The 72,089-nt window shown below is 35.6% G+C and overlaps 2 protein-coding genes, 1 non-coding gene and 2 pseudogenes across 10 annotated transcripts in view; all 5 read left to right on the top strand.

Annotated features, from left to right (window-relative positions):
• Positions 1–3,398, top strand: part of LOC148950360 (uncharacterized) — a 369,985-nt gene extending 366,587 nt beyond the window's left edge. For all 8 annotated transcript variants that reach the window (XM_089092346.1, XM_089092345.1, XM_089092344.1 and 5 more), the window contains 2 exons: positions 1–21; positions 3,262–3,398. The exon at positions 1–21 is cut by the window's left edge and continues 777 nt beyond it. In XM_089092346.1, the coding sequence (XP_088948472.1) occupies positions 1–21; positions 3,262–3,290 (50 nt within the window). In that variant the 3' untranslated portion in view covers positions 3,291–3,398. The remainder of the gene's footprint in view (positions 22–3,261) is intronic.
• Positions 3,399–11,493: 8,095 nt separating this feature from the next.
• LOC148950359 (U5 spliceosomal RNA) lies at positions 11,494–11,600 on the top strand. The gene has a single exon (XR_016142063.1). It is a non-coding gene; the product is annotated as a U5 spliceosomal RNA (small nuclear RNA).
• Positions 11,601–25,383: 13,783 nt separating this feature from the next.
• LOC148950358 (uncharacterized) lies at positions 25,384–26,223 on the top strand. Its single transcript, XM_089091846.1, has one exon. The coding sequence runs from the start codon at positions 25,384–25,386 to the stop codon at positions 26,221–26,223; it is 840 nt and encodes a 279-aa protein (XP_088947972.1).
• Positions 26,224–32,093: 5,870 nt separating this feature from the next.
• LOC148950357 (U2 spliceosomal RNA) lies at positions 32,094–32,193 on the top strand (annotated as a pseudogene).
• Positions 32,194–32,470: 277 nt separating this feature from the next.
• Positions 32,471–32,678, top strand: LOC148950356 (U2 spliceosomal RNA; annotated as a pseudogene).
• Positions 32,679–72,089: the final 39,411 nt, after the last annotated feature.

Raw genomic sequence — 72,089 nt, 5'->3', positions numbered from 1 at the left:
AACTACATATTTCTAAGCATGGTAGTAAATTATTTTCTTGAATCCATTTATTATAATCTTCTTTAATACAGGGTAGTCTCAGTCAAAATCACCTAGTTTCGACTATTTTTATGCTATTGCTTTTAATGTTTTTTCAACCTTATCGCTACGTACCACAAGACTCTAGTTTTCTCTTAATGCTTTCAACAAGAACTGTAAAAAGAAAACGCAGCAGAATAGAAAATACTTAAACCAATATTTTATTTTTATTTATTAGCCTTAAAACTCAACGCGTGATGTGAAATGTATTTCGTAGTTAGATGCCAGCGTCATCTAACTAAATTGCCTATTTTGCAATGGATGCACAAACTTTTTTGGCATAGCGTATAATTGGCTTTTAGACTAATTAAGAAGCAGTAAAATATAACGAAATAGTTTTAATTCACCCAACGCTGGACAACTTAATCGTGTAGAGCAATGGTTTCCGTTTTCAATTCTCGAAATTGGGGAATACGTTTTCAGAAATAGAGAAATTTCGGGAAGACTGTTGTAGCACAACGAAATTAAGGTAACACGACAAGTAATAGCTTATTAGAAAAAATTCCCGTATATTCAAGTACAGGGGTGTTTCTCCTTCATGTACTGGATATTTTCTGTTAGTTTTAAATTTTAATTTCTCTCTTTAGTTTCATGTGGGAAAAACTTCTGTTTGTTATATGCTTGTTTTTTTGTTTTTTTTTCGTACCGTTTTAATATCATGTACAGTTATTCTGAATATGAAGGGAGGTGCTCTTATGTGTAAGGTTTGTTTTCTATTCAAAACAATTTCCTAAATAAGAGGGAATCAACCCCTCCCCCCTCTTTACGCCGATACTCAGCTTTTTGTCGCATTACGTCGACATTTTAAAACTAATGTTCCCCGTTCAAAACTTTCATTTCAAGGAAAGGGAGGAGCTACAGCCCTATAAACACCAAAATTGAACGCTTAATCTGAACGTATTTCAACAATTAGGTAAGATAAATCATAAATCTAAGGGAGGTAAGATAAATCTACCTTCATATTCATCTAAAGCATCTTTTCAGGGGAACCTGGAAAATTCGGGCCTAAATAGGAAATGTGTTAGGGCATGGGAAATAGAACGAAGCACCTTATATTACAGATTGACTGCACATATATTCAGGAAAAATTTCCGCAGTGTGTGTCAATATGGCCTCTGATGCTGGGAGGCTGGGACGAAATGGCAGAAATTGGCACATTGCTGGGGTGTAATCACCTTTTTTTTTTATAAAAAAAATGGGGATTTTGAATGTAGAAATGCGGATGTAGAATTTTAAATTTCAGTTTTAACGAGGGCTCTCACGAAAATTGTGGAAGAAGGGTGGGGGGATAATCGAACCCCTAAATTAAAAAAAAACATTTTGATGAAGAATACACGTTTTGGGATCTTAGTTGAAAAAAATCAATAAAACAAAACAAGACGCCCCTCCTCTGGATTTTGAAAAGAATTATCCCCCCCCCGCATTTTCATGAGTTGATTTGCCTGTATGAATGAGCATCCTATCCATCCAATAGGATAATTCTCGGAGGGGGTGAGTCTAAAATACCAAACCAAATTTTAGGGTCGTCGTTTTGACGGTTTCGAGTTAGGTTTCTCAGAAAAGTCTTGTTTCTAGAAATCCCCCCCCCCCTTAATCCTAGAAAGATCTACTGATCCTCTTTTCTAATAATTTGTGTGCAGCTATACATCACTGTACATAGATTAATGAAGTCTCAAATAAACCTTAAAAACAATCCTCTATTAATGACAGCTTATTTTGTTTTGACTGCATACACCGTTAGGGATGGGGATACCACATTGTGGCAGTATAACATCTGTAGGCTGGCTTTTCGATAATTCTAAATCAAATGGCTAAACTAAATCATTCGATAGTTATTTACAGTATAATCGTTTCTTTTTGCTTTTTCCTAACGCACAGTAAAAATTTATCCTTATCAGTGATTCAGGTTTCTTTAAAATTTTCTTTTTTACATTTATTAATCATTTTAATCATTTACTGGTGACAAATCTCAATCACAGCAGTTTTTTTTCTTTATTTTTTAAAGAGAAGATTTGACTAATCTGAATTGATGACAGCGGTAATGTTGGCAGTGTATCAATCTCAAACAGTTATTATTATTGTTATTGGGGTTTGACTCACCAGGCTGATTCGAGGCTCAGGTCGCAAAGGACCATTGCTTTCACACCCAAAAACAATAGTATCCGGGCTATTGGCACCCCTTGGACGGGGCTTTTTTAGATAGGGCTTGCCAATTTCTTTTTTTCCCTTTTACGAAAGAACATTCCTTGGTAATGTCAAGATGTCCACAATTGTTATCCCCAGCCCAATAACCACAACCTCCCGCTTCAGATGGATTGGGCAGACAACACTGGTCATTCAAAAGAGAAGGAAGAGTCAACCCCCCTTTGTCAGATATCAGCGGCAAGCTGCACTTAATCCTCCGAACCAGAACTAGTAAGAAAACTGCTTTTCACGCCTCGGATTGTTCCATATGGCATTTTGTCTTGCTTTATGGTCGGTGCTTCATACAGCCGAGAGGATTAATGCTTCCCGCCATGATTTTGCAATTACTGGCTTTAGTCCAAAGTCCGAGAGGATTTGGAACAAAATCCTCGTTTTTTCACCCTTTTTGATTTTATTTTTCATTTTGTTACTTTCTCTCCTCTCTGAGTTTCGTTAGTCCATCTGATCCCACTAACATATTCCACAAAATACCTTGCCACAGAGCCGACACTGGGCATGACCCAATTTGCTGATTGATGACTGAAATTAGCAGTATTGTGTCCCTATTTGTGACTACCATTATCAGGGCCCACACAAAAAGGTGGTTACCGCTACCACCAAACAGCTATAAGATTCTCGCAAATAATTTAGCAAAAAATATCCGAAAAGCAAAAAATAATGAAATAATGTAAAGAGCTAATCGGGAAAACCCTCTTGTCGTGGGCGAACAAGTGCTTTTGGTCCGTAACATATCTAAGCAATGTGTTATTTTTTAGGGTTTGAGGTGGCAGTAGTTGAAGTCAACATTTTTCATAAGCTCTGAATAAATTTTCCCTGACAGCTTAATAATTAAATTAATCCTATGTCCGAAAGGACATTGTTGAAGTTAGGCTACTAGAAGCAGTATAAATCATATGCTCTTAAAATAAGTTTTAATGACATCAAATCTATTTTTGATTCACAAATGTACTTCAAATTAATTTTTTTTATTCTTTTTAGGTCCATCTCACAGTTGTACCATCCTGTAGAAGAGTTGAACATTTGATTGAATATGTTATGCATGCGTTTATTCGGAACTATATATATAAGTTTTACAGAGTTGTTGTTTGTTTCGATTACAAGTCATTCTGCAATAATTTTATATTTTTTGCACTTTTACAAGTTTTCAAGTAAAATTTTTGGGGCACTATCAGCCGCACGCGTACTTCTACCAAAATGGTGTTTAATAAGCATGTGTTTTGGTTTCAAAATAACGCGTCTAATAACAAATGCGTATAAAACTAGGAATTATTCGTGCGAAGCATAACATAAGTTAGCAGTCAATCCTGTGATGGAGCTAAAAAGGGGTTCAGGAGTTCAAAACGTTAATATATATAGAAAGTGTCAATACAGAGACACCTCTTTTGAAATTGGCCAAATATATAGGTCCGCTCTAAGTAGCATTATTAATATAGGAAGGCGGATGGAGTAAAGAGGGGAAAACCAGAATAGCTACGGTGAAGTTGTTTTTCCGTATTAAAAAAAAAAAATTGAAGCATGTGACGATAGTTTTAATGCTAGGGTAAGTATACCGAAGTTAAGGGTACTATGGTTGATAGTTATTTTAGGCATTTGGAAAAGCCAAGGAAGGCATGCTAGGTTCTGTTTTTGGCTGTCTTGATAGGGGGGATTGAATATTTGTAATCCCAGAATGTTGAAAATCTGAGAAGCACTGTACATTTTTATTTGTAGATATTTAATGAAGTGGAAAGTTTTTGTCCAAATTTCCATTAAAAGGTCTGAAACTTTTTTTTTCCTAAATTAAGATGTTTATATACTTCCAGGAATTTAAAGCAATGATACTAAAATCTGAGCTATGACTTTCTTAAAGCTAAAATTGAAACTCAAATTGGCCACAGGACAATTTTGTAACGTTTACATACCTTCTTGTACCCAAGCCTATTTAGTTTAAAGTAGATGTAATTTCATAAAAAAAGCAAAAAAAACAAAACTGGAACCTCTGTTTCAAGATACAAGGCTGTAAATAAAGCCCTTTAATTTTATGAATGAATACTGATGAAATCAATCATACTTATGTAAATGAGACACAGATGTAGATAGTGAGAAAAGGGAAAAGGGTTTAGAGACAGAGATTAGAGAGAGATATTCTAAGGAGAAAAAAGAAATTAACAAGCTTTACAACATCCTCGCTAGAGAAATGAGCACACTCCGAACAAAGTTGGCTTTTGCCTGACATGAAAAAGATGTAATACCTGATGGGAGGGGAGGAAGATAAGTCAGGTAAAGCTTAATCAGTGAGTTTAATTCACTAGCATCGTTTTTAAGAGAGCGTATTACCTCTTTGGAGTTATTTCCCTTTTTGCAGAATATTCAAATCTTACATAAATTGTTGTTTGTAAAAAAATTCTTTTTTGTAAAAACATTATATAAAAAAGGCATAATAGTCTTAAAAAAATTCAGTTATGTTTTTAGTGATGCATTTGTTGTATCTTTTCTGAATTATCTTGATAGTTAAATGATCGTGAAAACACATTGTAAGGGAAGGGGGTCATGTTTCTCCATTTCCAATAGTCAGCACTAATGAAGAAGTAAACTGTTTGTTTTGTTTATTCTTCAGCTTTTCATTGACTCGTAATGCTATCTACTCCTTACGAAAAAAACAATTCTACCTGCATTAAATTCTGCATTAAAACTCTAAGTAAAAAGAATTACAAATTGTTCCGAAGATAAAAATTACTTTTATTAATCAAAACCAAAATTAATTTTTACAAAAAAAAACTCAAATGGTATTTTCAGGCACAGAAATAAAGAGGGAAGGACCTTAAACTCACTCCCCACCATTTGAGATAACGTACTGATGGGAGAGGATTTCGCTTTTTTTCGGCAATCATTAATAAAAAAGTAAACTATTCGCTCCACACAAGGTACAAGAAGTGTGCGTGTAACTGAACCCTTATCTAACTGTCCCCATTTACTGAACCTCGTGTTCAGTTAAACGAGACTTCAGTTGCCTGGGAAACAATACAAGGGACTAGATTTTTTTCTACTTGTCTGCCCTATTTGTAGAACCATACAATCTTTTCAAATTTCAAAACAAACCATAGCGTCGACTGAAATGTCTGAAATTCAAAAGAAATTATATGCAGATATAAACGAGTTCAGAGACGACATTGTTATGATCTGTGATGCTAATCTTGACAGAAAGGAAGAGACGCTTTCACTTACGCAACTTGCACAGTTTGTACGAAATTACAGTGGCCTTGCAAACTGTTAAGATTGGGCAAAAGATTTATTGGATATTAAGATTATTTCTATGTATCCAAGAAAGATGATCTCTTAACCTTTATTTTAAAATTCCATTATATCTTGCTTGTTTGCTTATTACACTCCTTTAGCTTATTACACAACGGTAAATAATCACTTTCTGGACAAACTTATTTTGATCAAACAGTTCGTGGTAACGAACTGTAAGTAAGGAGCGACCCGGCTCAATAGTAACCGAAACTCTAAAAAACGGAAATTTTGATACCAATAGATACATCAAAAGAATCACATTTTAATGCTGATTTCAAATATATAATTTTCATCAAGTTTAATCTTACCCATCAAAAATTATGAGCCTGAGAAAATTTGGCTGATTTTCAAAAAAAGGGGGAAAGACCCCTAAAAGTTATAGAACCTTAATGAAAATCACACCATCATATTCAGCGTATCAGAGAACCCTACTGTAGAGGTTTCAAGCTCCTATCTTAGTTATTTGGGAGAATCTTTCCGTGGAGGATGTTTCTTTGGGGTAAGGAGCATTTCTATGAAGGGGGCACCGGATTTCCAAGCATTATTTAAAAAACGATCAAAAATTAAATTAAAAAAAACAAGTTTTTTTCAACTGAAAGTAAGAAGCAACATTAAAACTTAAAACTAACAGAAATTATGACGTATATGAGGGGGTTCTCCCCCAAGTCAATACCTCCCTCTTTACGCTACAGTTTTTTTTAGTGCTTTCAAAAGAGCTATCTATTCTAATTAAACGGCCTTTGTGATTCAGGGGTTTGTGAATTAAAATTGTTTATTAATAACGTAAAGAGCGTGGTATTGACTAAGCGGAGAACCCCCTCATATACGTAATAACATATACGTAATAAACAAAACAATAAAAAAAGGGCGATACAGCTCAATAGTAATCGAAACTTTTAAAAACGGAATTTTGATGTCAATAAATGTATCAAAAGAATGGGCTTATAATGCTGATTCTAAATATATAAATTTTATTGAGTTTAGTATTACTCATCAAAGGCTACGAACCTGAGAAAATTTACCTGATTTTTTAAAGAGGGGGAAACATCCTCTACAAGTGAAAGAATTTGAATGAAAATCACACCCTCAGATTCAGCGTATCAGAAAACCCTATTACATAGGTTTCAAGCTCATATCTGCAAAAATCTGCAACTTCGTAATTTTTGCCAGAAGAAAAATATACGAATATAGAAGTTCGTTACGTAAGTTAATTTGTAAATTACGTCAGAACCAAATTTAGAGACAGCCATTTAGCAAAAGAAGAGTAAAATTTTTATACAAATTTTGTTTACTTATTCAATGATGGTGAGCCAAAATAAAAGCTGCATTAACTAAAAAACGATCAGAAATTAAATAAAAAAAACAAGTTTTCCAAACTGAAAGTAAGGAGCGACATTAAAACTTAAAACGAACAGAAATTATTCCGTATATGAAAGGGGCTGTCCCCTCCTCAACGCCTCGCACTTTACGCTAAAGTTTGACTCTGTCTCACAACTTTATTTTTTAAAACAACAAAAAGGTTGAGCGTAAAGAGCGAGGCGTTGAGGAGGGGACAGCCCCTTTCATATACGGAATAATTTCTGTTCGTTTTAAGTTTTAATGTCGCTCCTTACTTTCGGTTTAAAAAACTTGTTTTTTTTTTATTTAATATTTTAAAGAAATTGGTAGATCCAGGTGAAAGGAAGTCTCAGGAATCAGCTCAAACATCCATTCATGAAAACATATTGGCTTTATTCACCAACCAAAAAGCCACTGTTTATCCTAGTCCAATGTGCCAAGAACAAACATTGCAATGTTCGTATCAAGTTAAGCCTGTATTTTTGGGATAAAATATCAACAATTGTTTTATTCAACATGACTAAATTGTAATAGCCTACAAACATTTATTCGGTTAGATTTAACAGAAACAAGAAAAGTAAATCGATGAAAGTTTCTGGATGAAAAAATAATTTTTTTTGCATCTGATCAGTTGTGAAATTTGTCGAGGTGAAAAGTCAAAAAAAGAAAAAACCAAGAATTTCAAAAATATAATAAAGAGCATGAAAATTAATTTCAAGGCTTTCAAGGCATAGAAAGGGAAGATTATAATTCTAGGCTGCAGCATTAAGCTGCTTTAGTAAAGTTTCAATGCTTGAGGTTAACACAGCTGTGCATGCTCCTCTTCCATCCCATTCTATTCAAGACCTCCTTCTTTACAGCTTCCCAAGAAGTTTCCACTTTCCTTAAATCTTTCCTTCCAACAACCTTCCCTCCCGTTCCAGGATAACCTGCTTTTCGTTTGATCCTATATGGTTGGCTGACTGGGACAATCCTTCATCCAGTGACAGTGGAAACATGTCATCCTCCATCCGAAGAACGTGTCTTAGCCATCTCAACCTTTCTCTCATTACAGCCCTAGAGAATGGGATTGAACCAATTTTTTCTTAATGTTTAATAATTGGGATATGATCAGTCAGTCGGGTACCCAAAACAATCCGTGGGCTATTGTTCTGGAAAACGTCTAACAAATCTTCCTCCGTCTTTAGCAGTGCCCATTCATCGGAACTATGCTTAAACACCTGTCATTCCTGTAGCTTCCAATATTCTAATCCCAGTTTGCAGACTTATCTTCCTGCTCTTCGAAACTTTTTTCAGCTGTGAAAAACACCCTGGGCCTTGGCTATTCTACTTTTAACATCTTCACTGCATCCACTGTCTTTACTAATAATCTTGCCTAGGTAAGTGAAGCTGTCTACTTGATCGATCTTCTTTCTACCCAATATAACCTCTTCACCTTCACTTATTCCCAGTCTTAGTGATATAGTCTTCTTTACACTAATTTTCAAACCCATTCTTGCACCCTGAACCCAGGGCTTCCACTATCCCGGAATTTTCGGGGATTTCCCAGAAAATCTATGAGTCTCCCCGAAAAAAAATTTGGTTCCCCGAATCCCCGAAATTTCCCCGAGAATCACTCAACTACGGTTTGAACTGCAGTTTTGGGATCTTCTTACGGTCTTGCAAACCTGTTAGTTAAGCAAAGGAAATTTTACGGGAAATATATTCTGCTCAAATTGGAAAAGACAAGTAAATCTGTTTAAATATCTAATGCCTACCTTTACAACTTCTAATGCTTTAATAATGAATAACCCTGTATGAAGGCTAATTATGAGATAGAAACAAAAAAAAAAATAAAGAAAATGTGGTATAATTTATTTCTTCCTGAGAGCTATCCTTAAATACAATCTTATTACCATAAACAAATGCACCACTCCCTCCCCCTCCTAATGAGGCAAAATTTAGCTATAGACTATGTAAAAGGTCGGGGAATAGAGGATTCAAACAGAAGTAACCCCAAAAATATTATCCATAAGAAAATTTACAATACAGCTTAAAGTAAAAATTTGGTTATTAGGCTCATATTGTTTTCTTGGCAAGTTTAATATATTTTCGAACTTATTTAAAACGAACAGTTGGTTAATAATGCCAAATAATGTTAGTGCGAAGTAAAAGAATAAGTAAATTTTATATGATTTGTAGCCTACAGCTATCATGTCCAGGTATTAGATGGGCTGATATAAAAATGAGACTGCATTCAGTATTATATTTGGAAGATGGATGGTCACAGGGTTGGCGGAAGGGCTGTTGGTTAATCGGTGACTATATAGTAATTATAAGGTAACCATTAGAAAGGAAAACTTAGTAGAAACAAACAATGAAAAAAATATATGTTCTGAGGGGGTATTTTCCGCACGGGGAGGGGGTATTTCTGAGGGTATTTTTCGCGGGAGATATTTTCCTCGGGGGTATTTTCCGTGGGCAGTATTTTCAGTAGAGAAGCATTTTCTGCGGAGGATATTTTTGTGAGGAGGGGGGGGCATTTTCTTTTTTTTTCGGGGGAGGTTTTTTTTTGGGGGGGGGGGGTAAACACCTAAGACCTTAGAAGCAGCATGAAAAACCGATAATTTGTCAATTGTCGTCAAAATCCCCTTTTTAATTTAAGTTTAAATTTACTTGTTTAGTTTAGTTCTCGTTTGTTTTAAGTTTTAATAATACCCCGTACTTATAGGTTGAATTTTTCTATTTAATTTACTTATCTAGAAACCCCAAACAATATTTGTTTTTGTTTTCAAATATTATTAATGAATTACTGAGATTAATGACTTAATAAAAAATTGCTACTGATATTTACAGTTCACATGTGTTCACTATTTTTCCTTTTTTTTTGAAAACAATTTTGAAGTTTTTGCCGCAATATCAGCAATAAGCGTTTTCAGCTATGGGTTCCAATCCCGGGCTCTGGCTCTAAAACCTATTTTGTAAAAGGCTTGATTTACTACGCAGATCCAAGCCCTACTTGAGCCTGAAAGCGAAGCTAAAACAATTTTGGCTTCCAAATTTTTGCAACGAAATTCCATTTTGTTTTTTTCCCCGAAAAATCCCCGAATCTCGAAGACTTGTCCCCTAAAACTCCCCGAATTTTTAATACTTGTCCCCGAATTTAAATTTTGGAGAGTGGAAATCTTGCTTTGGATTGGCTGACTCCTGTGATTACCCCAAATGGAAGTAACTCAACAGCGTAATTTTTGGTAGTGGGGGACTACATTCGCGCGGACCCCTGTCCACACTCTGTAAAGTTTTGTCCTTTGGGATTCTTTTTTATGTGATTAATCTATCAGTTGTAAGGTAAAGTACAAAATTCGATGTTATTAAGAAAATAATGGGGAAAGTAGAATTGATCATTGGACCCATTTGAAAAAAATGAATTCCTTGATAAACTTACATGTTTGAAATATTACGGAAGAATTGTGCCCAGGCATATGAGAGAGTTGGGCGTATACTCTATAGATTCCTATTGCATTTTGTTTTCGAAAATACTCTTTAATTATTAAATACTGATTTTTAAAGTTAAATAGTGATCTAACAAAACCCATTATATTCATATTAATTCACAAAGTCTATTATTGGAAAATAGAACTACCCTTGTTCCCCCCCACATGCCAAATATGACCGTGCGGGTGCACACTCAAGCTTAAAAAATTCATACCCTACTGCCCAACTTGAGTGACTCTTTAAATAGGGGGGGACTTTGACGATAGTCCTTGCTCAATCACTCAGTTACATTAGAACTATTTTTGAGCCTGATTACTGAATATTTATTTTATTTTCTGCGGATGTAGTTTTTGTACCATGTCATTAAAGTTGCCCATGAATTCCTGCTCATTGAATATGTTTTCTCATCATGTAATTTTTTGCCCATATTTACTGGATTGAACATTGAATTCCTAATTGCTTTCGAACCTTGTTAAAAAAAAAACAGATAAGGATTTACTAGGATTTATTTTTATATACTCAAGTCATCTCTAGCTATTTTCATAGCTCTGGGATACATTGTATGTGTTTATACTTTGATTCCAGTGTAAGCAAATCATTGAAACAGAAAGGTCGCGTGAGAGGAAAGAAAGAAAATGAAGCGACGCCAGCCCAGCATTAAGCATTTCTTAAAGCTTGCAAAAAACAGCAATGACGGTAAGGAGTTTACTACTATTCTGACAATAGTTTATATTTAGTGGGTTTTGAAGCACGCATGTGTCACTTGTAATTAAAATGCAATTCCCAGTTTAGATTGAAGACAACCAAAGCTAAAACTAAATTTGGAAATCTTCTCGTAAGAATTTTTCTTAGCTATGATCAATTAAAGGAAACAGTAAAAATGATCATTAATTGGGGGGGATCAAACTTTTTTGAAAATTAATCTTTTTCTAGAGCCCAAAATGGGATTATTAATAGTTCATTATATTTTATATTCTATTTCTTGTGTAACTATACAAAATACAAAAAACTGAAAATTCTACCAAATCCTGAGATCCATCTCCCGATTTTCTCCCGAATCCTGAGAGCCATCTCCCGAAAATTGTCAAAATTCTACAGACTGTTTGAAAAGATAAGTGGAAACACTGGCTCTGGCCTCTCCTCATATCGAGTTAATCTTTCGCCTTTTACTAAAGATTACCGTGGGGAGGTGCACTTGATGAGTCTTAACAAATTTTGAATGCCGCAAGGCAGACTAGCCTATAGTCTTGCTGCATATTCTAATGTTCAAAGATCACTGATCTGACAAGCCGGATAACTGGGCAATTGACGAAACGTAAATGACATGAGCAGTCAATGGGACTACTATTTGAGCAAACGTTATAAATTATTTGTTAGACAATAAACCCTAGAGAATGGAGGATCATTGAAGTCATATTTGAACAAAAATTCAATCTTTTCAAAACATAAAAACAAATTGTGAAATTATGGGCAGATAGCAAAAAAGGACAGTAATTGTTAAATGTGGCACACCTTCCAGGGGTTTCTAAATAAGCTATGCTTATAGTGAAGAAGACATGATTAGTGTTGTTATTCGCCTAGTTGCATGCAGCTTTTCAGTTGACAAGTTACCGGCTAAGTATTTGTTGTTATCTTTTGCAGATTGCATCCGGGGAAGCTAATTTTAAGCGGGTAAGGAATGCTCCAAGTCACTCCTGGCTCGGTGCTATGACAAACAAAGTTCTACGCACCCTTGAGTTTTCCTAGGACCCTCATTCCTCCTTTGTCTAGTAACAGTATTTCCATTCCAGTTTAGGAGGTTTTTCTGAAATGAAATAGGATAAATGAAATGAAACAAAATTGGATGAATAAATAATAGTTTAGAAACAAATTTGGACTATATATTTGCTCATTAGGGAGGGTGGATACTCAAATTCTACTATAAAGGTGGAATCATGCTTATAAGCTCTCTCTTTTTCAATATAGGGTTCATTATGCAATGTTTGTAAAGATAAGTGTGTACTGAACGAATCAAGTTAATGACAAACAGAAGGTATGTGATAAAATAAAAATATAGTAGTTAATGATAAAGTCCATGAAGTCTTACTGTATTTTGTCAGTCCGAGGTGTTCTGTTAACTTATAATTAAGCTTTTTTTTCTCTGTTGTGGGCACCTTCCATAATGTCATAATACGGTATAAGTTGTTTTATTACCAAGTAGCATGAGTGAATACCAGCAGCTTCAATGGGGGGGGGGGGGGGGTATTTTTCTGAAAGATTTTTTTATCATTCCCCCTTCCAGATTCAAGAAAGTATTTTTGTGGATTATTGTGTAAATCGGGCATGTTTTTTTTTGTATTTTGTTCAATAAATCTTACAAACAGAAGAATGTAACTACATTTTTTAGACGTAATGCAAGTAAACTAAATAAGGCCTGTTCCCGACTTGATAGTGGGAGGCTGGGTGTTTAGCTTGTTAAAAAAAACTCAGAGAAATTTTGTTTCAATTCCTTGTGTGACTTGTTATTTGCACAAAAACCTGAGTGGGGGGGGGGGACTAGATATTACCTATACCCTATAAATTTCGTTACTTGAAACAATTGTTGGTCCCCAGGGGTGTCTTTGGAATAGAAGAGAGATTTTCATTATCGACAGTGCTCCGCTCGTTTTGGATCCTATTCTTTTGTTTGTTTTTGAGCATATCTAATAACATCACAACACAACTTGAATCATTGTCTAGCAAGATATTTCAGCCGTTTTAGCTTTGATGTTGGATATTGAACTGAATAAAAATACACTATATGCATCAAAGGTTGTCAAAAGTGTGTATATGTGATATTTACGGAAAAATTAAGGAAGTTAATTTGAAACTTTCGGGGTACGTGGAGGGTAATAGTTGCTCACTATTTGTCTATACTCAAGGTTGTAACATGATAGGGGCTGGAATCTCTTCAACCCTTTAGAAACCAAAAGATTATGCAGATATTCAACTTATTTATATTTGAATATTTCTCCCCTACTCATCAATCGAAAGCAATATAGTGCAACTTTTGTTAAAAAATTGGGTACTCTTGAATTATGCGGGCCTTTCTGAAAAGTCAAGTTTGGTTAATGCTAATGAAATAAAATAAAATAGGATGAATATTTAAAAGTTTAGAAACAAATTTGGGCTATATATTTTCACTCTAGGGGGATGGTGGTGGGTAAAGCATAGCATATATTAAATACGTCACCTAACCTAACCTAGGTACCTTCCCCCCCCTAGATCCCAAAGAACCACAACGAAAACCACGCCTAGTCTATATCGGGTAACATGTCGAAAACGGGGTTTATCATTGCCCACTCTATAGTAGTTAACCCGAGTGGCCTGAATAATGCAAGAGTACCAAAAATTTTTGCAAAATTTGTCAAACATATTAATAGAAAGCCAAAATTTGAATTCTTATAGAGAGAAACGGAAAAGATCTAAAATATTCTATTCTTAACGAATGAAAAGGAATATGTGAAATAAAAACTGTCAGAAATTGTTATTTTATAAATGAAAGAAATCTTTATTGAATGAATAATGTTTTTTGGCACGTAATGTAACTCAGTAGGACTTTTTAATAGCATTTCTTAAAAAAGGCACCACGATATATAGGTACTGTACCGTGTCCTATCTTTCCCTTGTTACGTTTCCCCTTTTTTGGGACAATCCTGTTTTATTTGGATTGTCCCAAATCATTGCTTGTATTCAACAAATTTCGTAGGATAGTGTTAAACCGTGACGAACAGTAAGCAAAAATAATCACCTAAATGTTGCAACTCCTTTGGTACATAAAACTTTAAAACCAACAAGGTTAATGTAGCTTACTAATTACCATATAATGCAAAATTTAATTCAACGCCTCCTAGCGCAGTTGCTTATGCGTAGAGGTGAAATCTAGACCTTATTCGTTTTTGAAGCGCCACCCTCGGAGAGAAAAAGAACTACTCGTGGCAGCCATGTTGTTGGTAAAAATCGCTCATCTCTAATAGGAATAAAGAAGAAAATAACAACAAATGTCTACTGTTTGCAGTGCTTCCACTATGTCGGATTTTTCCGACATTGTCGGATTTTCGGCCCTCTTGTCAGACAAAAAACTATCGTGTCGGACTTTGGAATTTTGTCGGATTTTCAGTAAAAAATGGATATTTTTCGGATTTGTGTATTTTTCTAGATTGCTGGAGTCTCCAACTCCAATAAAAAAGGATTTTCAAACTAGTAAAATTAGAAGGCCAATTCTGTTAGGGATTTTCAGAAAGTCATTAGCGTTAGTGGTGACAGTTTGACAAGGTACAATTTTGGAAAATTTGCACAGGCTGTGCTTCAATCTGCTCTGATATTTCAGTTAATTCCAGGATCTGAGGAAAATTAAGGTGACACTTTTTTCCAATGCCAGTATAAGATTAGAAAGTGTATTGCCAACATAGTAGCCTACAGGAGAGCTAGGCCACCATGGTTTAGTGACACCATGTGCTTCACAGGTTCAGAATGTTTTAATATCTCAAAATGGCCTACTCAAAAGAATAATGCAAGTTGGGTGTGGGTCTAGGTATATAGATCGGTAAAAGACTGGTAATTATGGCACTCTTCTTGAAGTCAAGTTTAATTCTAACAGAGAAATTACCCAGAGCTTTTCCAGAACTGATCTGCAGAGCACACTTGAACCATCATAGCTAACCTGAGCAGAACTGCGGACACTCAGGACAGAATAAATAGATTCTGCATCAAGCAGAATGGCCTACATGTACGCTTCATGAGCTGCATGTGTCGGGACCTGGGGTATGGAAGGAGAAAAAAAGACTTTCTCTGGGCAGTAGGCTATTGCTAACCAGTCAGGAACTCTACTATTTTGTGATCATCAGCCAGCCCAGGCAACTTCCTCTAATGAGAGAATCTGTCTCTTGTCAGTAATACCCAAAGTGAAATAATTCCCAAGCACAGCTAACTTCCACTTAGGAGAAAAATTGGTAGATCTTCTCCTGAGCGGAAATTAGCTCTCTCGGGACTCTATCTCGTTTTGGGCCTTCACTAAGTAGTAGCATATCCGCTTATCAGGCAAAGTTGGCTCTATTGCGCGACAGTCTCAAAAGAGTAGAGTTCCTGACTGGCTATAACTAGGGTATCCTACAAGGAAGGTTTAAAAGGTTAAGAGGGTTTCAATTTCCTTTAAGGCTACTCTGACTATCGTACAGTAGATTTACACAGGCTTTTTCAGGTTGGTGTAGCCTGTGTCATAGATTAGTTTTGTTTTAATATATCAAAAAGTGTCATAGGCTACATAATTCACATTCGTTTTTTCTTTTCTTTTTTATACTATTGAGATCAAGAAAGCTACAATTATTCAGTCAAACTGTATTTAAAACAGCAAACCTATCATCTAGGAGATTAATTAAATATAATCTACACAATTATTCAATGTGCTTCACAGGTTCATCTTTTGCTAATATTTCTGTTAAAATGACATTCTGATTTAAGAAGAGCAGCTTTCAACAGTGAAGAGACAGTGAATTTCTTTCTTTTTGAAGTAAAGCATACTTTATAGATCCTTTGCTGTAATACACTTATTACATTTTACTTATCAAGTCTGCTTGCAGGAAGTACAATCATGTCGGACAGCTCGTCATCTTCTGAAACTGACATTGAATATCTTAGTGGGGAATAAAGGCGGAAAAGAAAGGAAGAAGAATAAAGATCCTTCCCAAGAAATAAGGCACAGAGGAAAAAAAAGGCAAATTCAGACACAGCTGGCTGAACGTCCCTGGATTTAAAGGGTGACTTACAAAGGACAAGTCTTCTGATGAAAAGGCTTTCTGTTCGCACTGCAGTCAGTGCTTGTGTTGTGGTAAATCTGAACTCCGAAAACATGCAAAGAGTGCGAAACACAGTGAAAGTGTAAGGAAATTAAAGGCTTCAAGAAAGCTCACTACAAGGATTGATCATGTCCTTACCACAGACAAAACGAAGAAGAAAGAATAAAGGCCAAGTTGGCTGCTTTCATTGTCGAAAACAATCTGCCTTTATCATTTATAGAAACTCTTGTACCTTTTCTGAAAAGTTTGCCACAAAAGGCTGTTGTTGAAAAAATTAGGCTGGGCAAGCAAAATATGACAAATGTGATCAGACAGGCATTAGGACCGCATTACAATGAAGTTCTGTGTGATCAGTTGAGATTGACGCCTTTTTCTATTATTATTGATGAAACAACTGATGTGGCAGTAAAAAAACAACTTGCAATTGTAGTTTTGTTCTGCAATAAGGATTTCGACGTAGAAGTCGACCTTCTAGATATGGTTGAGTTTTCCGACGGGAAGGCGGAAACTATTTTCAATCTGCTATGCAAAGTTCTTGAAGATAAAAAAATACCTACGGAGAACTGGGTTGGGTTCTGTGCAGACACTTGCAATACTATGTTTGGGTGTGAGAACTCCATTGTCAGCAGAATCAAAGAAAAATTCCCATCTGTGATGTGTGTCAAGTGCAGCAGCCATTCCATTCATTTGGTGGCTTCTTAGGCTTGCAAACAATTGCCAAAGCAACTGGAAGATCTATGTCGGACTGTATACAATCACTCCAACATGAGTGCCAAAAGGCGCTCTGAGTTTGAACTACATCAGCTATTTACTGACACCCCAGTCCTGAATGTGCTTGCCCCAGGTCAGACAGGTTGGCTATCACTTCGGATTTGCGTTCAGCGACTATTTCAGAATTGGGATGCACTTTGTAGCTACTTTCAGTTAGTAGTAGCTGAAGATCCCACTCACACAAACGACAGGGCATGGCAAGCCCTAAAGAATCCACTGCTTCGGATTCAGCTTGAGTTCCAGCTCAATGTACTGGAGCTGTTTACAGATTTTAATCTTCTTTTCCAAAGTGAAAAACCGTTGTTCCACAAAATAAAATTAGAGGTGGAGTTACTCTTGAGAAAACTGGCCATGAATTTCATGAAGACCAGCTACGTCAGATCAACCTCGCCCTTGAATCTTGACCCCGACAACGCAAGTGAATACTTTGCAGTGGAAGATGTGTACTTGGGAGTTGCAGCTCACGAGTCTCTTCAGACCTTCCAATCAGACCTGAGTAAAAAAGCAGATGAACGTGAAGTGAAGGTAATCTATGAATGTGCTCAGAAGTTGTATGTAGAGGCAGTGAAGCAAATCAAGCAGCGATTTTCATTTAAAGATGAACTGTTTACATTTTGCGAAATACTTGACCCAGTGAAAGCTTTGGATATTGGTGATGTCACTCTTCTCCAAAAGATCCTTCAGCGGTATAAGGCTTCATCGTGGGATACACGAAAAATTATAGAAGAATGGCGGAGTCTACTGATCTTTGATCTTCCAGATGTGACAGACGTCTGTGGTTTCTGGCTCCATGTGGCTTCTTTGAAGACGCCAAATGGTACGCAGAGATTCCTCAACATAGGGGGGGGGGGTTGTGCAGCATCTTTTTACCTTGCCGTTTTCGAACGCAGTTGTAGAGCGGTTCTTTTCTACGTTGAAAGACGTGAAAACAGATCAAAGGAATTCGCTCAAAAGTTTGACCCTTACCTCTATCATGCAGGCCAAGTCTGGCATTAAAAAAAATAAACAGGTATCCCGCGACTTAGAGGTCGATGCTCCCCTCTTAACACGACTCAAGTGTGTTAGAGCAAACGCGACGGCAGACGAGTGCGTTCAGTCTAGTGGAACTGCAGCTTTAGTTTAAGTTAGGTGCAGATGAAAGACGTAAGAGGGTAAGGAGCATAAGTGAATGTTTAAGCTGTAAGTATCTCTCCTAAAAGAAAACAAAAATCGAAAACCCTGTTTTGCATTACTTTACCAATGTTTCGGATGTCTTGTACACGGCGAAAATCGACGGGCTGATCTTGAGAGCGGAAGAGAGATACATTTTCTTATGCCTTTACAATTAGGCTTACATTGCCCGTTTGGGCATAAACCTATGGACTTGTGCAATCTACAAGGCGGCAGCAACAGCGTTTTTTTTTCTTCTTTTGAATATGCAAAACTATGGCCAAAGACTGCCATACTTGTTTACATTAATAGTCTGATTTTTGATACCAGTTTTACAATAAATGAATACTCATGAGTAGCTAAGCATTTTTGAAATCGTCACCGCGTTCGTCACCTTCGTAGAGAGCCTGTACTGGACTGGACCATTAGGCCCATAAGGTATAACACTGTCTAAAACGTGGTCAATATCGCCACACAGCAGCCCAAGAAGAAGTAGAAGTTGCTCTCGGCCATTTGATCCGATGGAAAAAAGGCAAAGCAGAAGGTAAAATAGTATGGAAAACAAAATAAACAGGCTTTTTTACGCCCAGAAGAGGGATTTTGGTTCAAAATTTCGGTTTTTCGACGAAATTCCGAATTTGTTGCAACTTCTTTTTCTTCTTGAAGCGGTTGACGGCGTTTTGAAAACATACTGTCTTGGCTAATGGTCCACGGCGTCTGAACCGCAAATAGCTGCGTCGTCAGCGCAAGGAATTTCTAGCGCGGCTGCGTGCTAAAAGAAGAGCCAAAAGGATGAAAGCGGGAGTAGTGGGATCGGATCAGGGAACTAAAAGGCGACTCACTGCATCCTTTTCAGCCTAACACAACAGCAAGCTGAAATTACCAAAATCATTTGCAGAAGAAGACGTTTGAGAAACCATTTTGAGCCCTTCTGAAGGTCTATAAATAGTGTAGAAAATGAGAAGCTTCATTCTTGTAGTCGGACTTTTGTCAGCTTTTTCGGTTCGAGTCGGACATTTTTCGGATTTCGGACCACCACGGTGTCGGAAAAATAGTCGGATTTTCTGTGGTCGGGTGTCGGAATTTTCAGGATTTTCAAAAAGAGGGAACAGAAATCTAGTAGGAACAAAGTGGAAGCACTGACTGTTTGTGGTCTTTTTCGAGTCTCATCGATGGGAGGACTGTGCTGTTCTGTTTCCTTGTGCAAAGGATCTTGAAAAAAAACCCAAGACCTAAAACTACCTGACAGTAAGTAAAAACAACTTCTTTTAGCCTTTAGCCCTAACATAGTATTTTCAACGCCAATGCCTCGTGAAGTATTTGGTGAGTTATATGTTGCAAAAAGCGTGATTGACTTGTAAATAAGTCAAATGAACTATAAAAAGTAGACTAGACTGTAATTTAACCTTGGGTTGGTAATACTAGTGGTTAAAAGGGCTATCTACATGGTATTGCCTGATAAGTTTGTTTAGGCCTATGCTAGCCTATGCAGACAATGCACCTCCCTCCTAATGGTTCAGATATGGTCCTGAACTATATAGGCCATTTTTTATTGTTCCTTTGCTAATACAGGTTTGCTGTACCCATAAAAATCACTGTAGGCTGTAAGGGATTTCAAAGAAGTTATTGAATAAGTATTTTTTAAATGTGTGTAAATTTTGGCTTGTAATACTAGGAGTTGAAAAGGCTATCTAGGTTGTAGTGCCTGATAATCTGGTTAAGGCATATGCTGTGCAGGTAATGCACCCTCTTCGAATGGTTCAAAATATGGTCCTTGACAATATAGGAACTGGCAAGGACTAGTTGTCTAAATATTATTTAAGGCGTAGATCAATATGAAGAAAACTATGGTAATGTAATTAATAAAGTGTATTACACTTTATAAAGGAAGACTGTTATGGTCTTATTGTTTTCTTTTTGTAGGCCGACACATTATATATCTGAAAGACAATCAGAGGTAAATTTTCAGCAGTTCATATTATTGACTTACAAATAAAGTAAACATACTACTTGATGCCCTTTTTATGCTCTTAACAAATATAATGATCATTTTTGTCAAAATGAATCTTACCCCCATCCCTAGGCTATATATACCACTTCCGGTTATATATTTGTAAATGAGAGGAAGGGGGGGGGGTAGATTTTAAACTGACCTCTCATGTGTATCAGAATTAAAATGTACCCCTACTGCCCGAATATGAAAATATACAACCAGAATTAGTAAATATAGAGGTGGGGGTAAAATTCATTTATGAAAAAAAATTATTGTTATATTTGGAAAGAGCATAAAAAAGGCATCATGTAGTATGTTTAATTTATATGCAAATCAATGATAAGAACTGTCAAAAATTTACCCAATCAGAATTCGAGGGGTTTTGTCAGGGTGACAACTATCATGATGAGAAAGTATAAATTCAGGAATCTAACAGTTCCAGTTGTATTTCCAGTTGTTATGATTTATTTGTAATTTCACTTTTTCTTACATTTAGAAACATTAGCAAAGGGGGGAATAATTAATATATTTCTTTTTTTTTAACATATGTTCCACCAGTGATATATATAAATTGAGTGATAAAATTATATCGAATACAATTTTGGAAATCTGGGCCAATGGATAGGTTAAGTATGTCCTGGGAAGGTGTTCTGAAGTTCCTACCTCCACTCCTCCCTCTAGAGGGCCCTGACCTTTGATTTTGAGTGAAACCTTGCAAAAAAGATCTTCTGCTTAAATGAATTACAACAAAATTTTCAGCTTCACAACTTTGCTCAATCCCAAGTATTAAGGTTTTAAAGATACACAAATACATTTCCTATATTTAAAAAAAACACTGATATGGCTTAAAATTCTACTCAAATAACAGGAATTGTATTTTCAGGATTAAAGCCAGAGGAAAATAAGCCAATAACTGAAAATTAAGGTAAAGAGTTGTTTCGTCAAAATTCAATAGGTTCTACCTGTTACGTAGGCAAATTTCAGGATCCTTTGGTAGGAGGAGTGGAGATAGGTAATTCAAAATAACAACACAGGATATAACATAGACTGTAGATCCATATGTCTTTTTTGTAAAATTATAATTTATCTAATTTGGACTATCTTGGATAGGGGTTAGGTTAGTAAAAAGAAACTTTCAGGGTTGGGTCTACTGGATTAATTATATCCTTGGATGTTTTTCTTAATTGCATACCCTCACTCTCACATCCAGAGGGTCCTGACCTTTGATGACCTTTAAAAATCTGTGTGTTATAAAAGTGAAACCTTGCAAAATAGATACTTGCCTAAATTAATTACAAAAAATATTTTTTTAGCTTCACAACTTTGCTCAATCCCATTTTATATGGTCTTAAATTTATGAAAATACATTTACTAAATTTTGAAAAAAAAAAACCGAGGCTTAAAATTATACTAAACTAAAAAAAATTTAATTTTAATAACTAAATCCAGAGAAAAAGAAAATGATAACTAAAAATTTATGTAAAATGTTTACTTGTCTAAAGTTAAATAAGCATAGACCTGTCATGTAGGCAAATCTCATGACCCTCGAGAGAGAGAAGGAGTAAAGATAGGTACTCCAAAATACCATCCTGGGACTTACTTCATCCTGTAGATCCATCCGTAAAACATTTTTCGAACCGAACTCATTTCCAAGATAGCCAAAAGTAGCTAAAGTAGAATTTTATTCCAGCAATTTATTGGGGGGGGGGCAAAAAGGCCAGATTCATGGGCTATAGTATATTTTATCCAATTTGTTGGAAAAAACTATGGTAATATAGGCTAATCATTAAAGTGTATTGTACTTTATAAAGGAAGGATGTTATGGTCTTAGTGTTTTCTTTTTTCCCCTGCCATCCTCAAACAACACCACTAGTTTTCATCCCAAAGAAAAATTAATAGTAAAATTCTAGTTTAACTGCTTGTTGCTGTCTTGGAAAGGGGTTAAGTAAATGAAACCTTCAGTAATGAATCCAGGACCAAAAACACAATCTAAGAAGGTATTACTAAGCTTCCATGTTAACCCTCTTCTGATTTCAAAGTCTTAGAAATTTGCCTACTGGGCAGGTTATACCTATTGAAATTTTGACAAAACACCATATTACCCTAATTTTCAATCATCAGTTTCTTTTTCTGTGATTTTAATTCTGAAAATGCAATTCTTATTATTTGAGTAGAATTTTAAGCCATAGGCCTATCAATGGCTTTTTTCTAAATTTAGGAAATATATTTGCAGATCTTTGAAACCTCATGAATTTGGATTGAGCAAAGTTGTGAAGCTGAAAATAGTTTTCTTGTACTTAAATAAAGCAGAAGATCTATTTTGTAAGGTTCCAGTATCAGATCACAAAGATTTTGAAAGGTCATCAAAGGTCAATGCTCTCTCGAGGGGGAAGGAGTGGAGGTAGGAACTTCAAAATACCTTCATATGACATACTTTAGTCTACCTGTCCCTGATGTAAAATGGTGTTATGTTGAAATCTTAAATGGTATAGTCCATAGACCTGTCAATCAGAGAAGTTTCTAAGACTAAGAAATCATAAGATGCTTAATGTGGAAGCTTGGTAGTAACTTCACAAAGTGTGGTTTCGGACCTGGATTCATAACTGAAAGTTTCATTTTCCTAACCTAACTCCTTTTAAAGATAGCAAAAAGTGTAACAATTTACTTACATTTCTGTCAGTTAGCAGTGTAAAACATCTTAAGAAAACTGAAAGATAAATTCTCACCTTGAATGTTCCTTAAAATGAATGGAAGCTTTAGCCTTACGAAACAATGGTAGATTAGCCTCGTTTTTATAATGCCAAGCCTTTACAAAGCTAATACCAATATCATGTTATGTATCATAAATCAAATAATGTTTACATTTCACAGCAATTATGAACTCAAGTATTTTTGTAAGGGAGGGGGGCCATGAGGGTAAGCTCTCACTATCGGCCAGGGAACGGGTTTTAAGCTTTTGGTTGTATTCAATTGTGGGGGAGGGGGGTGCCCCCCCCAAACAACACCCCTTATTATTACTGACCTTTTGGATGTTAATTCCTTAAGGTTTAATTAGTATGTGCAGTTCGTCAACTCTAGAGTTAACTTTGAGTAACTTAAAATGGACCCTGTATCGTTTAACAATGTAACCTAACCATTCGTTTAAATGATCTCTCTTCTAATAAACAAATGTTTATATTATACATAAGTATTTTAAATCTAAATTCATTTCATAGTACGCAAATTTGTTCTCCTCTATGAAATAGAATTGAAAAGCATCAGGGTTAAGCATTTCAATCCACCTCTGTTCATTTTAAAAAGGAATAGTGCCAGTTGCAGCCATATTTATCATTTCTGGTGCTTGTACCCTATTTTGGATTTGTTGTGGGAGGGGGATTATTTGATTGATGTGAGGGAGTTACACCTTATTCTAAATTACCCAGTTGACATTGTAAGATAAAAGAGTACCACAATTGAGTGTTTGATTCACTCATCTATCTAATTGAATGCTGATGGGTTCTGATGAAGTTGTGTTACCTTTATCTTACAATATTACTTATAAATCAAAAGAGGAGAATTTGAAAGTATCTTTTTCTTCTTTTCATTAGTTACCTAAATTTACACTTCAGAGCAAATTAAGATCCATCTTGATCTGTGAATTGCTCTAAAAAATTGCTCTAAAAATTGCTCCATTTTTTCTAAAAAAGTTCTTTCACGTTCTTTGAATAATTTGGGCAAAGATGTGAATTGGTTTTGAAAAATTACGTTTTTAGTATCTAAATCAAAAAAGAAAACCGAAAGGAAGTTTTTCTCCCCCTCCCAAATTTTCTTAAATTGGCTGTGCTGTAATTTTCTAATTTTATGAAGCTTTTCTCATCTACCCACACAACTTCCCGTTATTCATTGAAATTATATTCTTTTTTATCAATCATACTCGGGTGACACCCTCGGGATGGCGAAGAGTTCTAATAAATTGTCCTGTCAGTGCCACAAAGCCTAAAAGTATCATTATTACAAAAAACAAAAAAAATCCTCAGGAGCACTGTGCTAACAAAATTTCTTAGGGGTGCCTTTGCACCTTCGTGCCCCCCTAGTTAATCCACTGCATTCGCCCATTTACATTAGTTTGCAATCCCTACGAATTTGATCTGTGAAGACTCACCAGACAGTCCCCTTCAAATCTCTGTTATAAGACTCTCCTTTCGATGTACTGAAAAAAATTCTCTTTCTGAAAATCCCAGAGGTCTCAATGCTTATTACCATTCCCACTGTTGGTTGTCACTGGACTTGCATGGTCGCTGAGCAGAGCAAGGACACTACTACAATCACGAGTCAATGATCCAGTCAGAGTTTTCACAATCCTCAGGGGCTATCACTTCCTGCCCTTCAATGTGGAATACGTTCCAGGTCAGAAATTAGTTTTCCTCCCCCAGGAGAGGATTTAAGCTTGCAGTTCTATTTTTAATTAACTGATTTGGGATACAAAGGCTACTTGAGAGATTTTGGGAAGTGATAAGCCCTGAGGATTGTGGAAAATCTGGCCACTCATCAGCCCTTGTTACAGCTATCATTCTAATAGTGGAATTATATTTCAGGTTTCCTTTCACAAGCTTCCAAGTGATAAGAATCTGAGAAAGGAGTGGCTTGTGAAGATACGAAGAGATGAAGGTCCCTTGTTCCGAATCTCAGATGCCTACACTAGAGTATGTTCTAGACATTTCAACACTGAGGACTTCTATGTTGGTTTTGCATCCGGAAGAAGAGAACTCAAACCAGGATCTATCCCAAGTATTTTTCCTTGGGCAAATGAATCATTGTTCAGGCAAAAGGCTCCTAAAGAAAGACAAGTTAGTGAGAAACATCACAAAGGCCAGAAAAAAATCAGTGCTGAGATTACTCAAGTTGAAGATGTGTCTGCAAGTGGGCTACTGCACACTATATCCATCAAGGAACTTTTTGAAAGTGGTGAAGGCAATGAACCTTGTGAAATTTGTGAAATAACTAGCTCAGTGACTATTAGCAGTAGCAGCGATAATGTGAATTCCAGTTTTTCATCAATAGTTATAGAACTAGAAGAAATGTAAAGGTATTTACAAATTGAACTTCAAGAAAAACAGAAAGAGAGGGAAAAACTGCAGCCAATTCATATGGACAAAAAGAGAAAATTTTTTGCCTTTGATCAAGCTTTGAAAGATAGTACATTTAATTATGCTAACGTGAAAAAGTATAACACCGTCCTGCAGTTATATACTGGGTTCACCTGTTCATCTGACTTAGAGTATTTTTTTGAATTCAAATAATGTGGTGATAATGTTGAAAATATGGCTCACTGAAGCTCTTTTGAGAGATCCCAAAGGTTCAGCTAAGATACGCAACAGAAAGCTCTCTGGTTGTGATCAGTTGCTTCTTGTCCTTTGCAGGCTAAAAGTGGGATTATACGAACAAGACCTGGCATTCCGTTTTTCAATTAGTCAGGGGACCGTTAGCAAAATCCTTGTGAGCTGGATCAATTTCTTATATATACAGTTGGGAAGACTTGTTCTCTGGCCGTCAAGACAATATGTCGACAGAAATATGCCAGATGACTTTAAAGCTGAATATCCCACAACTCGTGTTGTGATCGACGCAACTGAAATTCAGTGTCAAGTTCCTTCGTCATTCCTAAATAAAACTGTGTCTTATTCGTCATACAAAAGTCGGCAGACTAAAAAAGGTCTCATTGGCATTGCCCCAAACGGCATTGTGACGTTCGTATCTGAGTTGTACGACGGGTCCATCTCTGATGTAGAACTTGCCAAAAGATGTGGAATCCTGAAGATGCCATATGATGATGGTGATAGTATAATGGCTGATAAGGGTTTCCGCATACAGACTGACTTACCTTCTTGCGTAAGCCTAAATATTCCCCCGTTTCTTCAAAATGCTGGGCAATTTGCAGCTTCTGATGTGATCGAAACACAGAAGATTGCCCGCCTCCAAATACATGTTGAGAGACTCATAATGCAAAATAAGTGCTATGTGATCTTAAGAGAAACAATCCCAGTTTACAGTGTCCCAGTTACCTATCAGAGGTTGTCTGTTTTTTCAATACTGAAAGTATTTCTTAAACACATGATCAGCTATTCAGTGGACGAACAAATGCAACGTTAAAAAGTCATTTTGTTCCTTTGAGTCTTATTTTATTTTAATAATATGCAGATCATATTTTGAAGTATATTGAAGGGTAAATAAAGAATTAAAATAGAGGATACACAAATAAAAGTTCAAAGTTTTTTTTATTATCTAACCGTATTTACAGAAACAGAACATTTTGTAAAAGCAACTAATACAACCAAATCTTATTGTAAAATCATTTGAAAAAAGACTACGTTTTCTAAAAATTTAAAGAGGCTGAGTCACAAGTTCGAACCGTAAAAGGTACAGGGATTAGGAGGTGCAGTGGGGGGGCGGCCGCCCCCCAAACCCCCGCGGCCTTATATAAACGGGTCTGTGCTCTCCTCAACGCCTCGCTCATTACGCTAAATTTTGACGTTATCACAACTCTTTTAAACAATAAAAAATTTAGCATAAAGAGCGAGGCGTGCAGGAGAGCACAACCCCTGTCATATACGGGAGCGGGGGTTTGGGGAGTGGCAACCTCCCCCCAGTACCTCCGCAAACCAGCACGGGTTAAGGGTAGAACATGTGACTCAGCCTCTTTAACTCTTTAGAAAACGTAGTTTTTTTCAAATATTTTCTGCACGGTTTTTTACTTTATTTTACTTTTTTTTGCTTGAATATCTGTTTGCTGATGTTTTCAGGTGTTAATGTTGGGGGGCTGCCCCCACCCAACCCTTCCGCTTTTGAAGATTCTTGTGTTGATGCTTTTAATTCCTGAATACTCAAATCAAAAGCACAGTAAGATTTTATTTTTTCAACTTTTTTTCGAGTATGTGGGTATACAGCATGTTATCAAAGAAGTGGAAACTTACCTCTAACCTGAACGCCGACTCTGATGTTCTTCTGGAGACGCCTGTTGAGCCGAAGGATTTAATAGATTGGATTTAAAAAAGAAACTGAGTTTCTTTTTAAATTCAGTATATAAAAAATTTTCTCTCACAGGGAATCGAACCCGGATCTTCCGCCTGACAGTCAGGAACAGCGACCATTGTACCACAGAGACACTAGTTATATTGTTTTAGTCTCTCGTATCTATTTTTGACGCAAGCAAATCCCACAAAACTTGATATTTGGTTTTTGAACAATAGGAAAGAAAGGATTGGATTAATCTAAAATTTTGAGGATAATCTCCGAGACCCAAGCAAAGCTTATTTAATGTATTTCGTTCCGATCAGACCCCTGGATTGGGGGGGGGTGGTGGGAAAAATTTACATGGGCTCTTATAGGAAAACGAAGTTTTTCGTAAATATAATTCGGGGGATAATTTTTTCGGTCTGAAAATATCAAAAGGCCCTAACAGGTCGAAGTCCGCGTCGAATGAGTCCTCATTCACCCGGATCTGTTGCCAACTGTGGCCTGTAGGCGTGGCTGATAAAAAAAAGAGAAATGAACATTAAGTGGCTATATTTGTTTTTTTTTGGAAAACCGGGAAGGAGTGATCGGATTGAGCTGAAATTTCGAGAATAAGCTCCCGGGCCCTAGGAAAGCTTAACCTCTAAATTTCAGCCCAATCGGACAACGTTAAAGGGGGGCTGTGGTCGGAGGGTTGAAACTTCCAGCCCACTTTTACCCATGAAGATAAAGTCAGAGGGGGTGAAATTTTGCACGTTTCTTAGTTGGAGCTTGGGCTACAAAATGCGATCACTGCTGTCTCTCTGCGACCGCTAGGACCGGAAATCGCTTAACATTGTGGTGGGTCTCCTGTTTAGGGGCATAAGTGTGGATCATTGATTTTTAAGATATAACTAAACAAATAAAAATCTTAGAGTTCAACTCTCAGAGATGATGATAGAGATTTCGTGCATTTTTTACAAAACAAAAAAGAAACAAAAGTACTTAGAACAGTTTTCAACAACAGTAAGAAGTAAACGCTGACAGTAACTTAGAATGAACGTAGAATAAATGTAAAAAACGCTATTTCGTATTGACACAACTGAAGTCTTAACTATACACAAGAAGGGTCCATATGTAATTATTTCTGTATGCCCTATAATATGGTATTCTGCAACAGTTTCTACCGGATAAAACAACATTAAAGGAAATAACAAGAATAATTTATCAATTTGTAAGGGAAAATAAAGTACCCAGCCAAATTAAAGAAAACGGATTTGACTAGTGGCCGAATTTTTGATGAAAGACAGGTTTTAGTTAGGTTTTTATATATATATATATATATATATATATATATATATATATATATATATATATATATATATATATATATATATATATATATATATATATATATATATATATATAGGTTAAAAAAAGAATGCTTATATTTGCAGGAATTCATAATCACATAAATCAAAGGAATTCTGAATCACAAAAATCAAAGGAACTCAAAATACATTACTTCGACATTTCCGAAGTGTTGCTTCTGCAACATGGACCGTTACTGAAACTTGAGCGTCAACCAATCAGCGTCGCAAAGCTCAACTGAAACGTGTTCGCAAAGAAATTTTTTTCAGTATCTGGTACCTGTGAGGGGTTATCTTTCGTGGTTTCTGGATACGTCGAAAAGGTTTATCACGTTAATAAAAGGACCTCAAATTACAGAAGCTCAGACAAGTATTCCAGATAATGTTGAAAATAGAAATCAGTCAGAGTTTTGACTTCATTTTCCCAAAAACATTATCAAAAGGTATCCTTTGTATTATTATAACATTTTTTGTCCATAATACAAAGTCACACCATGATAGTCTAGTAATGCCAAGTTGCCCTTGGATCTGATAATAATATTGGTGGTCTTTTCTCAAGCATGTGAGGTATGGGCATTCAGCTAAAAACTGTTCCTCAGTTTTGTCTCAAAGACTATATGGGTACTTGACTTGAATACTACATTTTGGGTCTCTTTCGCATGTGTCAAATGCACGTCTGTCAGGAGACGTAGCTAGCCAGTACTCTGCTGATATAACAATCCTACAGTCCGTAACCAAAACATCGCTTCCTCTTTCTTTCACAGTTTTTTTGTAAATTCGAACAGCAGTTGCTACATGCGTCCTTCCCCACTTTACATTCAGCCTGTCTGCGAGAATTTTTTTCAATTTCTTTGGCTTCTGATGCTGATACTCTTAAGGAGTCTATCACTTGCTGCTGTTTTGGATCAGTATTTGTCAACATGTAACTACCTGTACGCTCATACAGAGGAAAATCAGGAAACTCAGCAGTCTTGAACAATGCACTGGTTACAACACTGAGATTGGTTACAATACTACAAGTAGGATCATCTACTTGTACATGGTTGGTCAATGTTGACAGCACTGGGCATTCCAATAATCTATTCTGAACAAGCTTGGCCTGGAAATATTCTCCTCTGTCGATGCCGTCTTTCAAAAGATCTGCAAGAAAATCCTTTTTTAAAGGTCTACTTAACACAAAAATACAAGTTTTAGCATGCCTTGGACTTCAAACTTAAAGTGCTTGCATCAATCTGGAAATGAGAGAGCCAGCAGCGTAGCCAGGATTTCGTTTCGGGGGGGGGGGGTGTCAGTCTACATAATATAGTAGTCAAGAAAGCAAAAATGGCATTAATTGTAGTGATGGATTCAGGATTTGCGATGAAAGGAGGGGGGGGGGGTGGAAGAAGTAAACAGTGCTACCGTGTCGCGAGCAATTTTAATTATAGTCAATGTCATCCTAATTCATTTGGACCGTAGGAATGGACGACGAAACTGTGGAGAACTATTTAACTATGGTAAGAATTTTTTGATGATCGTAGTTTTTAAGAGCTCGATTTTGATAAAGTAGATGGTTTAACAGAAGTGCGGCATATCACAAATCATTAGATACTTTAGAACTATGTACAATCAACAGGTTTAATCGCACATATATGTAATACTTTTAAACCTATCTTTGAAGCTTAAATTATCTTGGAACTCGTTTTGTGCAAAGATTTTATGTTTTAAGAAAATGTCTAGTAATAAATGTCATTTTATATTTTTTTTTTTCTGCTCATAATAAGTTTGCTGAATAGTTAAGGATATAAAATTATTTTATGGCATGAATCAATAAAGTTTTGTATTTACAACTAAAGTGTGCATTTTTTTTTTTATGAACAAGTAATTAATCTTTGGCTCCTTAATGCATCCCACCTACAGGACCTAATCTTCTGTGCCGACTATACTATTTTGATGACCCTTGGATGGTGAAGATTGCTAATGAATTGTCCTGTCAGTGCCAAATAGCTTAATTTTTCTGTTAAAAATGCATTTTCAAGTCTCTATTACAAAACCAATAAAAGAAAAATTCCTCTGGTGCAATGTACCAACCCATCCTTAGTTACGCAACTGATGATAAGTTCTAGGGTTTTCGATATAGCCTAGTACAGGCTAAACCTACTACCCAAGCTCAGGAAAAATCAATCCAGAATCCAGGTGATGTACAGCCTTGCTATTAACAAGATTATCAACAAAATTAACTCACCAGTGCCTTCTGAATTTCAGGAAATTCCATAAGTTCCATGTTTGCACAACAAACCTACCAACAATATGGCCGATTTTCGCGCAGCGTTGCAATTCAGGCGGAAAAACGAATAAGGTCTATGCCGGAGAAATCGTATCGAGGTTTTAAAAATTTTTTGGGGTGTTTTTTACATAAAAGATAAAATCATTTAAAATAAAATTTGTTTATGATATTACAAATCGATGCAATCTTATGTTTTTTGAAGATGTTTTTTCTTCGTCAAGATGTTCGTGGCTTTGCCAACACATAACATTAAACAAAATTTTAATATAAAAATTCAAAATTAGAATTAGAAGTTAATAACGAACATCAGGGTATTTTTTTCGGGGGGGGGGATTTTAAACTAAACAAGAGACACTTCATGCTGTTACTTTTGCACAAAGGGCGATACCTCAAGAACGGCTAAGGGTACTACGTTGAAATTGTCACGACATGTTCAATGGGAAATTGAACTAAATCAAAATACACTATTTTAAAATTGTTTAATTTTCTTTTGCGGGGGGGGGGGGGTCATTAGGGATCCGTACACATCAAACCTGATCAATAAAATCTTTTCGTTTTATTTTATTGAAAAGGGACTTGTTTTCTGTAATTTAGAGTTTTCTGATAATTATAAATTTTTGATATACTGAGTCATTAAAACAAAGAATATATTTTTCGTTTCATGTTTTTCGAAAATTTTGCAAAATTTCTGGTAAATAGTCATTTTATTCCTGATTAGTTTCAAATCCTGTTAAATAAAAACAAACTAATATTAATTTACTATGATTTATTTTCGAAAAGCTAGATGTCCTCTCAGGCGATTAGGACATTTTTATCAGAAAGAAAGCATGTTTTTACTATATAAAAAAAATCTAGAACCTTGATTTGTTAATGTGAAAATTTTTCACAACATTTGAATTTATCAAATCATACTTATTTGGCTTTTGAGCTGCCTTGATCAGGAAGGACGTGCTCCAGGGGCAAATTGTGCTTTGGGACAGGGGGGTAGGCCCCATCCAGACCAAAGCTTTTCCACCTAGAAGACCTAATTTTGTCCCCCCCCCAGCTTGCCATACGTTTCTTCAAAATATATGGTCCAATCTCAAATAATCCTGCATCATTCAAGGATCCAGATAAACAGGTCAGTTTTTTTTTTAGTAGCCTAAATCTTTTTCTGATTTTGGCATTTTGAATGACAATTTTGTCCAAGTCTTGATTGGAAAATTTTTCGTTTACCATTAAAATTTTGAGATAAACTTTGATATCATGAGAAATGTTTTATACTTTTTTTAAAAATCTAAAGACAAAGTGATAAGTTCATTGAATGTTATTAGAGCATTGCAACCGAAAATTAAATTTGTGACAAAGTTTCTTACTCGTATTCTTATATACTCTTTGACAATCCTTGTTTAATTATCGTTTCTCGGCCTTTTGGCTAAGATCAAAGTGTAATATCTGTTCTTATCAGCTTAATATCTGATACGGCCCTACATGGGGCCAGGGTTGCCACCGTAAAAAATATCTAGTAAATTTAGAGGATCTAGTAAATTTCCCAAAAACTAGTAAAGAGTCATGATTTATAGCAAACAAAACTTTATTTTATTTTCCATGAATTCAGGGAAAAAAATTATCGTAAACATATGACAATTTACAATTTTTGCTTGTCTGTTTTACAATTTAGAATTTTGCTTGTCAGCTTTCTGTGTATCAAATCTTACCAACTAAAAATGAAGATTATGAAAATCGTATTGATTATCCTCCAATAGTAAAAGTCGATGCTTGATGGTGCAAAATTTTTTTGAGCATTTAGTAAAAACAGATACGATCTAGTGAATTTTTTCTCTCCGATTTAGTAAATTCTTCCAGGTCAGGGTGGCAACCCTGCATGGGGCCCAGAATATTAAACTGATTTTTGGAAACCGAAGGTATGTCGGGGCTTGCTCCGCTCCCTTCACGCGTTGGCCCGGTATTGCAGTACCTCCGCGATCAGCGCACCCCTCCCGGGGAAAAATCAAAGTTCATGAACTCTAAACACTGACGTCTTATGCGTTTCCTTATACATTATAGAAACCCTACCTGTAGTTTCCTAGCCGTTGAACATATTGAAAATATTTTTTTTTTGATCTGAAGAAAATGAAAAAATGTTAATAATTTAACAAATTTAGTGGTGAAAAAGCAAATGACCACTCGCTATAATTAAATTAAAATCCCCAACCAGTATTTAAGTCCCCATGCATCACTTTCCAAATCAGTATGCAATTATTAAATGCTGAAATTTAAATTGAACCAAGATTCGAAAAGAATTACTAAACTGATGGATTTTGGCCTCAGAGGGCTTGGTTCTCTGGTGAGTTGTTAGTAGTAGTAGTAAAGAATAAAGCCCCCTTTGGTTGTTAACGAGAAGAACGGCCACTGGGTTCTCAGAAACAAAGGTTTCGACTTTACAGTCATATTGACAACAGACTGAGAAACCCCTGATGTTCTTTTCTAAAATATGTAAACTTGCAATCAAATAATTAAGATGTTTCCATCTGAAAATGAAACGGAATATTACTATTTTCAGAAATAATTCTGAGACTTGATTCATTAATGTGAAAAAGTTTTTTAAGCCATTTGGCTAATGAATTAGAGCTTCTGTGTGGCATTCAAAGCAACGGGATGTATCTAGAGACATATTAGTGAAATGTGTATCATTTTACTAATTTTTATCGAGACATAATTACCTGGCTAAAAGCTGCCTTGATAATGAAAGAGGCGCTTCCAGGACGAGGCCTTTTGCCCTTTCAATTGCACTTCGGATCAGGGATTCCACTAGCCCCGAATTTTAGGGGATTTCCCCGAAAATCTATATGTCTTCCCGAAAAAAATTCAGTTTCCGAATCCCCGAAATTTCCCCTAAAATCACTCAACCACGGTTTGAACTGCAGTTTTGGGATCTTCTTACGGTCTTGCACACCTGTTAGTTAAGCAAAGGAAATTTTACGGGAGATATATTCTGCTCAAATTCGAATAGACATGTAAATTTGTTTAAATATCTAATGCCTACCTTTACAACTTCTAATGCTTTAATAATGAATAACCCTGTATGAAGGCTAATTATGAGATAGAAACAAAAAAAATTAAAGAAAATGTGGTATAATTTATTTCTTCCTAAGAACTATCCCTAAATACAATCTTATTACCATAAAAAAATGCACCACTCCCTCCCCCTCCTAATGAGGCAAAATTTAGCTAGAGACTATGTAAAAGGTCGGGGAATAGAGGATTCAAACGGAAGTAACCCCAAAAATATTATCCATAAGAAAATTTACAATACAGCTTAAAGTAAAAATTTGGTTATTAGGCTCATATTGTTTTCTTGGCAAGTTTTATATATTTTCGGACTTATTCATAACGAACAGTTGGTTAGTAATGCCAAAAAATGTTAGTGCGAAGTAAAAGAATAAGTAAATTTTATATTATTTGTAGCCTACAGCTATCATGTCCAGGCATTAGATGGGCTGATATAAAAATGAGACTGCATTCAGTATTATATTTGGAAGATGGATGGTCACCGGGTTGGTGGGAGGGCTGAGGGTTAATCGGTGACTATATAGTAATTATGAGGTAACCAAAAGAAAGGAAAGCATAGTAGAAAAAAACAATGAAAAAAAATATACGTTCTGAGGAGGTATTTTCCGCACGGGGGTGGGTATTTTTCGCGGGGGATATTTTCCTCAGGGATACTTTCCGTGGGCAGTATTTTCAGCAGGGAAGCATTTTCTGCGGGGGATATTTTTGTGAGGAGGGGGGGAGGTATTTTATGTTTTTTTCCATGGGAGGATTTTTTTTGTGGGGGGGGGGGGGTAAACATCCAAGACCTTAGAAGCAGCATGAAAAACCGATAATTTGTCAATTGTCGTCAAAATCCCCTTTTTAATTTAAGTTTAAATTTACTTGTTTAGTTTAGTTCTCGTTTGTTTTAAGTTTTAATAATACCCCGTACTTATAGATTGAATTTTTCTATTTAATTTACTTATCTAGAAACCGCAAACAATATTTGTTTTTGTTTTTAAATATTATTAATGAATTACTGAGATTAATGACTTAATAAAAAATTGCTACTGGTATTTACAGTTCTCATGTGCTCACTATTTTTCCTTTTTTTTGAAAACAATTTTGAAGTTTTTGCTGCAATATCAGCAATAAGCGTTTTCAGCTATGGGTTTCAATCCCGGGCTCTGGCTCTAAAACCTATTTTGTAAAAGGCTTGATTTACTACGCAGATCCAAGCCCTACTTGAGCCTGAAAGCGAAGCTAAAACCAATTTTGGCTCCCAAATTTTTGCAACGAAATTCCATTTTGTTTTTTTCCCCGAAAAATCCCCGAATCTTGAAGACTTGTCCCCGAAAACTCCCCGAATTTTTAATACTTGTCCCCGAATTAAAATTTTCGAGAGTGGAAGCCCTGCCTGAACCCTCAAAATCTCCAAAAATTTATTCATTTTGCTAATATTTTTATCTAGGATACTCAAATCATCGGAATAAAAAGTCTGAGAGAGTTTTACTTCACCAATTGATCCGTCTTCTCCCATTGCCTTTGCTAAGGTTTTTAGGACAATGTCCACAGAAATGTGTCATAAATGGAATAGAATCCAACCTTGCTTAGTTCCAGATTTAATACGAAAAAACTACTAACCTTATTTCCTACTTTAACCGCAGCAATGTTAACCTCTCACGTATGTATCTGGTATATTATACAAGGAAAGGACCTTCGTTAAAGCTCTTCTATAAGTTGAATAAAACGCTTGTTCATACTCTACAAAACTGAAGATTAAAGGGATTTAAAGACACATGCACTTCTCATTTATCAAACAGTTGGCGGTAACGAACTGTAAGTAAGGATTGACGCGGCTCATTAGTAACCGAAGTTCTAAAAAACGGAATTTTGATATCAATAGGTATATTAAAACAATTGATTTATTATGCTAATTCCAAATATATAAGATTCATTTAAATTTAGTGATCCCCATCAAAAGCTACGAGCCTGAGAAAATTAGCCTCATTTTTGAAAAAGGGGTTAAACACCCTCTAAAAGTCAAGGAATCTTAATGAAAATTAAATAAAAAAAAGAATTTTTTTTAACTGAAAGTAAGGAGCGACATTAAAACTTAAAATAAACAGAAATTATTCCGAATATGAAAGGGGCTGTCCCCTCCTCAATGCCTCACTCTTTACGCTAAAGCTTGTCTCTTTCTCACAACTCTGTTTTTTTAAACAATAAAAACTTTAGCGTAAAGAGCGAGGCGTTCAGGAGGGGACAGCCCCTTTCATATGCGGAATAATTTCTGTTCGTTTGAAGTTTTAATGTCGCTCCTTACTTTCAGTTAAAAAAAAAACTTTTTTTAAAATTTAATTTTCGAATAAAGAATGAAACACCGTCTAAAAGTCATAGAATCTTAATGAAAATCACACAATTAGATTCAGCATATAAAAAAAAAAAATTACAGTAGAGGTTTCAAGCTCCTATCTGAAAAAAAGTGGATTTTTTATATTCTTTGCCAAAAGAAAGATCATGGATTCGTGTTTATTTATTTTTTATTTTACAGGGATGATCGTATCAGGTTCAGGTTCATTTATTATTCAATCTTACGTAATGACACTAAATATATACAGATATCTGGCAGTGAGACAAGCTCGTTTTGCACAGATAAAAAAAAGAAAAACAATAAAGAAATATACGGATTTTTATTCAAAATGGTAAACTTCACAAACAAATATAAATAAATCAATAAATTTAAGGTTAATTACTCACCACAACACGGCAGAAACCCACCCGACTATACATAAACAACTCTCAACCAGCAATGGGACAAGAAGAAGGATATCAAGATCCGAAAGGGATCAAAAAAAAAGAAAAGAATATTATTATAAGGAGAATATATTAATAAGAAAATAATAATTGACTAATAAATGTCCAAAAGGAATGATTTTATTTTATTTTTTAAAATTCCAATCGACACATCAAAATCAAAAATAGATTCATATTGGTTCCACGAGGCAACCACACTATTTCTTAGAGAAAACCGGGACCTCTCTGAAATTATCAACGGATGGCGTAGTTTGCGTATGCTGCGAGCTAGATGAGAAGATGGCGGAGCAACTGTGAACAAATCAAAAGAAAAGAAAGAACTGCGCAGTGACCGGAGTTTATGATTAACCTTGAATAAAATCGAGTTAAAAGTAACTGCAAGTTCAACAGGACGAATATTCAATAAACAATATAAACTCTTTGTAGAAGACTTACTGGGGAAAGACGCTGGGGAAGGAAGATAACTTTTTAAAATACGAAGCGCCTTATTTTGTTGCCTCTGAAGCGGAATTAAATGGGATCTGAAAGTATTCAAGTAAATAAGTGGGCAGTAATTTAGATAAGAATGAACAAGAGCGAAATAAATAGAACGCATAGCTTTGAACGGCAAAATGATTTTCATATATTGCATAATACCCAAGGTCCTTCCAAGATTCAATCTTATACCATTTATATGCGGCTTCCAACTCAAATTTGAGTCAACCAGCACACCAAGGTAACGAATAATTTCAACACGTGATATATCCATACCTGGAACAGATGACAATCAACTTCAGACATGGAAGTGCCCGTGACGTACGCGAAAATATCATAAACTTTGTTTTTGAAGTATTCAGAGCTAGCCTATTTGCCGTAAACCATGCTACTAGTCTATCAAATACTAGACTTAAATTATGTTTGACACGATCTTCATCGATTCCAGAGACACTACAGGCTGTGTCATCTGCGAAGAGAACGGTCAGCCCTAGGTCCTCAACTGAATTACTAATATCATTAACATAAATTAGAAACAACAGAGGGCCAAGAATTGAACCTTGGGGCACTCCAACTTTATTTGACTGGTTTGAAGACGTTGATATAACTTCGCCCCCATCAATACACTGGACTCTATCGCTTAAATATGACAATATTATCGATTTAGCCGGACCACGTATACCACAATTAGACAATTTTTCATTTAAAATCATATGACAAATAGTGTCAAACGCTTTCCGTATATCCACGAATATAGAAGCTGGAATTTCACCCTTATCCAAGGCATCATGAATAAACTGGGTTACTGCCAAAATAGCATGCTCAGTAGAATGTCCTTTTCGAAACCCGAATTGGGACTTACTGAAAAAACTATTCTTGTCAAGAAAATTTACAATCCTCACGTACAAACAACGTTCAATAATTTTTCCAAAAGCAGATAGAATAGATATTGGCCTATAGTTGGACGGATCATTTATATCTCCCCCTTTGTGTAGTGCAATGACACGGGCGGACTTCATACATGAAGGGAAGATACCATTCTTGAAACAAAGATTAATTATGTGCACAAGAAAATTTACTATACTAGGCATAATTGATTTAAGCAAGTTCGTAGAAGATCCGTCGATTCCTTCTGAGTGTCCATTTTTGAGTTGATGAAGTACAAGCATCAATTCAGTAGACGAGACTGGGGTGAGGAATATGGATCGGTCAGTAGAAGAGGGTAGAAAACTTTTGAAATCAGCAGAATTTGGCGTTGATTCTTGGGATGCCTCTTCCGACGTCTTTTCACCTATTTTAGCGAAGTGCGTGTTGAGCATTTTGGCGACGTTAAGTTTTCCTTTAACAGCTGTATCACCACCTGGGGGCATTATGTCGTCCGGAAAAGAATTTAACTTTTTTTTGCCGATACAGTCGTTTATTAATGTCCATACCTTCTTATGAGATCCATGCGCGCTATTAAATGCCTTCAAATAGTAGAGCTGTTTAGCAGACCTGAGAGCCTTGGTTAGGCAATTTCTGTAAGCTTTAAAAAAGGCTTGATTTGTTTCATCGGGATTCGATAGATATATTTTATACAGCCTGTTCTTTGATTGGATCGACCTTAGTAGTCCTCGCGTAACCCAAGGCTTTTTAGATCTGTTGTAACGTCTTAGACGGGTCGAAGACATCGGACAAGCCACATTAAGTGCTGTGGTAAATTCGTTGACAAAATACTGTGAAGCTTGATTTACATCCTCGCAGTCTAAGCATGGAGAGGGGTCAATTTTAAGCAGCAGTTCATTCAACCGCTGAACAGATGTAGCATCAAGCCTTCTAGTTGTTTTGATCGGAGTCGCCGTTTGTCGCCCAGTTTTTATCTCCATCAAAAGCATAAAGTGGTCTGACGTGTCATCGATAATAACATGACACGAATCAAATTCCATATTCAGAAAAATATTGTCGATTATCGTTGCTGTCGAGCTTACAACTCGAGTTGGAATACGACAAGCTGGGAGAAGCCCCAGCGAAAGACAAAGTGTCAGAACATCAACAGCCGAAGGCAAATATTGTGTAGATGAAAGATCATGACCAGCATTACTTATATCAATATTAAAATCCCCAATGTATATAATCTTCCGACTTCGCTCGATTGCGATCGAAGAAAACGCTTCCAGCTTACTTATGAAATGTTGCACCGAAGAGCTAGGTGGTCTGTAAAACAAACAACACAACACTTTTTCATTACCAAAATCAAGCTCGACAACCAAAAATTCAAACAACATTTCTTCATACATAGAATCAAAATCTGAAACAATCCTGTAAGTAATATCATTATGAATAAAAAAACCAAGGCCTCCTCTCGATCTGCCAGTCCTAGTCTTAGAAATAAAATTTTAACCTTTAATATTCGCTAGGTGACTAGTTGACTCATTTAAGAAAGTCTCACATACAGCTAATACATCAACTCGGTAGCATGGAAGGAAAGAAGATAAATGGTCCAAACTACTCATCAACCCGCAACAGTTTAAACTCGCCAGCCTCACACTACCAGGAGAAACATGTCCATTAATCTCATTAGGGAGTAAATATTTGTTAATAGGGAGGGATCTAATAGAAATATCATAATCATCATCCGAAAAACCAAAATCAGCAGAAATTTTTATTAAATCTAATGGGTCTCTCTCAAAATCTCTCAACCTACTCGATGCCCCATCACCAGTAGTATTAATCATAATCATTTTGACTTACCAAACCATCTGGTGGGAGTCTGTAGTGATGCGGCAATAAATCATCAACCAAACCTTGTTGTGTAATAGTACGGCACTTCTTTTTAAATATCTGATCTTAAAATGAAAAAAATACCCGAAGCAAAAACAGAACATTATTTCTTGGCATTGGTAAAATAGAAAAAAATAATAGCGACGATGAAGCATAATCTGGCATGGTAGACTTAACAAGTCGAAGTCGCATTGAGCACTGAACACAATAAGAAAGAAAAAAAGAACGAAAATAAAAAAACCAACACTGACTAGTGGTCATTTTCCCAATCATGACACACACCAACAAAATGAACTTATTTCATCTCTCGATCGCGGACGTATTTCATTAAACAAATAAAACAAATAATGGTCCGCGTATACACTACAAACAAACTAATTAATCTTTTCCCAGTCAGAAGAATCTGGATGAAACGATATGTTTCGACTATTTCATTTCTTGTGCTTTCGAGAGTAGGGAGTTTCGAATCATGTTGAGAGTAGGGGGCAGGTCTGTAGAGATTATAATCCCACTACCTTTTAGCTTTTTAACATTGTTCATGATCGACTGGACATCACTCTCCGAGCTTAGTGAAATAAATACGGGGGACTCCTTGCGTCGGCTATTTTGCTTGCTGCGCCTATTTGTGATGTTTGCAGCCCGTGAAGAAATCCGATAGCACTTAGTAATAGATATGTCACTAGTTACACCCAGCTTTTCGCTAACTAATTTAATGACGCTATCTTCAACTTTCTTGTTAGGCTCTTCTGCCGGTAAACCATGCACAATAAGGTTCAGACGGCGATCTTTTACGTCGATAAGTAGTAGCTGTTTTTCCAGGGCCTGGTACTTGTCGACATACTCGTCGATAGTTTTCTCAAAGTTATTAAGCCTCACATCACGGTCGGCAGCCTCCGATCTCAGCGACGTGATCTCAGAAGTAATTCAGTCAAACTTATTATTTAATTCTGTCTGCGTAGCAATAATAGAATCTAGTTTTCCGCTCAAAACTTTTCTGAACTCGTCGAACGATTTTTGCGTAGCATTAGCCATGATAAATCTCGATTATAAGTCCGCTTCGGGAGGATTGGGGATTAGCAGTTCATTCGAAATAGCAATATGAACGCACTCTTAATTCCGCTATTAAGAATTATTATAGATGGCGCTGTTTTGCTTCCAAGCAAGGAGCATAAATTAGTAATAATGTTATAAGGCAACTCCAATTAAATAAATCTATTCTTCAACACAAATTATATGAGAAGAATTGAAAACTATGCTTCCTTACTGTTCCTAGGATCACAGATTCCAAATCGAGCACAACCTTGGTTAAAGAATCAAACTATTTCCATATAAATTTAACTTATTTCAAACTTGGCAATTTATTTGCTTCCACTAATTAGAAAGTTACTAGCTTTTCAAGATACTTGATACAAGTTACTAGATATTCAAGGACCCAGTGGTCCTTGAATATCAGGAAAGGGCTCATTCAAACGTGAATTAAAAGTTTTAGTTCCCTTTTTAAGTGACCAAAAATGCTGGATGACAACTATGCCTCCTCCCAAGCCCCTCTATTTCTCAAAATCGTCCGATAAAAATTTTGAGATAGCCATTCTGCTCAACGTAGTTGAAAGACTGAATAACTATGCCTTTAGGTATAACACGACCCCCTCGCTCCCTGGGGAAAGGTCTAAGTTATAAAATTTGCCCATTGTTTACGTATAGTATTTGCTGTTGGGAAGTATGAATACATTTTTCGGGGGGGGGGGGGCATTTTGTGATTGGGGAATTGGCAATGGGGAGGGAAGTTTCCAGGGGGGTGATTTTTTTAGAGGAAAGTTTACACCAGAGGAATTTGCCGGAAATTCTAAACGTATTTCTTCTAATGTGTTGCTTTTTCTTTGCCGACTCAATTTTACGTCTGAAGACGTTAAGCGTGTATTCGGTTAAATTTTCACCAGGATTTGAATTGTCTAGAGGATATACCCGTGGGGATGAGGGATTTTTTCATGTAGGTGAAGCCAGTTTTCCAGGCATTATTTAAAAAAGTATCAGAAATTACAAATACTCCAGAAATTAGGAGGAGGTTGCCCCTTCAACACCCCGTTGTTTACGCTAAAGTTTGAATTTTGTCCCAATTCTTTAAGAATGACTCCAGAAACACAAAGTTAGTATATAGGTCCTACTTTTATAATATGGAAAAAGTTAGGGAGCACTGTGTACATGGTAGAACTTGTTAGCCAAAACAGAAGTAGAATTGACCACAAAGATGAAACATTGAAAGCACTGTCACTTTTGGATCCTGAAATTGTCCTTGGTGGAGAGCACGACAGAATTTTGTCTGCCCAAGCGGTTTCTCCGCTTGCTCGGAAAACCGAATTTCAACAAGAGAAGGCCAAAGCGATCTTGATGAACTTTACAACTCAATTTTTGATGAAAAAGAACCTGTTATTCGCGTAACCGCTGCTGAAGCGAATCCGTCAGTTTTCTGGTCTGCCTTAAGAAAAAGTAAAAATGCCAAGGGGGAAGAAAATTTCAAGGTTTTTTGTGATTTTATGATTATGTTATGTTGCCTGCCAAGTCTTCGGCAGCACTGAAAGACAAATTATGCCACTTGGTTTTATCAAGACCAGATTAGGAAATGGTCTTCTAATGCAAACGACTAGTTGTTTGATGCAAGTGAAGCAACTAATTTGGCATTCTGGAATCCTGGATTATACATTTTGAATTTCGCTAAAAAATACTCAGATTGGCAAAAAGCTAGCAAATGAAGAGAGAATGTTGACTCTCATGCTGACCATACCTTTCAAGAGGAATTCTTGTTAGAAGATTAGAGTAGTATGTTATCAATTACTATCACCAAGACAAGAATATGTGTGTCAGCGTAGTTAATTTCCAGATAGAAAATATCTTTTTGAGGAGGACACTCCCCCACAACCCTCGGGGCAAGGGTTTTAAGTTACACCCTGGGGGCATATAAGGTTTTTATAGAAGTCGTTGTCGTAGAAACTTCAAAACAGGCTCATTCGATTGGAAATTCAAAGGGCTAGTTCTATTCTTAATAGTCGAAAGTGATTGGAGGGCAACTAGCCCCCCCCCACGCCCATCATTCCCCCAAACACATACAATCAAAATTTTGAGATAGCCATTTTGTTCAGCTTAGTTGATTTCCAGATAGAAAATATCTTTTTGAGGAGGACACTTCCCCACAACCCTCGGAGTAAGGGTTTTAAGTTATGCCCTAGGGGCATATAAGGTTTTTATAGAAGACGTTGTCGTAGAAACTTCAGAAAAGGGCTAATTCGATTTGAAATTCAAAGGGCTAGTGCCCTTTTTAACAGTCGAAAGTGATTAGTAATATTTTTCGTTTTTATAGCTGTGGTTTAGACCAGGGCACTTCGTATCAAGGAAGTGGTCGTGGGAACATCGAAAGGGGCTCATTCGATTAAAAGAAAAAGGGCTGATGCCCTTTTTAATAGTCGAAAGTGATTGGAGGGCAACTAATCCCCCTTCCACTCCCACCCTCCCATTTGTCCATAATGTTTAAAATCTAAATGTTGCCTCAAGATGAAATCAAAATGCACTGTGATAATGCTAATTCCCAATAAGGCATCTCAGCAGTATCCCAAGAATGACTGAGGGTATTATGTTCAAACTTTCGAGGCTACTTCTGCTCTTAAAATTTAACCAAATGAAAATAGTGTAAGGGTATCAAAGCTATCAAAGAAAGCAAACATATTTTTTTGCGAATGGTATCAAGTTTTCCATTTCAAGTCAGCTAGAGGAAGTGTGAAACTAAGTTAAACAGTACAATTTGTGCCAAGATTTTTAAAATAGTGAATGTTGTTAAAAATTGATGAAAATGTTTCTCCAGCATACAAATAGCAGGCCAAACTATAAAGTCTTAAAAATGAAAAGATTTAAAGTGTTATTTTTTTTTCCCTGAAAAAACTATTTCAATATAAAACGAACAGAAATTAATTAAAAAAACTTTTTCCACAACACGAGCAGAAATTAACATAAGTTGGGCGCAAAACCTCTATGCTTTCCCAAGGCCAGAACAAAATTTTCACTTTACTGAAAAAAAATATAAATGTTTTTACTTTTATAACTTTAATAAATCAAATAATTTTAAAATTTTGATTACTAAATATCAGTATATGTATATTAAACTGACAATGCACATTCATTTGTATTTTTTCAGTAAAGCGGAAATTTTGTTCTGGCCTTGGGAAGGCATAGGGGTGTTGCACCCAACTTATGTTAATTTCTGCTCGTTTTGAGTTTGACTCGGTTATTTATTTTAATTTCTGTTCGTTTTGGGTTTCATTTATTTATCGATGCTGATTTGTGGTAGTTTTGAGCTTGGTAGATTATTTGATTTAATTTTTGCTCATTTTTTTTTTAATGGAGTTCTTTACTTTTCTTTGAAAAACTTATTTTGTGGAAAAAGTTGTTTTAATTAATCTTTAAAAGGATTATGCTTGGACACTTTCGCTTCCTAATTACGCTACATCTGGTAACACTACGAATAAATTCATGGGAATAACCAGAGTTTCCACCGACTCAAAAATAAAATCCTGATTTTTCTTCAAAAAAAAACCCGGAATTTCAAAAAAAATCCTGGAACACGGTTTTTAGGTTATGCAACATAGGGCTGCGCAGTGATGACGTAAAAATCAAGGCGTGTAATACGACGTACGGTGAAATGTGGTTTCTAGTTGTAACTAACAAATGATTGTCAATATTCGTAGTATTAATTCGACGTGAAAACGTTCTGGTGGATTAGTAGGATCTACGACGAACATTTTAGGCCAAAACAATTTGCCAAAGGGTCGAGAAGACTTGTCGACGCACCCACGTTTCATCGTTATTTGAATTTGTCGCCCAAGAATTAATGTCACGCTTCGCAGCCATATAACGCGTCCAGACTATCCGTTATTTGTAAAAATGGGTCGGAAATCTGGAAAAAGGAATACTCCTCCAGACTAGGCGATTTTTTTGTGGTTTTTTCAAAAAATATCTGTACAAATTTATCAGCCATCCTCATCAAATCTTTTTCTTTGAGCCAAAACCTATAGAAAACAAATTTAGAGCCTCTGTTAGAGAGTTTACTTTTTTTTCTATTCTAAACCATCTTATACAACTATTTTTATTGATCACCTATCCTGTCTAATCGTCTCCTTCTTTTGGAATTTTTTCCGGAAAAGCTGTCCACACTACCACTTCCGTCCCATTTTTCCATTTTCTGATCCTCTGATTATTCCTGCCCAGAAAACGGAAAAATGGGACGGAAGACCTGTCTACATTTCCAGATTTGTGTCCAACTTTTCCAGAAAATGGGTAGTCTGGACTCGCTAATATTCAATACGGCTTGGCAAGCGGTAAAAGTTGCCTTTTATCGCGTCTTCACACGTTCCTTTCCCTTTTACCATACCTGCTTTTCTGTTTAGCGAACGTCTCACCAATCAAGAAGCGGACAGCGGAACTATCATTCATCTTACAAAAGCACCCCTTTGAAATCTCAAGGCCCGACTTCCCTACCCAGCAAACCTGGATTCCGAACGTACTAAAATCTGAGAAAAATCCAAACGATATCATTCAAATATTCAGTTCACGGATTCTTCTGTGTATAAAAAAAGTAATCAGCTGCTTTCACGCGAAAGAATCGGGAGAAAAACAGACCCCTTTTTCTCGAATCTGGGTACTTAGAACCCAACTTCTTGGCATTAAACCCGGCCTTTAGGTATTTGAAGAGAAAACTATAAAGCAACAGTCAGAAACACTGTTACTGCCGAGTTATTAGTAAAAAGCGCTAAGTAAAGCAACCGACTAAAAAAATAACTAGTTTCTCAGTTATTTATTGGTACGGTTCAGTAATCATTTCGGCAACCGCAGCTCAAATGACAACCCTAAGAAACTGGACAAATGAGCTTCAGTAAAACAAACTAAGCTCGGTTAGCACAAGTGTAAACACTAAGTCTTCTTAAAGAACGTAATCCAGATAAACATTTTCAATTTTCTTCGTTTATCTGGATACTCATCTGTGATCTTCTAAGTTTGAAACTTAAATACTGAGTGGAATATCATGCGCATGAAGGTGTCTAAAAATATCAGAAAAATCCGGTGAATACGCTGATAGCGATATTTTGAACCAATTGATGTAAGTTCTTTAAACAGCACAAACGTACGACTACGTATATTGAACCTAAACTATTGAAACTTGCTACAACCTAAGGAAATCACAGAATGCTAGCAGATAACTTTTCGCGAAGTTTCATCTGCAAAACACAGCGCAAATCAATAGGGAACAAACATAAACAGAGGATATTCGTGATACCGTACAGAAAAAAAAATAGTAGACTATCAGCCAAAATCGTTGAAAATCTCTTTTTAATAAAAAAAAATCCTGGTTCTTAGCATAAAAATCCCGGTTTTCTTACAAAAGCATTCCCGGACACATAAGAAATCCTGCACCATAAAACCCAATCTAGGAGAGTGCCAACCCTGGGAATATCACCCTAATGTGTGCTGATTGATGAAGATCAGGTTGTCGATCTTCAAACAATTCAGCATTTCAAAAATTATATTTTTCTTTAAAGACTTAAATATATTTTTACTAGAAACATTAACTCAAAATATATCTTTTTGGTCGAAAGAAGTTGTACAAACGGTTCATACAAATTATTTCCTATATTTCCCATTAAAAATAATTTATTAACTGCATCTAATTGTGCTGTGTTTTGAAAAATATTTTTTTATTAACAATTTTAAAATACAATTCAAAAACCATAAACCAAGAGTGAATTTTTGAATTTATTGTCTTAAATCTTAGGCATTTGAAATGTTTCCGAAAGGCTCTTTTTTAATAAGCCTATGCAAATAGGAGAATAGCTGAGGATTAAACATTTCTTTATTCGGTAAAACATAAGAAGATGTCAGAGTAATTTGAAACGTCTCAGAATTATTTGAAACCATTGATATGCTATTTTCAGCTAGTATGAAGGATCCAAAAGGATAATTTGATAGCCCCAGATGACTTATTTATTTATAAGTTTTACTTGAAAACGCCACCGTATTTTTTTCATTGTCAAAAACTGTCAAGTTGAGATTTTTTTTTTCCTGAATAAACGATCTAGATAGGTCAAGAGGTGAAAAAAATTCGTTTAAGCATTGAATTTGGCAAAAGACATGTATTTAATAAAACCCAAGGATTAAGTATGGATTCTGGCTAGAAAAAAAAATAATAGCAATGAAGAAAACGCAGCATTTTTCTGCAGGATTCTCTGTTTTCTGTTTTCTCTGTTTTCTGGCGAAACACGTAATTATTTCTAGCATGAGATACATGAGATAAATTCGTTTAAGCATTAAATTTGGCAAAAACCATGTATTTAATAAAACCCACGGCTTAAATATGGATTCTGGCTAAAAAAAAAATTAGCAATGAAGAAAACGCAGCTTTTTTTCTGCAGGATTCTCTGTTTGGCGAAACATTTAAATTATCCCAGCATGAGGTAATTAAGGTAAAATTCTGAAGATGTCCGTTTTAAATTACTATATGGACTTCATACTCCACCACACACTCAGAATGAAAATACTGAAAGAATGATTGATCTATTATCAAAAAGTCCCATTGTTTTTGCAGCAAAACTAGAAAACTTGAAGAGGAATTTTCGAGGTAGCAGCGGTGATAGTTGTAGTAGTATTGATAGCATGCAAATATTGCCTTTTTGATCATCTCTCTATCATTTCCTGAATTTTCCAAATTAATATATTCAGTTATTCCTGTTTTACTGTAGTAAAGTATCTGTAAGTGGGTGTTATTCTGACCCTTGAAGGTTAGGTTGACAATTGTTCTGACATTACACCCTTTTGACAATCTGTATACACATACCGTGTTTTGATTTAGTTCAACACTCCCCTCAACATTCTCTAAAAGACTCACCTGAATGCCCTTCGTCTCCTTGGAAGGAAAAGTTCAAACATGCATACCTTTCTCAATAACATATACTAGGTGTAAACAATGAACAAATTGCCTACATTACAACCTTTGTCCTGAGGAATGGGGGGAGGTTGAAATCTCCAAAGACATAAAAATTGGAACTTTCAACAATGCTGAACTAAACAGTTTTCTTAAAATTTCGATCGGATGTGTTTTGAGAAATGACAGGCTTGGGGGGAGGGAGTTGATTGCACTCCATTCACTTTTGACTCTTAATAAAGGAAAAAAACTTCCGACTTCCGATCGAATGAGCTCCATCCAATCCATAGTTTACACGACCAATCGTTTCATAAGAGCATAAATCATTTTGATTCTTAAAAAGGGCACTAAAACATCTGATTTCGAATCCAATGAGCCTTCTCCAGAGTTTATACGAACACCCTTTCCATAAAGACCTTATATGCCCCCGGTGTATAGCATACATCCCTTGCGCCGAGGGCTGTGGGGTGGGGGGGGGGTGTCATACTCAAAGACACAATTTCTCGACCTGTCAACTACGCTGAACAAATTGGCTATCTCAAAGTTTTCATTAGATATATTTTGGAAATTGGTGGGCGTGGGGGAGACTTGTTGCGCTCCAATAACTTGTGACTATTAAACAGGGCACTAGCCCTTTCAATTTCCAATCGGATGAGCCTTTTTCCAACTTTTTACAACTACAAATGGCCAAATCAAAACTTCTATCAGCTGAATTACGGGCCAAAAGGAGGAGGGGGGTAGTATCCGTCCTCAGAACACTCTGAATCTTAAAAAGGGCACAAGAGCTTCTGATTCCCAATTCAATGAGCCCCTTCCAAAAGTTTATAAAACAACCTTTTCTATAAAAACCTTATTTGCCCCCAGGTTATAACTTATAGCACATGCCCTTGTGGCAGGAGAGGGGGGAGGGGTGTTGTCAGCCTCAAAGACCTAATTTTCGAACATTTTAACTACGCTGAAAAAAATGGCTATATCAAAATTTTGATTGAATGTGTTTGGGGAAATGGTGGGCATGGGAGAGGGGTTGGTTGCCCTCCAATCACTTTCAACTATTGAAAAGGGCACTAGCTCTTTCAACTTCCAATGGAGTGTGCCCTTTTTAAAGTCTCTACGACAATTTTTTCGATACGAAGTGTCCTGGTAAAAAAAAAATAAAAAATGTGCCCGCATCGCTGTTTGCTTAGGCAGCGCTATTGCACTGCCTATGATAAGGAATTCGATGTAAGGGAGAGACGAGGGAAGGGAGGAGGTAGAAACTGATGTATAATATCCAGGGGTGTAACCACCCCTGGTTTCACCCCTTTTTTTGGGGAGGGGTATTTTCTTGCTTGGGGGGGGGTACAAAATTCTTTAAAAACGTAATAAAATTTAATATTCATATTTAATCCCCACTTGATTTTTGGGAATATTTCTGGTCTTCGCTATTGCTATGGAAGTGAAGAAGAACATTAAACCTTAAAATGAGCAGAATTTATTCCGTATAGGAGAGAGACTATCACTTCCTCATCCCCACTTCCAGCTCATGGTCGCAGAAACTTCGGAGGGTTCTCATTACGTCAGAAATTGAGAGTTCTGTTCCTTTTTTTGTAAGTCAAAAGTGATTGGAGACCAACTAGTCAAGGGGGTGGGGTATTTTCTAGGGGTGTATTTTCTGTTGATGATATTTTCTGAAGGGCTAAACAACGGCTCCCTTATTTTAAATCAGATTCTTGACTTCCAAAATGGTCAGAAGGGGGTACAATATTAATGGCTTTTAGAATTGTGAAACAAGTCAAATTACATACCATTAGCCGCATTAATTGTAGTCTGTGTAGCCTGGTGGTTTGCCAATCACTTTCAACTTAAAGAAAAACTAGAGCTCCCTGGGGATTATAGGTCAATTTCTACTTCCACTTTTCCCTCGTCTCTCCCTTAGAACGAATTATGTATTTTTCTGAAGGCACAATGAGAGCTGATATATTTTGGCATTAAAATGTACCCTTTGAGGCATCTCCCTCCCTCCCTAACTACAAAAGAATCAGATAATCCCATTGTAGAGGGTTAAGTGTCTTTTTAAGTTTTGTAATTTGTCCCATTGAGACATTAGATAAATAAAGAATTAGTTCTAAGAGAGTAACGAAGGGAGGATGGAGGTATAAATTGATGTATAGTCCCCAAGGCCATAACCAGTATTTTTTGGAGGGGGAGGTATTTTTTTAGGGGGAAGGTACAAAAGAAAATTTAAAAACGCATCAAAAATGTCAAATAGATATCTACTCCCTGATGATTTCTGGGAATATTTCTGGTCTACGCTATTATCATGAAAGTAAAGAGTAGCATTAAACCCCAATTTGAGCAGAATCTATTCCGTATAAGAGGGGAACTGCCCAATCCTCATCCACACCTCCAGCTCATGGCCGCAAAAACTTTTGATAGTGTTCATTAGGTCATAAATTCAGAGTTCTATTCCTTTTTATGAGTCGAAAGTGATTGGAAACCAACCAGCCAAGGTGGTTTTTTAAGGTTTCAGGGGGGGGGGTAAACATCGCCCACCGTTTGAAATACAAAGTTGAACCGTTAAAATTGAAGGAATTGCAATTTATGTAATCTCTGATAAAGTATGCTTTCAGAGATGGCACAAAGCTACAAAATAGCCCCATATAGCTGTAGGAGGGGTCCAGAAGGTCCGGAAGGAAGTCCATATATGGGCATAGAATACTGAAAGGGAGTGTCGTAACATGTTCATTGAATACGAGCATGACAATGTTATTGATCTACTAACGGAACATGTCTCTTTCTAGGCCAATCAGAGACTTAGAATACTGCAGGGAAAATGCACCTGCGCACTAAATACGAGCATGACAATGTTATTGACCCAGGGACTTAGAAATGACATCACTTGATTTCTAGGAATTATGCAGGACTCTAAAGAGATAGAAATGATATCTTAAAAGGCTTCTCTACTTTAGGCTTAGCGATAAATTCAGGAATTATTATTTCGAAACCTTAATAATGTAACTAGGACAACTTATATAATTTTTAGAAATTCAAACAAGATACAATGAGATTGAACATATTTAACGCGAGAATTGTTTCCAGGGAATTTTAAATATGACAGTTCAGGGATGCCGAAACAAAGGAACATTCAGAAATTACGCGTAGGGGATTATTTGGGCGAAAAAAATTATTAGACATTTTAGGGGACTATTTGGGCGAAACAGATTGAGAAGTCTTAGGGGATTATTTGGACAGGAAAAAACATAGAATTTTTAGGTTGTGGTCGCTATAATACACAAGTTCCAATTTTTATTATAGAGGCTCCATTAAGAGTTATAAATGTGTAAGAAAAAAGTTATCAGAACGTGGTTCTTGACCGTGTTCTGTATAATAAACAAGAAGCATTTGAAGTGTTGTAAAGTGTCCTACCCCAACCTCGAAGGCCCCCCTCCACATCTTTTTGGCCCCACCTCCCCCCCATTTTTTTCATACTTTTTTTTGAATTTTTTTTGAATTTTTTTATTTTTTTAACATGCTATTTTCCAACCTAGCACAGGAAGCAATAAACGACAGACATTCACACAAGTAAAATCATGAACCAGCATAAGTAAAAATACCAAATCATAAGTTTCCAACAACACACAGACGAGATGAGAAGAAACCTAAAAAAGGAAGCAAGAAAATGCAGACTTTCACACAAGTAAAATCATGAACCAGCATAAGTGAAAATACCAAATCATAAGTTTCCAACAACACACAGACGACATGAGAAGAAACCTAGCACAGGAAGCAAGAAAAGAAGTCTTTCACAAAAGTAAAATCATGAACCAGCATACGTAAAAATACCAAATCATAAGTTTCCAACAACACTCACACGACATGAGAAGAAAACTAGCAAAGGAAGCAAGAAACAGCAGACTTTCACACAATTAAAATGATGAACCAGCATAAGTAAAAATACCAAATCATAAGTTTCCAACAACAAACGGACGGCATGAGAAGAAACCTAGCACAGGAAGCAAGAAACGAAGACTTTCACAAAAGTAAAATCATAAACCTGTATAAGTAAAAATACCAAATCATAAGTTTCCAACAACACACAGACGACATGAGAAGAAACCTAGCGTAGAAAACAAGAAACAGCCAACTTTCACATAAGTAAAATCTTTTAACCATCATAAATAAAAACACCACATCATAAGTTTCCAACAACACACACATGACATGAGAAGAAACCTAGAAAAGAAAGCAAGAAACAGCAGACTTTCACACAAATAAAATCTTGAACTGTCATAAGTAAAAATACCAAATCATAAGTTTCCAACAACACACGCATGACATGTGAAGAAACCTAGCAAAGGAAGCAAGAAACAACAGACTTTCATGCAAGTAAAATCATGAACCAGCATAAGTAAAAATATCAAATCATAAGTTTCCAACAACAAACACACGACATGAGAAGAAACCTATCACAGGAAGCCAGAAACAGCAGACTTTCAAACAAATAAAATCATAAACCAGCACAAATAAAAATACCAAATCATAAGTTTCCAAAAACACACACACGACATGAGAGAACCATCGCACAGGAAGCAAGAAACGAACACTTTCACACAAGTAAAATCATGAACCAGCAAAAGTAAAAATACCTAATCATAAGTTTCCAACAACACACAAACGACATGAGAAGAAACCTAGCAAAGGAAGCAAGAAACAACAGACTTTCATACAAGTAAAATCATGAGCCAACACAAGTAAAAATACCAAATCATAAGTTTCCAACAACACACACACGACATGAGAAGAGACCTAGCAAAGGAAGCAAGAAACAGCAGACTTTCATACAAGTAAAATCATAAACCAGTATAAGTAAAAATACCAAATCATAAGTTTCCAACAACACACTGACGACATGAGAAGAAACCTAGCGTAGAAAACAAGAAACAGCAAACTTTCATATAAGTAAAATCTTTTAACCATCATAAATAAAAATACCACATCATAAGTTTCCAAACAACACACACACGACATGAGAAGGAACATAGCACAGGAAGCAAGAAACGAAGACTTTCACACAAGTAAAATCATGAACCAGCATATTTAAAAAAACCAAATCATAAGTTTCCAACAACACACAGATGACTTGAGAAGAAACCTAGCACAGAAAGCAAGAAACAGCAGACTTTCACACAAATAAAATCTTGAACCATCATAAATAAAAATACCAAATCATAAATTTCCAAAAACACACATACGACATGAGAAGACAACTAGCAAAGCAAGCAAGAAACAACAGACTTTCACACAAGTAGAATCATGAACCAGCGTAAGTAAAAATACCAAATCATAAGTTTCCAATAACACACAGACGACATGAGAAGAAACCTAGCAAAGGAAGCAAGAAACAACAGACTTTCACACAGGTAAAATCATGAACCAGAACAAGAAAAAATACCAAATGATAAGTTTCCAACGACACACACACGACATGAGAAGAAACATCGCACAGGAAGCAAGAAACAATGACTTTCACACAAGTAAAAATGATGAACCAGCAAAAGTAAAAATACCAAATCATAAGTTTCCAACAACACACACATGACATGAGAAGAAACCTAGAAAAGAAAGCAAGAAACAGCAGACTTTCACAAAAATAAAATCTTGAACTGTCATGTGTAAAAATACCAAATCATAAGTTTCCAACAACACACACACGACATGAGAAGAAACCTAGCAAAGGAAGCAAGAAACAACAGACTTTCAGACAAATAAAATCATGAACCAGCATAAGTAAAAATATCAAATCATAAGTTTCCAACAACAAACACACGACATGAGAAGAAACCTATCACAGGAAGCCAGAAACAGCAGACTTTCAAACAAATCAAATCAAACACACACACGACATGAGAGAACCATCGCACAGGAAGCATGAAACGAACACTTTCACACAAGTAAAATCATGAACCAGCAAAATTAAAAATACCTAATCATAAGTTTCCAACAACACACAAACGACATGAGAAGAAACCTAGCAAAGGAAGCAAGAAACAACAGACTTTCATACAAGTAAAATCATGAGCCAACACAAGTAAAAATACCAAATCATAAGTTTCCAACAACATACACGACATGAGAAGAGACCTAGCAAAGGAAGCAAGAAAAAGCAGACTTTCATACAAGTAAAATCATAAACCAGTATAAGTAAAAATACAAAATCATAAGTTTCCAACAAGACACAGACGACATGAGAAGAAACCTAGCGTAGAAAACAAGAAACAGCAAACTTTCACATAAATAAAGTCTTTTAACCGTCATAAATAAAAATACCACATCATAAGTTTCCAAACAACACACACACGACATGAGAAGGAACATAGCACAGGAAGCAAGAAACGAAGACTTTCACAGAAGTAAAATCATGAGCCAGCATATTTAAAAAAACCAAATCATAAGTTTCCAACAACACACAGATGACTTGAGAAGAAACCTAGCACAGAAAGCAAGAAACAGCAGACTTTCACACAAATAAAATCTTGAACCATCATAAATAAAAATACCAAATCATAAGTTTCCAAAAACACACACACGACATGAGAGAACCATCGCACAGGAAGCAAGAAACGAACACTTTCACACAATTAAAATCATGAACCAGCAAAATTAAAAATACCTAATCATAAGTTTCCAACAACACACACACGACATGAGAAGAAACCTAGCAAAGGAAGCAAGAAACAACAGACTTTCACACAAGTAAAATCATGAACCAACACAAGTAAAAATACCAAATCATAAGTTTCCAACAACACACACACGACATGAGAAGAGACCTAGCAAGGGAATCAAGAAACAACAGACTTTCACACAAGTAAAATCATGAACCAGCATAAGTAAAATACCAAATCATAATTTTTCAACAATACATACATAAAATGAGAAGAAATATAGCACAGGAAGCAAGAAACAGCAGACTTTCATACATATAAAATCTTGAACCATCATAAATAAAAATACCAAATCATAACTTTCAAAAAACACACACACGACATGAGAAAAAACCTAGCAAAGGAAGCAAAAAACAACAGACTTTCACACAAGTAAAATAATGAACCAGCACAAGTAAAAATACCGCATCATAAGTTTCCAACGACACACACACGACATGAGAAGAAACATAGAACAGGAAGCAAGAAACGAAGAGTTTCACACAAATAAAATCATGAACCGGCATTAGTTAATATATCAAATCATAAGTTTCCAACAATACACACACGACATGAGAAGAAACCTAGCAAAAAAAGAAAGAAACAACAGACATTCACACAAGTAAAATCATGAACCAGCACAAGTAAAAATACCACATCATAAGTTTCCAACAACACACACACGACATGAGAAGAAACACAGCACAGGAAGCAAGAAACGAAGAATTTTACACAAGTAAAATAATGAACCACAATAAGTAAAAATACCAAATCATAATTTTCCAACAGCACAAACACGACATGATAAGAAACCTAGCAAAGGAAGCAAAAAACAACAGACATTCACACAATTAAAATCATTAACCAGCATAAGTAAAAATACCAAATCATGAGTTTCGAAGAAAACACAAACGAAATGAGAAGAAACATAGCACAGGAAGCAAGAAACAGCAGACTTTCACACAAATAAAATCTTGAACCATCATAAATAAAAATACTAAATCATAAGTTTCCAAAAACACACACATGACATTAGAAGAAACCTAGCAAAACCTAGCAAAGGAAGCAAGAAACAACGTACTTTCACACAATTAAAATCATGAACCAACACAAGTAAAAATACCAAATCATAAGTTTCCAACAACACACACACGACATGATAAGAAACCTAGCAAAGGAAGCAAGAAACAACACACATTCACACAAGTAAAATCATGAACCAGCATAAGCAGAAATACCAAATCACACGTTTCCAACAACACACACACAACATGAGAAGAAACCTAGCAAAGGAAGCAAGAAACAACAGACTTTAATACAAGTAAAATCATGAGCCAGCATAAGTAAAAATTCCAAATCCTAAGTTTCCAACAACACACACATAACATGAGAAGAAACCTAGCAAAGGAAGCAAGAAACAACAGACTTTCACACAAGTAAATTCATGAACCAGCCCAAGTAAAAATACCAAATCATAAGTTTCCAATAACAAAACACGACTTGAGAAGAAACATAGCACAGGAAGCAAGAAACGAAGACTTTCAGACAAGTAAAATCATGAACCAGCATGAGTAAAAATATCAAATCATAAGTTTCCAACAACACACACATGACATTAGAAGAAACCTAGAAAAGAAAGCGAGAAACAGCAGACTTTTACACAAATAAAATCTTGAACTGTCATAAGTAAAAATACCAAATCATAAGTTTCTAACAACAAACACACACGACATGAGAAGAAACCTAAAAAAGGGAGCAAGAAACAAAAGACTTTCACACAAGTAAAATCATGAACCAACACAAGTAAAAATACCAAATCATAAGTTTCCAACAACACACTCAAGACATGAGAAGAAACCTAGAAAAGGAAGCAAGAAACAACTGACATTCACACAAGTAAAATCATGAACCAGCATAAGTAAAAATACCAAATCATAAGTTTCCAACAACACACAGACGACATGAGAAGAAACCTAGCAAAGGAAGCAAGAAACAGCAGACTTTCACACAAATAAAATCATGAACCAGCACAAGTAAAAATAGCAAATCATAAGTTTCCAACCACACACACAACATGAGAAGAAACCTAGCAAGGGAAGCAAAAAACAACAGACTTTCAGAGAAGTAAAATCATGAACCAGCATAAGTAAAAATACCAAATAATCAGTTTCCAACGACACACACACGACATGAGAAGAAACATAGCACAGGAAGCAAGAAACGAAGACTTTCACACAAGTAAAATCATGAACCAGCATGAGTAAAAATATCAAATCATAAGTTTCCAACAAAACTCACATGACATGAGAAGAAACCTAGAAAAGAAAGCGAGAAACAGCAGACTTTCACACAAATAAAATCTTGAACTGTCATAAGTAAAAATACCAAATCATAAGTTTCCAACAACACACACACGACATGAGAAGAAACCTATTACAGAAAGCCAGAAACTGCAGACTTTCACACAAATAAAAACATAAGCCAGCAAAAACAAAAATACCAAATCATAAGTTTCCAAAAACACACACACGACATGAGAAGAACCATCGCACAGGAAGCAAGAAACGAACACTTTCACACAAGTAAAATCATGAACCAGCAAAAGTAAAAATACCAAATCATAAGTTCCCAACACCACACAAACGACAAGAGAAGAAACCTAGCAAAGGAAGCAAGAAACAACAGACTTTCCTACAAGTAAAATCATGAGCCAACACAAGTAAAAATACCAAGTCATAAGTTTCCAACAACACAAACACGACATGAGAAGAGACCTAGCAAAGGAAGCAAGAAACAACAGACTTTCATACAAGTAAAATCATAGACCAGCATAAGTAAAAATACCAAATAATAAGCTTTCAACAATACATACACGACATGAGAAGAAAAATAGCACAGGAAGCAAGATACAGCAGACTTTCATAAAATTAAATCTTGAGCCATCATAAATAAAAATAGAAAATCATAAGTTTCAAAAAACACACACACGACATGTAAAGAAACCTAGCAAAGAAAGAAAGAAACAGACATTCACACAAGTAAAATCATGAACCAACACAAGTAAAAATACCAAATCATAAGTTTCCAACAACACACACACGACATGAGAAGAAACATAGCACATGAAGCAAAGAAACGAAGACTTTTACACAAGTAATATAATGGACCACCATAAGTAAAAATACCAGATCATAAGTTTCCAACAACACAAACACGACATGAAAAGAAACCTAGCAAAGGAAGCAAAAAACAACAGACATTCACACAATTAAAATCATGAACCAGCATAAGTAAAAATACCAAATCATATGTTTCTAAGAAAACACACACGAAATGAGAAGAAACATAGCACAGGAAGCAAGAAACAGCAGACTTTCACAAAAATAAAATCTTGAACCATCATAAATAAAAATACTAAATCATAAGTTTCCAAAAACACACACATGACATTAGAAGAAACCTAGCAAAACCTAGCAAAGGAATCAAGAAACACCATATTTTCACACTAGTAAAATCATGAACAAGCATAAGTAAAAATACCAAATCATAAGTTTCCAACCACACACACACGACATGAGAAGAAACTTAGCAAAGGAAGCAAGAAACAACAGACTTTCACACAAGTAAAATCATGAACCAGCATAAGTAAAAATACCAAATCATAAGTTTCCAACAACACACACACGATATGAGAAGAAACCTAGCAAAGGAAGCAAGAAACAAAAGACATTCACACAAGTAAAATCATGAACCAGCATACGTTCACAATAATAAAATCTTGAACCATCATGAATAAAAATACCAAATCACAAGTTTCCAAAAACACACACACGACATGAGAAGAAACCTATCACAGGAAGCAAGAAACAGCAGACTTTCACACAAATAAAATCATGAACCAGCAAAAAAAAAATACAAAATAATAATTTTTAAAAAACACAAACGACATGAGAAGAAACATAGCACAGTAAGCAAGAAACGAAGACATTCACACAAGTAAAATCATAACCCAGCATAAGTAAAAATTCCAAATCATAAGTTTCCAACAACACACAGACGACATAAGAAGAAACCTAGCAAAGGAAGCAAGAAACAACATACTTTCACACAAGTAAATTCATGAACCAGCACAAGTAAAAATATCAAATCATAAGTTTACAACAACACAAACACGACATGAGAAGAAACATAGCATAGGAAGCAAGAAACGATGACTTTCACACAAGTAAAATCATGAACCAGCATAAGTAAAAATACCAAGTCATAAGTATCCAACAACACACACACGATAAGAGAAGAACCCTAGCAAAGGAAGCAAGAAACAACAGACATTCACACAAGTTAAATCATGAACCAGCATAGGTTCACACAAATAAAATCACACAAACAGGTTCACACATAGGTTCACACACATAGGTTCACACAAATAAAATAAAGTTTCCAACAACACTCACACGACATGAGAAGAAACCTAGCAAAGGAAGCAAGAAACACCAGACTTTCACACAAGTAAATTCATGAACCAGCACAAGTAAAAATACCAAATCATAAGTTTCCTACAACACAAACACAACATGAGAAGAAACAGAGCACAGGAAGCAAGAAACGAACACTTTCACACAAGTAAAATCATGAGCCAGAATAAGTAAAAATACCAAGTCATAAGTTTCCAACAACACACACACGATATGAGAAGAACCCTAGCAAAGGAAGCAAGAAACAACAGACTTTCACACTAGTAAAATCATGAACCAACACAAGTGACAATACCAAATGATAAGTTTCCAACAACACACACACGACATGAAAAGAAACCTAGCAAAGGAAGCCAGATACAACGGACTTTCATACAAGTAATTTCATGAACCAGCATAAGTAAAAATACCAAATCATATGTCATCAACAATACACGAACGACACGAGAAGAAATATAGAACAGGAAGCAGGAAACAGCAGACTTTCACACAAATAAAAGCTTGAACCATCATAAATAAAAATACCAAATCATAAGTTTCCAGAAACACACACAGGACATGAGAAGAAACCTAGCAAAGGACGCAAGAAACAACAGACATTCACACAAGTAAAATCATGAACCAGTACAAGTAAAAATACCACATCATAAGTTTCCAACAATACACACACGACATGAGACGAAACATAGCACAGGAAGCAAGAAACGAAGACTTTCAGACAAATAAAATCTTGAACCATCATAAATAAAAATACCAAATCATAAGTTTCCAAAAACACACACACGACATGAGAAGAAACCTATCACAGGAAGCAAGATACAGCAGACTTTTACACAAATAAAATCATGAACCAGCACAAATAAAAATACTAAATCATAAGTTTCCAAAAACACACACACACGACATGAGAAGAAACCTCGCACAGGAAGAAAGAAACGAAGACTTTCACACAAGTAAATTCATGAACCAGCACAAGTAAAAATACCAAATCATAAGTTTCCAACAACACACACACGATATGAGAAGAAACCTAGCAAAGGAAGCAAGAAACAAAAGACATTCACACAAGTAAAATCATGAACCAGCATACGTTCACATAAATAAAATCTTGAACCATCATGAATAAAAATACCAAATCACAAGTTTCCAAAAACACACACACGACATGAGAAGAAACCTATCACAGGAAGCAAGAAACAGCAGACTTTCACACAAATAAAATCATGAACCAGCACAAAAAAAATACAAAATCATAAGTTTTAAAACACACAAACGACATGAGAAGAAACATTGCACAGTAAGCAAGAAACGAAGACTTTCACACAAGTAAAATCATAAACCAGCATAAGTAAAAATACCAAATCATAAGTTTCAAACAACATACACACGACATAAGAAGAAACTTAGCAAAGGAAGCAAGAGACAACATATTTTCACTCAAGTAAAATCATGAACAATCACAAGTAAAAATATCACAGCATAAGTTTTAAGCAACACACACACGACATGAAAAGAAATATCGAGCACAAATCACGAAACAAAGACTTTCACACAAGTAAAATCATAAGCCGTCATAAATAAAAATAACAACTCGTAAGTTTCCAACAAAATACACAAGATATGAGAAGAACCCTAGCAAAGGAAGCAAGAAACAACAGACATTCACACAAGTTAAATCATGAACCAGCATAGGTTCACACAAATAAAATCACACAAATAGGTTCACACATAGGTTCACACACATAGGTTCACACAAATAAAATAAAGTTTCCAACAACACTCACACGACATGAGAAGAAACCTAGCAAAGGAAGCAAGAAACACCAGACTTTCACACAAGTAAATTCATGAACCAGCACAAGTAAAAATACCAAATCATAAGTTTCCAACAACACAAACACAACTTGAGAAGAAACATAGCACAGGAAGCAAGAAACGAACACTTTCACACAAGTAAAATCATGAACCAGAATAAGTAAAAATACCAAGTCATAAGTTTCCAACAACACACACACGATATGAGAAGAACCCTAGCAAAGGAAGCAAGAAACAACAGACTTTCACACTAGTAAAATCATGAACCAACACAAGTGACAATACCAAATGATAAGTTTCCAACAACACACACACGACATGAAAAGAAACCTAGCAAAGGAAGCCAGATACAACGGACTTTCATACAAGTAATTTCATGAACCAGCATAAGTAAAAATACCAAATCATATGTTATCAACAATACACGAACGACACGAGAAGAAACATAGAACAGGAAGCAGGAAACAGCAGACTTTCACACAAATAAAAGCTTGAACCATCATAAATAAAAATACCAAATCATAAGTTTCCAGAAACACACACAGGACATGAGAAGAAACCTAGCAAAGGAAGCAAGAAACAACAGACTTTCACTCAAGTAAAATCATGAACCAGTACAATTAAAAATACCACATCAGAAGTTTCCAAACAACACACACACGACATGATAAGAAACATAGCACAGTAAGCAAGAAACGAAGACTTTCAGACAAGTAAAATCATGAACCATCATAAATAAAAATAACAAATCATAAGTTTCAAACAACACACAGACGACATGAGGAGAAACCTATCACAGGAAGCAAGATACAGCAGACTTTCACACAAATAAAATCATGAACCAGCAAAAATAAAAATACTAAATCATAAGTTTCCAAAAACACACACACGACATGAGAAGAAACCTCGCACAGGAAGAAAGAAACGAAGACTTTCACACAAGTAAAATCATGAACAAACATAAGTAAAAATACCCAATCCTAAGTTTCCAACAACACACACACGACATGAGAAGAAACCTAGCAAAGAAAGCAAGAAACAACAGACTTTCACACAAGTAAAATCATGAACCAACACAAGTGACAATACCAAATGATAAGTTTCCAACAACACACACACGACATGAATAGAAACCTAGCAAAGGAAGCAAGAAACAACAGACTTTCATACAAGTAAAATCATGAACCAGCATTAGTAAAAATACCAAATCATAAATTTCCAACATCACACACACGACATGATAAGAAACCTAGCAAAGGAAGCAAGAAACAACAGAAATTCACACAAGTAAAATCATGAACCAGTATAAGTAGAAATATCAAATCATAAGTTTCCAACAACACACACACAACATGAGAAGAAACATAGCACAGGAAGCAAGAAACAATAGACTTTCACACAAGTAAAATCGTGAACCAGCATAAGTAAAAATACAAAATCATAAGTTTCCAACAACAAAACACGACATGAGAAGAAACATAGCACAGGAAGCAAGAAACGAAGACTTTCACACAAGTAAAATCATGAACTAGCATAAGAAAAATACCAAATCATAAGTTTCCAACAACACACACACGATATGAGAAGAAACCTAGCAAAGGAAGCAAGAAACAACAGACATTCACACAAGTAAAATCATGAACCAGCATAGGTTCACACAAACAAAATCTTGAACCATCATAAATAAAAATACCAAATCACAAGTTTCCAAAAACACACACACGACATGAGAAGAAACTTATAGCAGGAAGCAAGAAACGAAGACTTTCACACAAGTGAAATCATGCACCAGCATAAGTAAAAATACCAAATCATAAGTTTCCAACAACACACACACGACATGAGAAGAAACCTAGCAAAGGAAGCAAGAACCAACAGACTTTCACACAACTAAATTCATGAACCAGCACAAGTAAAAATACCAAATCTTAAGTTTCTAACAGCACAAACACGACATGAGAAGAAACAAAGTACATGAAGCAAGAAACGAAGACTTTCACACAAGTAAAATCATGAACCAGCATAAGTAAAAATACCAAATCATAAGTTTCCAACAACACACACATTACATGAGAAGAAACCTAGCAAAGAAAGCAAGAAACGGCAGACTTTCACACAAATAAAATCTTGACCTGTCATAAGTAAAAATAACAAATCATAAGTTTCCAACAACACACACACACGACATGAGAAGAAACCTAGCAAAAGGAAGCAAGAAACAACAGACTTTCACACAAGTAAAATCATGAACCAGCATAAGTAAAAATATCAAATTATAAGTTTCCAACAACAAACACACGACATGAGAAAAAACCTATCACAGGAAGCCAGAAATAGCAGACTTTCACACAAATAAAATCAAGAACCAGCACAAATAAAAATACCAAATCATAAGTTTCCAAAAACACACACACGAATTGAGAAGAAACATCGCACAGGAAGCAAGAAGCGAACAATTTCACACAAGTAAAATCATTAACCAGCATAAGTAAAAATACCAAATCATAAGTTTCCAACAACACACAAACGATATGAGAAGAAACCTAGCAAAGGAAGCAAGAAACAACAGACTTTCATACAAGTAAAATCATGAGCCAACACAAGTAAAAATACCAAATCATTAGTTTCCAACAACACACACACGACAAGAGAAGAGACCTAGCAAAGGAAGCAAGAAACAACAGACTTTTATACAAGTAAAATCAAAAACCAGCATAAGTAAAAATACCAAATCATAAGTTTTCAACAATACATACACGACATGAGAAGAAACACAGCACAAGAAGCAAGAAACAGAAGATTTTCATACAAATAAAATTATGAACCATCATAAATAAAAATACCAAATCATAAGTTTCAAAAAACACACACACGACATGAGAAGAAACCTAGAACAGGAAGCAAGAAACAACAGACTTTAACACAAGTAAAAGCATGAACCGGCACAAGAAAAAATACTACATCATAACTTTCCAACAACACACACACGACATGAGAAGAAACATAGCACAGGAAGAAAGAAACGAAGACTTTTACACAAGTAAAATAATGAACCACCATACGTAAAAATACCAAGTCATAAGTTTTCAACAATACACGCACGACATGAGAAGAAATCTAGCAAAGGAAGCAAAAACAACAGACATTAACACAATTAAAATCATGAACCAGCATAAAAAAAAATATCAAATCATAAGTTTCTAAGAAAACACACACGAAATGAGAAGAAACATAGCACAGGAAGCAAGAAACAGCAGATTTTCACACAAATAAAATCTTGAACCATCATAAACAAAAATACTAAATCATAAGTTTCCAAAAACACACACATGACATTAGAAGAAACCTAGCAAAACCCAGCAAAGGAAGCAACAAACAACGTATTTTCACACAAGTAAAATCATGAACCAGCATAAGTAAAAATACCAGATTATAAGTTTCCAACAAAACACACACGATATGAGAAGAAACCTAGCAAAGGAAGCAAGAAACAACAGACTTTCACACAAGTAAAATCATGAACCAACACAAGTTAAAATACCAAATCATAAATTTACAACATTACACACACGACATGATAAGAAACCTAGCAAAGGAAGCAAGAAACAACAGAAATTCACACAAGTAAAATCATGAACCAGCATAAGTAGAATAATCAAATCATAAGTTTCCAACAACACACACACGACTTGAGAAGAAACCTAGCAAAGGCAGCAAGAAACAACAGACTTTCACACAAGTAAATTCATGAGCCAACACAAGTAAAAATACCAAATCATAAGTTTCCAATAACCAAACACGACATGAGAAGAAACATCGCATAGAAAGCAAGAAACGAAGACTTTCACACAATTAAAATCATGAACCAGCATAAGTAAAAATAACAAATCTTAAGTTTCCAACAAAACACACAAGATATGAGAAGAAACCTAGCAAAGGAAGCAAGAAACAACAGACATTCACACAAGTAAAATCATGAACCAGCATAGGTTCACACAAACAAAATCTTGAACCATCATAAATAAAAATACCAAATCACAAGTTTCCAAAAACACACGCACGACATGAGAAGAAACCTATCGCAGGAAGCAAGAAACGAAGACTTTCACACAAGTAAAATCATGCACCAGCATAAGTAAAAATACCAAATCATAAGTTTCCAACAACACACACACGACATGAGAAGAAACCTAGCAAAGGAAGCAAGAACCAACAGACTGTCACACAAGTAAATTCATGAACCAGCACAAGTAAAAATACCAAATGTTTAGTTTCTAACAACACAAACACGACAAGAGAAGAAACAAAGTACATGAAGCAAGAAACGAAGACTTTCACACAAGTAAAATCATGAACCAGCATAAGTAAAAATACCAAGTCATAAGTTTCTAACAACACACACACGATATGAGAAGAAACCTAGCAAAGGAAGCAAGAAACAGTAGACTTTCACACAAATAAAATCATGAACCAGCAAATAAAAATACCAAATCATAAGTTTCCAAAAAAACACACACGACATGAGAAGAAACATTGCACAAGAAGAAAGAAACGAAGACTTTCAAACAAGTAAAATCATGAGCCAGCATGAGTAAAAATACCAAATCATAAGTTTCCAACAACACACACACGACATGAGAAGAAACCTAGCAAAGGAAGCAAGAAACACCACCCTTTCACACAAGTAAAATCATGAGCCAACACAAGTGACAATACCAAATGATAAGTTTCCAACAACACACAAACGACATGAAAAGAAACTTAGCAAAGGAAGCTAGAAACAACAGACATTCATACAACTAAAATCATGAGCCAGTATAAGTAAAAATACCAAATCATAAGTTTTCAACAATTCACACGCGACAAGAGAAGAAACATAGCACTGGAAGCAGGAAACAGCAGACTTTCACACAAATAAAATCTTGAACCATCATAAATAAAAATACCAAATCATAAGTTTCCAAAGACAAACAAACACAGGACATGAGAAGAAACCTAGCAAAGGACGCAAGAAACAACAGAAATTCACACAAGTAAAATCATGAACCAGCACAAGTAAAAATACCACATCATAAGTTTCCAACAACACACACACACGACATGAGAAGAAACATAGCACAGGAAGAAAGAAACGAAGACTTTTACACAAGTAAAATAATGAACCACCATAAGTAAAAATACCAAGTCATAAGTTTTCAACAACACGCGCACGACATGAGAAGAAACCTAGCAAAGGAAGCAAAAACAACAGACATTAACACAATTAAAATCATGAACCAGCATAAGTAAAAATATCAAATCATAAGTTTCTAAGAAAACACACACGAAATGAGAAGAAACATAGCACAGGAAGCAAGAAACAGCAGATTTTCACACAAATAAAATCTTGAACCATCATAAACAAAAATACTAAATCATAAGTTTCCAAAAACACACACATGACATTAGAAGAAACCTAGCAAAACCCAGCAAAGGAAGCAACAAACAACGTACTTTCACACAAGTAAAATCATGAACCAGCATAAGTAAAAATACCAGATCATAAGTTTCCAACAAAACACACACGATATGAGAAGAAACCTAGCAAAGGAAGCAAGAAACAACAGACTTTCACACAAGTAAAATCATGAACCAACACAAGTTAAAATACCAAATCATAAATTTCCAACATTACACACACGACATGATAAGAAACCTAGCAAAGGAAGCAAGAAACAACAGAAATTCACACAAGTAAAATCATGAACCAGCATAAGTAGAAATATCAAATCATAAGTTTCCAACAACACACACACAACATGAGAAGAAACATAGCACAGGAAGCAAGAAACAACAGACTTTCACACAAGTAAAATCATGAACCAGCATAAGTAAAAATACCAAATCATAAGTTTCCAACAACACACACACGACTTGAGAAGAAACCTAGCAAAGGCAGCAAGAAACAACAGACTTTCACACAAGTAAATTCATGAGCCAACACAAGTAAAAATACCAAATCATAAGTTTCCAATAACCAAACACGACATGAGAAGAAACATTGCACAGGAAGCAAGAAAAGCAGGCATTCACACAATTAATATCATGAACCCGAATATGCAAAAATACCAAATCACAAGTTTGAAACAAAACACACACGATTTTAGACAAAATTTAGCGAAGGTCGCAAGGAACAACAGACTTTCAAACAACTAAATTCATAAGCCAACATAGGTTCACACAAACAAAATCTTGAACCATCATAAATAAAAATACCAAATCACAAGTTTCCAAAAACACACGCACGACATGAGAAGAAACCTATCGCAGGAAGCAAGAAACGAAGACTTTCACACAAGTAAAATCATGCACCAGCATAAGTAAAAATACCAAATCATAAGTTTCCAACAACACACACACGACATGAGAAGAAACCTAGCAAAGGAAGCAAGAACCAACAGACTGTCACACAAGTAAATTCATGAACCAGCAGCAGTAAAAATACCAAATCATAAGTTTTCAACAACACACACACGACATGAGAAGAAACCTAGCAAAGGAAGCAAGAAACAACATACTTTCACACAAGTAAATTCATGAACCAGCACAAGTAAAAATATCAAATCATAAGTTTCCAACAACACACACACGACATGAGAAGAAATATAGCACAGGAAGCAAGAAACGAAGACTTTCACACAAGTAAAATCGTGAACCAGCATAAGTAAAAATACCAAGTCATAAGTTTCCGACAACACACACACGATATGAGAAGAAACCTAGCAAAGGAAGCAAGAAACAACAGATATTCACACAAGTAAAATCATGAACCAGCATAGGTTCACACATATAAAATCTTGAACAATCATAAATAAAAATACCAAATCACAAGTTTCCAAAAACAAACACACGACATGAGAAGAAACCTATCACAGGAAGCGAGAAACAGCAGACTTTCACACAAATAAAATCATGAACCAGCACAAATAAAAATACCAAATCATAAGTTTCCAAAAACACACACACGAGATGAGAGGAAACATCGCACAGGAAGGAAGAAACGAAGACTTTTACACAAGAAAAATCATTAACCAGCATAAGTAAAAATATCCCATTATAAGTTTCCAACAACACACACACGACTTGAGAAGAAACCTAGCAAAGAAAGCAAGAAACAACAGACTTTCACACAAGTAAAATCATGAACCAACACAAGTGATCATACCAAATGATAAGTTTCCAACAACACACACACGACATGAAAAGAAAGCTAGCAAAGGAAGCAAGAAACAACAGACTTTCATACAAGTAAAATCATGAACCAGCATAAGTAAAAATACCAAATTATAAGTTTTCAACAATACACACTCGACATTAGAAGAAACATAGTGCAGGAATCAGGAAACCGCAGACTTTCACACAAATAAAATCTTGAACCATCATAAATAAAAATACCAAATCATAAGTTTCCAAAAACACACACACGACATGAGAAGAAACCTAGCAAAGGACGCAAGAAACAACAGACTTTCAAACAAGTAAAATCATGAGCCTGCACAAGTAAAAATACCACATCATAAGTTTCCAACAACACAGACACGGCATGAGAAGAAACATAGCACAGGAAGCAAGAAACGAAGACTTTCACACAAGTAAAATCATGAACCAGCATATTTAAAAATACCAAATCATAAGTTTCCAACAACACAGAGACGACATGAGAAGAAACCTAGCAAAGGAAGCACGAAACAACAGACATTCACACAAGTAAAGTCATGAACCTGCATAAATAAAAATACCAAATGATAAGTTTCCAACAACACACACACGACATGAGAAGAAATCTAGCAAAGGAAGCAAGAAACAACAGATTTTCACACAAGTAAAATCATGAACCATCATAAGTGCTAAGAAACCTAGCAAAGTAAGCAAGAAACAACAGACATTCACACAAGTAAAATCATGAACCAGCATAAGTAGAAATACCAAATCATAAGTTTCCAACAACACACACACAACATGAGAAGAAACCTAGCAAGGCAAGTAAGAAACAACAGACTTTCACACATGTAAAATCATGAACCAGCATAATTAAAAATACCAAATCATAAGTTTCCAACAACACACACACGACATGAGAAGAAACTTAGCAAAAAAACAAGAAACAACACACTTTCACACAAGTAAATTCATGAACCAGCACAAGTAAAAATACCAAATCATAAGTTTCCAATAACAAAAAAAGACATGAGAAGAAACATATCACAGGAAGCAAGAAACGAAGATTTTCACACAAGTAAAATCATGAACCAGCATAAGTAAAAATACCAAATCATAAGTTTCCAACAACACACACACGATATGAGAAGAAACCTAGCAAACGAAGCAAGAAACAACAGGCATTCACACAAGTAAAATCATGAACCAGCATAGGTTCACATATATAAAATCTTGAACAATCATAAATAAAAATACCATGTCACAAGTTTCCAAAAACACACACATGACATGAGAAGAAACCTATCACAGGAAGCAAAAAACAGCAGACTTTCACACAAATAAAATCATGAACCAGCACAAATAAAAATACCAAATCATAAGTTTTCAAACAACACACACACAAAATGAGAAGAAACATTGCACAGGAAGCAAGAAACAAAGACTTTCACACAAGTAAAATCTTGAACCATCATAAATAAAAATACCAAATCATAAGTTTCCAACAACACACACACGACATGAGAAGAAACCTAGCAAAGGAAGCAAGAAACAACAGATTTTCACATAAGTAAATTCATGAACCAGCACAAGTAAAAATACCAAATCATAAGTTTCCAACAACACAAACACGACATGAGAAGAAACATAGCACAGGAAGCAAGAAACGAAGACTTTCACACAAGTAAAATCATGAACCAGCATAAGTTAAAAATATCAAGTCATAAGTTTCCAACAACACACAAACGATATGAGAAGAACCCTAGCAAAGGAAGCAAGAAACAACAGACATTCACACAAGTTAAATCATGAACCAGCATAGGTTCACACAAATAAAATCTTGAGCCATCATAAATAAAAATACCAATTCACAAGTTTCCAAAACCAAACACACGAGATGAGAAGAAACCTATAACAGGAAGCAAGAATTAGCAGACTTTCACACAAATAAAATCATGAACCAGCACAAATAAAAATACCAAATCATAAGTTTCCAAAAACACACCCACGACATGAGAAGAAACATCGCAAGGTAAGAAAGAAACGACGACTTTCACACAAGTAAAATCATGAGCCAGCATGAGTAAAAATACCCAATCATAAGTTTCCAACAACACACACACGACATGAGAAGAAACCTAGCAAAGGAAGCAAGAAACAACAGACTTTCACACTAGTAAAATCATGAACCAACACAAGTGACAATACCAAATGATAAGTTTCCAACAAAACACACACGACATGAAAAGAAACCTTGCAAAGGAAGCCAGAAACAACAGACTTTCATACAAGTAAGATCATGAACAAGCACTAGTAAACATACCACATCATAAGATTCCAACAATACACACACGACCTGAGAAAAAACATAGCACAGGAAGTAAGAAACGAAGACGTTCACACAAATAAAATCTTGAACCATCATAAATAAAAATACCAAATCACAAGTTTCCAAAAACAAATCACGACATGAGAAGAAACCTATCAAAGGAAGCAAGAAACAGTAGACTTTCACACAAATAAAATCATGAACCAGCACAAATAAAAATACCCAATCATAAGTTTCCAACAACACACACACGACATGAGAAGAAACCTAGCAAAGGAAGCAAGAAACAACAGACTTTCACACAATTAAAATCATGAACCAACACAATTGACAATACCAAATGATAAGTTTCCAACAACACACACACGACATGAAAAGAAACCTAGCAAAGGAAGCAAGAAACAACAGACTTTCATCCAAGTAAAATCATGAACCAGCATAAGTAAAAATACCAAATCATAAGTTTTCAACAATACACACACGGCATGAGAAGAAACAGCACAGGAAGCAGGAAACAGCAGACTTTCACACAAATAAAATCTTGAACCATCATAAATAAAAATACCAAATCATAAGTTTCCAACAACACACACACGACATGAGAAGAAACCTAGCAAAGGACGCAAGAAACAACAGACATTCACACAAGTAAAATCATGAACCAGCACAAGTAAAAATACCACATAATAAGTTTCCAACAACAAACACACGACATGAGAAGAAAAATAGCACAGGAAGCAAGAAACGAAGACTTTCACACAAATAAAATCATGAACCAGAATATTTAAAAATACCAAATCATAAGTTTCCAACAACACTCAGACGACATGAGAAGAAACCTAGCAAAGTAAGCAAGAAACAACAGACTTTCACACAAGTAAAATCATGAACCAGCACAAGTAAAAATACCAAATCATAAGTTTCCAACAACACACACACGACATGAGAAGAAACATAGCACAGGAAGCAAGAAACAAAGACTTTCACACAAGTAAAATCATAAACCACCATAATTAAAAATACCCAATCACAAGTTTCCAACAATACACTCACAACATAAGAAGAAACCTAGCAAAGGAAGCAAGAAACAATAGACATTCACACAAGTAAAGTCATGAACCTGCATAAGTAAAAATACCAAATGATAAGTTTCCAACAACACACACATGACCTGAGAAGAAACCTAGCTAAGGAAGCAAGAAACAACAGATTTTCACACAAGTAGAATCATGAACCATCATAAGTAAAAATACGAAATCATAAGTTTCCAACACACACGAAATGAGAAGAAACACAGCACAGGAAGTAAGAAACAGCAGAGTTTCACAAAAATAAAATCTTGATCCATCATAAATAAAAATAACAAATCATAAGTTTCCAAAAACACACACATGACATGAGAAGAAACCTAGCACAGAAAGCAAGAAAAAACAGACTTTCACACAAGTAAAATCATTAACCAACACAAGTAAAAATACCAAATCATAAGTTTTCAACAACACACACACGACATGAGAAGAAACACAGCACAGGAAGAAATAAACAGCAGACTTTCACACAAATAAAATTTTGAACCATCATAAATAAAAATACCAAATCATAAGTTTCCAAAAACATACACACGACATTAGAAGAAACCTAGCAAAGGAAGATCGAAACATCAGACTTTCACACAAGTAAAATCATGAGCCAGCATAAGAAAAAATACCAAATCATAAGTTTCCAACAACACACACACGACTTGAGAAGAAACATAGCAAAGGCAGCAAGAAACAACAGACTTTCACACAAGTAAATTCATGAGCCACCACAAGTAAAAATACCAAATCATAAGTTTCCAATAACCAAACACGACATGAGAAGAAACATAG

This window comes from Artemia sp. Qi Xiang Cuo, chromosome 7 (genome assembly GCF_049724085.1).
Source record: "Artemia sp. Qi Xiang Cuo chromosome 7, ASM4972408v1, whole genome shotgun sequence".
In the NCBI taxonomy this organism is placed as follows: Eukaryota; Metazoa; Arthropoda; class Branchiopoda; order Anostraca; family Artemiidae; genus Artemia; species Artemia sp. Qi Xiang Cuo.
The sequence above is the reverse complement of the archived record's forward strand: the minus strand, read 5'-3'. Positions and strand labels throughout refer to the sequence as shown.

Bases quoted from the DNA above. Each gene is read 5' to 3' on its own strand.
- LOC148950358 (XM_089091846.1), top strand. From the start codon at position 25,384: ATGTTGAAAATATGGCTCACTGAAGCTCTTTTGAGAGATCCCAAAGGT.